At 37.8% G+C, this 72,089-nt stretch overlaps 1 protein-coding gene across 4 annotated transcripts; it reads left to right on the forward strand.

Annotated features, from left to right (window-relative positions):
• The first annotated feature begins 867 nt into the window (after window positions 1–867).
• On the forward strand, window positions 868–59,767 carry CPEB4 (cytoplasmic polyadenylation element binding protein 4). 4 transcript variants are annotated; one of them, XM_032403736.1, is made up of 10 exons: window positions 868–3,392; window positions 19,326–19,407; window positions 37,680–37,730; window positions 46,642–46,665; window positions 48,391–48,564; window positions 51,951–52,040; window positions 52,418–52,536; window positions 53,965–54,079; window positions 55,180–55,361; window positions 57,818–59,767. In XM_032403736.1, exons 1-10 carry the CDS (start codon window positions 2,268–2,270, stop codon window positions 58,043–58,045), a joined length of 2,190 nt encoding a protein of 729 aa, XP_032259627.1. In that variant the 5' UTR covers window positions 868–2,267; the 3' UTR covers window positions 58,046–59,767. The 4 variants fall into 4 exon arrangements, with proteins under 4 accessions (XP_032259627.1, XP_032259628.1, XP_032259629.1 ...); XM_032403737.1 differs by lacking the exon at window positions 46,642–46,665; XM_032403738.1 differs by lacking the exon at window positions 37,680–37,730.
• Window positions 59,768–72,089: the final 12,322 nt, after the last annotated feature.

The following is a 72,089-nucleotide window of genomic DNA, read 5'->3' on the forward strand; positions in this document are numbered from 1 at the left end:
TTGTTCGGAGATGAGGTGTTAAAATGCACTGCCCACAGAGCGGAAAGGCCTTGAATACCAGACCAAGGAGTTTGGCCTTTTTCATAGAAAGAGATCTGAACAGGTGAGGACCACAATAAGATTTTTGTGTTGGAAATGTCCCTCTGGTACAGCCTGTACGGTGGACTAGAATAGGATGGAGAAGAGGGCTCAACTACCTACGCTTACAGCAGCTGTATCTTTGTGCCTGACAGACTGCACCAGACGGGTAACTAAGCCAAGCTGGGGAGTGGGGGTGGGGGAATGGAAGGTGAAGGGAGAGTCCCGCGTGAGGGCTACAGGCAGGACAAGGACGTACGCAGTTCTATGCACGGCACAGCGGCTGGGGAGACCCGCCTCCCCTTCCAGATCCCTCTGGGGCGGAGCTCGAGCAAAGCACGTGATGCCTGGGGGCCCACCTTTACTGTGGGCAGGCGTCCCGTTCATCCGCGGTTTCACCGGTCGCCCCTTGGATCCCCAAGACTCTGACTCTTTTTCTTAGTGCTCGAGGGATCTGTTCTCTTCCGTGCATCCCTATATGCAACTCCTGCAAAGCGTGGTGAGGGGAGAGAAACAGCGAAGGAGTCCTTTGCCCATACTAAAGATGGCAACCTGCTGCGCTCACTCTGGGTGGGGGTTCCAGGCGCCAGGCCTCACTGGGCGAGGCCCAGACGGAAGAGGCGTCTCTCGAGGTAAGTTTTCGACCTTCCTAGGAGGGGACCTGATCCGGGGGCGTGGCCTCGTCGAAATTCTAACAGCTGATTGGTCTTTCGAGAGGTGGGCGGAGTGCCCTCGGTACCCCACCCCTCCCTCTTCGAACCGGAAGTGTCTCTCGGTCTTTCCAGCTGGTTGTCATTTCACTCGGCTCGGTCCTGAGGAGAAGGACTCAGCCGCGGCTGCGGGACCCGGGCACCGGGAGGCGGTGGCGGCGGCGGCGGCGGCGGCATCGGCGACAGCAGAGGAGGAAGAGGAGGAAGAAGGAGAGAAAAAGAAGAGCCAGGCGGAGTCCGCAACAACGACAGCGGGGACTGCGGGACCGGGGTAAAGCTACGGCGGCGGCGGTGGGGACGACGACGGCCCAGCAACCGTGAGGAGAAACAAAAGCCTTCTAAATTATAGATTTTTCTAAAATCTGGGGGAAAAAAGAGAGAGAGCACAAAGGGGGGAGGCCCTTCTCTTTTAGAATAACTACACTAGTGGGTTTTCCCTTTTTTTCCTCTTTTTTTCCCCCTGCGGAGAATCGAACTGAGAGAACTGAACAAACCGCCCCTGGGTCCCATGAGGGAAAAAAACCCCGGAGCCGCAGAGAGGGGAAGAGGCCGAAACCGCAGGACCTTCCAGGTCGCCCCGTTGGTCCCCGCACCCCCGGGCCGCCAGCTCGCTCTCGTCGAGTCTCGCTAAATCCTTCCTGATCGCGATCCCCCCAAGAGGGAGAAACGGGTGTTTTCAGCCCATTTCATGGGGGAGAGGAGGCCGGGGGGGAGCCCAGGAACAGCGACCGCAGCAAGATCTGCACCCAGAGCCTCAGGAACAGCCCCAGAGGCCAAAACTGCACCCCGTGAAAGAGCAGAAACAGGACCAGGAACAGCAGAAACCTCCCTGCAATCATCTTTCCATTAGTCAATGCTGATTTCCTCTCCCGCAACCAGGAATTCACCTCCCACCCCAGATAATCTAATATAATCTATATATATAAATATATAATATATAATGTTCTTAAATTATTCCTGATTTTTTTTAACCAAGCTGCCAAGAAAAGAACGTATTCTCCTCTTAGCCCTATTCTAATTTTTATGTGAGTGAATCTAAACTGCTGAGGAAGACCATATGTGATTGTTAAATTATATATATATATATTTTTACTCCGCGCAATGCTTATTCTTCTACATCCATAGATGCTTGAGAAGCTGTGTTTTTGTCATTCATGTACATTTTCCTTTGGAAAAAGAAAGCGCCTATTTTACTAACCAAAGACTTGATTTTTACCCTCTTCGTTTTTATTCCCTCCTAGAAATAAGCCCAGTTGGATTCATGTCAATGTTTTAAGAGATTTTTTTTTTAGTTTTTTTTTTCCTTTCAGAGGCCAGAATTCCAAATCAGAACTATTTCAAGTGATAAGCTGCGATCTTTGAGCTAGCTATAAATAAGACATTTCAAACAAACAACTGAAATTTTGGGTAGAGGATACAAAGACGTGAGACATCAGGTTGTCATTTTTTATTGTAAGAATCTGATCCTAAAAATAATAAATGGGGGATTACGGGTTTGGAGTGCTAGTGCAAAGCAATACTGGGAATAAATCTGCTTTTCCAGTCAGATTCCATCCACATCTGCAGCCTCCACACCATCACCAAAATGCCACCCCCAGCCCTGCTGCTTTTATAAATAATAACACAGCTGCCAATGGCAGCAGTGCCGGGTCAGCTTGGCTCTTTCCTGCTCCAGCTACCCATAACATTCAGGATGAGATCTTGGGGTCGGAAAAAGCAAAAAGTCAGCAACAGGAACAGCAAGACCCTTTAGAAAAGCAGCCGCTCTCCCCCAGTCCAGGTCAGGAAGCTGGAATACTGCCTGAACCCGAGAAGGCAAAATCAGAAGAAAATCAAGGGGACAATTCTTCAGAAAATGGCAATGGGAAGGAGAAAATAAGAATCGAGTCACCAGTGTTGACAGGGTTTGATTATCAAGAAGCCGCGGGGCTGGGTACTTCGACCCAACCCTTGACGTCTAGTGCATCGTCTCTTACTGGTTTCAGTAACTGGTCAGCAGCGATAGCACCTTCTTCCTCTACAATCATCAATGAAGATGCAAGTTTCTTTCACCAGGGAGGGGTCCCGGCTGCTTCGGCTAATAACGGTGCTCTGTTGTTTCAAAATTTTCCCCATCATGTCAGCCCTGGCTTTGGAGGCAGCTTCTCCCCTCAGATCGGGCCCCTCTCACAGCACCACCCTCATCATCCTCATTTCCAGCATCATCACAACCAGCCTCAGCAGCAGAGGAGGTCTCCTGCCAGTCCCCATCCCCCACCTTTCACACACAGAAATGCTGCTTTTAACCAGCTGCCTCATTTGGCGAATAATCTTAACAAACCCCCCTCTCCATGGAGCAGCTACCAGAGTCCCTCTCCTACACCATCTTCTTCCTGGAGCCCGGGAGGTGGTGGATATGGGGGCTGGGGAGGTTCCCAGGGCCGAGATCACCGCAGAGGGCTGAATGGAGGAATAACGCCCCTGAATTCCATCTCGCCTTTGAAGAAAAATTTTGCAAGCAATCATATTCAGCTGCAGAAGTACGCTCGCCCCAGCTCTGCATTTGCTCCTAAATCCTGGATGGAAGATAGCTTGAACAGGGCTGACAACATTTTTCCTTTTCCGGTAAGATTATGTTCCATTAATAGATTAAGATGAATAAGGAAATTGTATGGTGTAATATGTATTTAACTAAGAGGTTTGAATGGTCCATGTACATATCAGAACTCTTCTTAGAAAATGAGTTAATTGCCAGACATTATTTTGGCAGGACAGGAGTATAATTGGGAACAAAATATTCAGCTGTTTCTTTGATAAATTTCTAATTGTAATCTTCCCCATAGATAATAGTATGAATTGGTATAATTATGACTACCAGGTAGCTAGTGATGTTGGAATTATTAACTATAATATCTTTCTAGCCTGACAGGATCATCAGGGTTGGTTTTTCCTACTTTTTTAGGTGAGAATAAATAATATATAGATATAGTATAATTCATTGTGCAAACCGATGATAATTTTCTGCTCAGATGAAGTAACTGTGTAACAAAAAAATTCATTTTTTTCCTCCACTGTAGGATAGTGATTTACTGAAAACCAACTATTGAATTATAGTTTTCTCACTGGTTACACTTTAAACATAGAACCTCTCTGAACCTTGCAGTCTGAACAGTCTGAATTCATCAATTCAGCAATTCCTCTTAAACCTCTCTGCAAATTCTGGCCTGCCCTGTGTCAGTAAGGACTGGTACAGAAATGATCTAAATGTTTTCTTCATCCGCATTTATTTTCAAATACCATGAAACTGTTGATCTCAGAGTGACTCTTTTATGATGCCTTTCATCCATTTGTTTATTTTCCAGTGTTAACACTAGGGGTGTAGATAAACCATTCCTAAAAATAGATCCAGGCAAAGATCACTTGTCTTTCTTGCCACCAGTGTATCCTTATCCTGCAAGAGTCACATGGTTTGATGTTTTTGAATTAATGAGCACCCAGTCTAGTTGATAGATATGAGATAAAGGGAATTTCATAGTTAATTGAACATCAGATGCCCCACTGAGTTTGTATATTTGAAGGTATGATTGTTTATATGTGTTTAGGAAATTTATATGGGATAATAAGCTAACATTGAATCAGTCCTCACAGTGACCCCACAAGGTAAGTTCTATTATTATCCCCATTTTGCAGATGAGAAAATTGAGTATCAGAAAGATATGACTTGCCCAAAAGCACACTGCTGATAAGAGTACAAAGTCTAGGTTAAAAAACAAGGATTAAAATATATATCTGTATACATCTGTACACATATGTATATGTATATACACATGCGCCACCGATAGAGGATTATTTTAGAGATCTTTCTGCAAGGACTAACACAGATTACATAAGACAGTGGCAATGTCCCCAAATATGATGTCAGCACAAGCAGAACTATCTGTTTGATTAATAATTTGCTTAGTGGGAGGGCAAGTTTGCTAAGAGAATCCTGTGTCATTCCAAGGAATTAAAAGTCCCTTCCCTGAAGGATTCAGGTGGAATAGTTAGGATGTATCTTAAAATATTTGATTAGTTTTAGATTTTTAAAAATAAATTTTTTGCCTATGTATCAGAAAGCTGTTGGCTTTTGCTTTTAAAAAGGGTTTTTACTCAAACTGAAGAGCAATTATCTTGCATTAGTAGCTAGGGAAAAGGCTTTTAGACATTGGTAATTTCATGAAGTCTATTTTTAAAAAGTTGCTTTTAATATTCTTTTGAACGTAAATTTAAAGAAAATTTAGTGCAAAGGTGACTTTTTTGAATTATTCATTTGTTGCTAATTTTTAAATCTAAGGTGGCATTTTATACATTTTAACTGGATTAAGATTGGCTCAGAATTGAATACACTTTTTTCATTTTGCTACAGTACACTGACAGAACAAACTTATATGACTGAACTTATATGACCTCATGGTTTATTTTCCGTTCTCAGTTTACTGACTTTTGATGAAGGTTTGCTTTGGGAAAAATAAAATTTCAGAAAATAAATGAACTGTATCCATGCATATTCTCAGTATTTTGGGGGGCTAATGGAATGTGTTTACATGTGAAATCTTTTGGATCAGTTGGAGATTAAGCTGGTTTATGAAATAATAATAAAATTAACTTAAGATTGCTACTAAAAAACTGTTAGAAACTAACTCTTCCCTTAGAATTGTTGTCTTGTTATGTTGAGGATGGAAAAAGGATGAGTCAATATACCTGGCTCAAATATGGTAGGATTAGAAAGTAAATTGTTGATTTCTGCTCATCATCCCCCACCACTTTTAGAAACAGGAGGGAGGGTTCAGGGAGCCAGGAGCAAGTGTGTGGGTGATTTGAAAGTCACACTGGGGTTTTGGGTTTTGAAAAAAACACAAGAAGTTAGTAAACTGAGTACTGTATGCTTACTTAATGTATGTAGTTCTGTGTGTGTGCATGAGGTGTGTTTTAACAGTTACTCTTTTGAATTGGTTTTGGCAAAAAAAAAAAATACAGTTTTGGGTTGGTATGAATTACTTGGTTAAATTTGATACGAAAAACGTGAAGGAACATTTATTTGACTGGGAGCCTGGAAACTAGGTGTGCTCTTTGCCCTATCAGTATAACATTTGGGGGCCTCAGTTTCTCCATAAAATGCGGGGGGTGACGGAGGTGATGTCTAAGTTCCTTATGGTCCTGAGGTGAGCTCCTGTGAAATTGAAATTGCTGCAAACACAACCACACTTTTGAACTGCTGCCATCTTATTTAAATCTATTACCCTAAACACTATTAATTTTAGGAAAGAAATTTAACAGATGTTAGTAGTTCAGTTTTAATGGCTATTGTCAAGAATTCCTTAGGTGTTATAGAGAGATCTGGAAATATACCACAGAAATGACAGGATCCAGCAGTATACATGGCTACATTATATAATATTAGTATTATTGAAAGGAAAGAATTTACCTGGTACGTAACTAATACTGGGCAATGTTTGTTTTGACCCTTACATTAAGGAGAAAAAAATCCTCCATGTCCTGCCAAACACATCCTGAAATTCCAGTGTCCAAACCAAATAATATATTGGGGCACTTGCCAATAATTTTATTTGAACACAGCACTTCTTTGGAGGGGTGCCTAGATCTTCTGTCCTTACAGGAAAGTAAAGGAGAATTGTGTAGAGTATATTCTGATAGTCTCTTATCTTCAGCTCAGTTATGCTCACACCTCCATTAGCTAAAAACCAGGAAGTAGGCAAAAAAATAAAAAATGAAAAAATAAAAAGGAGGAGGGTAGACAAAATCTTTCACAGAGACCATCCCTAAAACTTGATAGGGAGACATTTTAGGATTTAGAACCCATTTGCTCTTACTTCAGACACAGTCACCATGGATTTGTTAAGTTGTCTTAGCCAGGCAAATAATTCATGTCACTTTAATAACTCTGCTTGTGTTGTCAGTTTATTGATCCTTAAAATTATATATGGCATCTAATATTTGAAAATAGAAAGTTACTGCATTGTTTCAGTTCTGAAAGTCATGGTGAATTATTACAATTGTCTAAGTATAACCTCATTACACTTTTTGTTTTTTTATATAGTCCCAGGAGGGATCTTTGTACGGGAAACATTTTCTTTGACTTTGTATTTATTTATATTAGAAGAAGGGAAATTAATTTCTTCATTATAAAGTATGGGTTGGATGGTTTTGGCTCCAGCATAATTGAGAAAAAACTTTGGGAAAGCATACCAGGTACAATTTTACGCCTTTTTGTAGAAAGCCTTTGAACTAGGTTTAATTGCTTTTCTGATGGAATCAAAACTTGGGCGGGGTAGTGTTTTTTGATTACTTTTTGTTGTCTTCACAGAAGCCATGGAATATGATCAACACATTGTTCCACACCTTTCAGGAAAAACCTATTTATAGCAAGCTTAGTGAACTGTTGCAACTAGAAAGATGCTCTTAGTTCATGGGTTTATGCTTTTAAGAATAATCCTTGTTGGTGTTCATGAGAAAGAAATGGAAAAGTAATCTTAAAGTTAACATATGCCTAGTTTAAATTTTATAGCCTATATTTATTTTTTTTATGACTTTATCTTGCTATAAGGAAAATTAGCTTGAAGATCCATTATCACATTTTTTTCAGCACTACATTGTACCTCAGGTTTTGGTCCCATCACAGATAAGATAATGTGTATAATGTGTTTCTCTTTAAGGCAGGGAGCTCATAACATGAGCATTTGTTTTAATATTTCCTGACAAACTCATTTTATATTTAATTGTTCAAAGAAAATTACTCTTGCAGAAATTAAAGTATATTTTTACCATGATAAATTTATAGCAATCTGTAATTTTTTTTACTTCAAATTTAGTATAGATTCTCATCACATTTTATATTATTGAAACAGAAAGAGTTCCACTTTCAGGTTTTTAGAAAATTCTTAGTAGATAGAATAATAAAGGTATAGTCCTATTTTTAATCAGTTTCTGAAGGTGAAACTTGAATAATTACTGAGATAGGTTATTTTATGAGGCCAAACATGTAGTAGAGTGAAGCATAAGCTCTGGATCCAAGCAGACTTGAGTTTGACTCTGCACTGTAATTAGCTGTGTGACCTTGAGCAAATCGCTTAAATTCAGGAAGAAAACCTCATCAAGGTAGTAATACCCAATAGTGAAGGGTTTTTGTGAGGCACCTTAAGTATGTGGCCATAGTAGGTAGCTTAAATTTTTTTTTTAATTTAAAGTATGCCTCTCTAAAATTTGTAAAATAATGAAATTAATTACAAATATAGTATCTATGAAAGATTTTGAACAGTCCTTTGTATTGCTTATCTTATTATATGTACTTTACTTCTTAGAGTACTCCTTTTGAATAAGCTAGATGTAACCTAGGACAGATAAAACATTTAGCAGAATTAATCAGTTTTCTTGAGAAGTTTTATAATTGTATATAACTAAACTTTCATTAGTATTGGTAGACTACATCTTTCAGTATTTTGAAAGATTTTGCCTATGGTTATTTTAAGAAATTTAGAACATTTGATTGCTTTTGTATACATTAAAAGAGACTATTTCAAAGGAGAATTTGTGATTTTTTTGGATAAGAGATAGGAAGAGTTACCATAGGTTTGAATTGGGTATATTTTAGCTTTTATCCTGGAATTCAGTATTGTTTTTTATATTTTAATTAACCTATTTAGTACATATTTATTGAGCACCTCCAATGTTATGGACTAGGGACAAGCCTAGATATCTCATAAAGGTTGTTTTGGTTTGATTTATAATGTATTTTTGATCTGTGCTAATCCCTGAATGATACTAAACATGCTTTTTTTCCTCATTATAAACACATTAGCAACTGATAATTTCCTGTCATTTTAATCTATGAGCTGTTTTAAACTTTAAGGCAAATTAACAGATCCAACTTTAGGTATAAAAAAACAGTGTGGTATTTTCAAATATTTTATTAATGGTCACATTTATAAATGTATTACTTGTATGCAGCATGTGCTTATTTAAGTCTTGTGGCAAAATGGTACCACAAAAGGCAAACTTTAACCTATGGGTAGTGGAGTTCAGGTCTCATTACATGTCAAGGAAGAAACTCCATCAGCCACTTATAGGTCCTCTCTCATGTTTGCAAACTGAATTATTAAAGTTCAAAGTCTTAAGATGTACAGGTACTTTTCATATTGTATTTAGATTGGGCAATTTTTGTTTGCTGAATAATTACCAGAAATATCCCAATCATTATTTTTTTATATATCTAAACTAAGTTATAGCTAATCCCTCAGTATTATACATTCTAAAGCCATATTTATATTTAAATATTATGTAACATACTTTTAATAGTAGTCCTTCCAGATGTTTTTGAGGAATGCATCTAGTGCTAGTCAGTAAAATAGCTGTTGTCATCTTACATCTGTCAGAACCTTAAAAAAAAAAAAAAAAAGTGAGCATAAGAATGTTGCTATTCAGAAAAATCTCCTAATTATAGTATGGAAGTCAGATCTGGGTTCCAGATATGGGTCTGCCACTTACTAACTGTATGACCTAGGGCAAGCTACTTAACCTTCCTGATCCTTCATTTTCTTGTTTGTTTTGACTGGTCATCAAATAGAAGTATTAATTCAAAATCTTGAAAATAGCACATATTCTTAAAATATGAAATATGGTATAACTTGTATATGGTAATTCGAGCATAATTTTAAAGAAGAATTTCATAAACCAAACTATAATTTTTAAAAATAAAGTCACTGTACTTAAATAATAGTGGGAATCAGGCTAGATGATGTCCTTGTTTTCTTGAACACTGCTAAAAAATTTAGTGACCAACCGTTTTTTTTTCTTTTTTTCCCTGTCTCTATTTTGGTAAAGTGTTTTCCCTCATGTCTTTTAAATTTATTAGGGAAAAATTTAAACATATTCAGTAATAGGCAAAATGGTATAACAAACCCCCATGTGCATGTCATCTGGCTTCAACAATGATCGACTCCTGGACAAACTCCTCTGTCTTCTTCCTAACCTTCTCCCCTTTCATGTTATTTTAAAGCAGTTCCCAGAGATTGTATCATTCCAATTGTAAGTGCTGGAGTCTTTTTTTCTCCCCATAAAAACAACAACAAAGAAATTTCCTAGTGGTTTTTAAGAAAAGATAGAAACCTAAGCAAGGCCCACATTTCTGTTGCACCTGCTCAGCTTGTTTCACCACTCAAGCTGGTACTAATCTCTAAGGAAATCACTTCTGGCCTCATCTCCTCCTTTCTGGACAGAGAAGTTGTTGGTGGTCACATGGCCATAAAAAAAATAAATAAATAAGGGAGGGGTGAGAGATCCAACAAAAGTGCTAAAACATCAATTGGTGACTGAAAATTTGGGAGGAGATTCTCTAGTTTTCCTTTCTCCAGCTTATTCTTACCTTCTTAGCCCAGGTTTGAGCTTCCATGGACTTGTGGGAAGGATCTCTGAAAGGACAGGACTGGGAGGTCTTTGGTTGTATTTTTGCTTGTTTGTTTTTGTTTTTAAAGAAGAATTTAGAGGTTTGGGGCCTTTTGCTGGCCTTTGGACTACATCAAACTTTTTCACCTCTTGCTCTCTTTCAACCTAAAAATGTTTGATACTTTCAATGGCTCATATGCTGGGAATACATGACCAAGGCAAGCATGCTCCTTCTCCTCGTGACGTGTATGGTCTGGTGACCTCTTTGTACCTGGGTGTTTAGAAGTGCCTTCTGCTCAGGAAACTCTGGAGAGCTAAGGATGGGGGGGTGGGAACTATGAGGGCCCACAAAGGCTGACACTGGGCATAGGCTGCTTTTTGACATTGCTCTCAAGGCTCACAAGAGAGATTTCATGGGTTATAGAACACAAGCAAACCTCAGTTTAGGAATAAAGATTGTGCATTTGGGTGACCATTTTCTTTGCTGACTCTGGACCCTGATCAGGCCCAGCAGACATAGAACAGAGGAAGGGCCAGAAGGGTCTAAATGACTTCATTCCTTAGGGTTGAGTTTTAGTAGTATTTACCTGTTTTCCTGAAATGAGTGACTTCTTGCCCTGAGTAGCTTATTATGTAGGAGGAATATTTTTTTCTATTTCATTTTCCTTTGAAAATGGGCTACAGGAAATAGCACAGAATAGCTGAATTATTCAGATATAACAATATCTAATTTAATATGTTAATTTCAGGCTCTTTTGCCATTTCACCAGCGAGAGGAGGGGCAGAGGGAATGTTTATTGAATGGATCTACTAACTGCTGCACCTTTTGTACAATCTGTCAGATACCTTATCTCATTTCTCCTCACCAGTTTTATAAGGGAGGGGTATCATCCTCATTTTGCTGATGAAACCAAGGTTCAGAGATTCTGTGATGTCAAGATCACTTGTCTAACAAGTGGTAATTTAAACTCAGGTGTTGGAATAGAATAGTTTTTTGTTGTTTGTTTTTGTTAGTTTGTTTTTTTCTAGAGAGAGAGCATGAGAGTCCATGTTGTGGGGGACAGAGGGAGAGGGAGAGAATCTTAAGGAGGCTCCACACCTAGTGGGGAGCCTGACGTGCGGCTTGATCTCACAACCTTGAGATCATAACCTGAGCTGATATCAAAAGTCGGATGCTTAACTGAGCCACCCAGGTGTCCCTTGGAATAGAATAGATTTTAATTATTTCTCTCTGCCAGGCAAGGTGAGAATGCACACATAGTCAAGAGAAGAAGGGGTCTGTTGATCCAGGAACTGACTAAGCAAGTCTGGAATGGCAGTTTGTTTTTTTAAATTCAGTTAAATGGTGACAAGAAATGTTTACGATTTTAAGGATTTCTAATGCTCAAAATAAGTTGTTTATTCAATGAAGGTGGAATTAAAGAAAGTTTTCTCAAAGGCTTTCTGAAGAGATCTGATTCATCAGTTCACGTGGGAGCAAACAGAACTGTTGCTCCAATCGGGGTAATACACCAAAGACATTCATTTATTTAGTTATAGTTTTTTATAGGGAGCATTTGGTAGCCTACGGTCTATAAGATTCTGCCTTCATTATTAAGCCATCATAATGAGAAAGTACTGACTAAGAGGGAACATGTTCAGAAATACAAGATGCTACTGAATGTGGTTTCTTTTACTTTAGATAATTACCTCTTTGACTTTAACCTCTGACCCTCGTTCTCAGCATTCAGGCCCTCTGTATAGTGAAGGACGTCATATCTGCCAGGTGTTTGTTTATAAATTGAAATTTCGAGGTCATGATGAGGCTTATTTAAATGAACCACTTTTCTGAGCTTCTGCTCTGAAGTCGGACTCCTCCACTTACTGTATGACTTTGAGAGCAATTAGTTAACTTCTTATAGCATTATTTGCCTAAAATGGGGATGATACTTGTATACACTTTACGTGATGGCTGTGAGGAACAAATGTATGTAAATCATACATAATTCATATAAGATGCACAACACTGAACCAGGAGGGACATGTTAGCCACTTTAATAATGGTGGCGGTGATGATGATGGACTACAGTATGCTTCACATATGCTACAGTCTGTGGCTATGGAGAGGTGAGTGGTACTCACAGTCCACTGGGGGGGTAGCTGTAAGGGAACTGTCAACATCATATGGAATGGCATCATGCTAGGGGGATGGGGAAAAAGGGACTTGTGCCTGCACAGGGATGTGAGGATCATCTGGAAGTGGAATCTTGAAAGTTGACTATGTAGTCAATTTTTGATGCCTGTGGGCTTAAATATTTAATCCAAGAAGAACATTTACATTTTGGCAAATCTCAGATTAAAACTCCTATAGTACCTTTGATTAATTATGGGCTCACTGGCATTTCAAACTTCGTATTTATTTTGGCAGCTGACATACTGGCATATACTTAACTTTCAAACCAAAATATTTTCTTTTCCCTTCTTCACTAGGGAAAGTTTAAGTCAGAAAGAGAAACCTCATCAGCTGATACAGATACATAGCTGTCTGGGAAGTGACGATCACAGTAATGTCTGTCTTTATAGGGAGAGAGTGAGTTAAGGGAGTAGCTGACTTTTGGCTTTGGTTCTTAATGATGTGTTATATTCAGTTAAGTACTTTGTGTGTTTTAGACCCCGTCTAGTGATGGGAAAACATACTAACTCAAATATAAAAAGACAAGACCAGTAATAGAGTGGTCATGGTGGTTGATTTGTTGAAATTGAACTTTATTGTAATCTTTTTCCAAGTTAGGCACCTGAGAGCTTGGAGAGGGCTTCGTTTTAGGTTCTAGGGCAAGGGCTGCCTCTTCATGTGGAAACCTTAAAATGGTTGATGTAGAATATTTAAGCTGAACTGTATCATGGCCAGTCAGCTACAAGTGACAATGCCACCTACCTAAGGAAATTAACCTGTTGAATGTAATTGCTTAACTCAGTGCTTCTCAAAATGTGGTCCCTGGCATCACTTAGAAACTTGTTAGAAATGTGAATTCTTGGACCCTACCCAGACCTACTGAATGAGACACTTTATGGGTAATCTATGATTTGACAAGACCTCCAGATGATTCTGATATGCTCTCAAGTATGAGAAACACTGGCTTAGAGTATCCATTTGGATGTTAAAAAAAAAAAAAAAAGCCACGAATGATGATTTTGGTTTGTGATATAATTGCAGTGTAGTTATTCTTCCTGTTGGTAATAGACCAACAGGTTCACATGTTTCTTTTGGCTACTTCTGGAATGTTAGGAGAAGTCATGTCATCAGCTATTTGCTGATGTAAGTCTTCCTATTTTGCGATGGCAGTCAGGATTACTGGTGTAAATTAAAAGGATGGGTTCTGATTTTTGAAATACTAATTTGTTTTATCAGAACATTATTATTATTTTTTTTTTACCAACTTTGATTTTCATATTGACTTGTATGAGATCTAAGTATGGTAATCAAGTTTGCTTTGCTGAGCCTTGAAGATAATTGGTGCTCTTCTATTTTCATTCATGATTATTAAGCTCACATGTTGTAGAGTCAGAAGGCCTAGATTCAAATTCTGCCCCTCCACTTACTTTGCATTGAAAGAGTTATTTAATCACTCTCAACCTCCGTTTCTTCATCTGTGAAATGGGATACCTAATTGTGTAGGATTTTTGTGAGGAATAAATAAGATCACGCATGTAAAGCATTAGAACTTGATAAGAGTTAGTTGCTGCTATTATCATTATTATTACTACTGTTCCTACCACTTCTACTTCTGTGGTTGGCAGTAGATGACCTAGAGAGGCATTTGTGGTAGCTTTCTAATTTGTGCACCACATCTGTTTGTCACCTCAATAGGAAGAAGGAATATCTTATCAGGCTTCTTATCTTTTTTTTTTTTAAGATTTTATTTATTTATTTGACAGAGAGAGACACAGCGAGAGAGGGAACACAAGCAGGGGAGTGGGAGAGGGAGAAGCAGGTTTCCTGCTGAGCAGGGAGCCCGATGTGGGGCTCGATCCCAGGACCCTGAGATCATGACCTGAGCCGAAGGCAGACGCTCAACGACTGAGCCACCCAGGCGCCCCAGGCTTCTTATCTTTTTAGTACCTCTGATATCATTCCTATATTATTCTTATATATACATTTTGTTCTTTTTTTGATTTATGGAGAAATATTTGAGTGCCTATTGTTTGCTGGGCACTTGCCAGCGTGTTCCTGCTCCCAGGACCTTTATGGCAGAATATCTCATTCATTCAAATGTATGTCTTAATTAGAGTGGTCCTTTGACTGCCATGACCATTACCTTACCCAAGGAATTATTGCCTGCTTTGGAGGGAGACTTAGGCTTGAATCCCGACTAAGCTGCTGAACTATGCAGAAACCTGTCTGTGCAGTAATTATGGAATTTTCCTTGGTCTTAGTTTTAATCATTAAAACAGGAATAATGCCATCTAACTTATAAGGCGGTATTAATTAAGACAGTATTATTAAAGTACCTAAAATAAAGGCAGGTACTTAGTAGATGCTCAATAAAAGGTAGTTCTGTTTTTCTCCCTTTTCTCCCTTTAGGCTGCCGAGAGAGACTGGCGAAGGTGGCTTGAAGGAAATTTGGTTGCTGGTGTTTTTTTGTTTCACGATAGATTCTTTGCTCTATTATCTGAAATCAGGGCATCCCACTTCGACCAATTGTTTTAAGTAAATTTTTTTATTTAAAAAGCTTGTTATTTTGCATTATGTATAGCATAAGAAGATGTAGTGACTGTCCTAAGACGCTAAGGGTTCATTTTCTTATTAACCTGTGATTGGCCCTCACCTTCTTGTGGGCACAAAGTGATGAGTTTTTATTAGTCATTCTCCTTTACACTTTGCTTCCTGCCATACTCATCACTATAATTTAAATTAAATCTTGGGCGAGCACAAGCTAAGGATGTCAGGAAGCTAGAATACAAATATATTTTGGAGTTAGGAAAAGGACATTAGAGATCTAATCAAACTCTTTCCTTCTTCAGATAAGCAAAGGTCTAGAAGATGAAAGGGCCCAAGCTCACCTGACACACCAGTGGTGGAGTTGGGGCTTCCTAGTGTCTAATGCTCATTCTTCTGATTTATGCTGATGTTCATATTTTGGTTATCAACTCACAATCAAGAAGAGTTGTCACTTAGCAAGGTTTCTATTTTATAGTTAGTTTACTTTCTGGGAAATGGATCCAAGAAAATAGATAAGTGATTATGATATTTGGCCCAATTAGCAATCAATACAGGTAAAATCAGAGAATGAAATATGGCAGTCAAAGCCCTCTTGATTTGACACTCTATCGGGTAGGAAAATCAGCATCGTTTGTGCTGCTGTTCTTATTCCTTGGGTTTATTTATTTGTTTCTACTCCTCCACCTACTTCCTAGTGGCACACTTACATTTTAGTTTTTTGCTTTTGTTTTTAATTAGAGGTTAAAAATGGTTGGAAAAGATCAGTGAGAGGGAATAAATCAAGAAGGATAAACTTTAGACCCTCTCTGAGAACAGAATGTTTACTTGACAAAATATGTGGCTTTTGAACTCTTTGAATTGCCAAAGCATCATAAGAAATAAAATGTTATACAAATGTAGTCATTTATAATAATTATAATAAGGTTGGACTGTGGGGAAGAATACATATTGGCAAGGGTTGGCAAGAATGTGGTAACTGTGCCATTGGGTCCTGTACCTTGCACTTAAATCATCAGCAGTCTGACCAGACCCTATTCTCTTCTGAATCCATACAAAGCCTGAAAATCCTTCCCAACACATTGCATCTGAGGGTCTGTACCAGTTGATCAGAGTTTGTATATTGGTATTTATTTGTCGCTCTTGTACTAAATCATGACAAAGTGTAAAAAGGATAGAGGGTTTGTTTTTAATCCTATAAAGCATTACTTGAAAATTTAAAAATTTCATTTAGGATTTTAATTTTAATGTATTCCACCAATTAGAAGTCAGGGGTTATCTTAGCAAAAATCTTTTTTTATTGTTATGTTAATCACCATACATTACATCATTAGTTTTTGATGTAGTGTTCCATGATTCATTGTTTGTGCATAACACAGTGCTCCATGCAGAACGTGCCCTCTTTAATACCCATCACCAGGCTAGAACCCTCAGTTTGTTTTTCAGAGTCCATCATCTCTCATGGTTCGTCTCCCCCTCCGATTTCCCCCCCTTCATTCTTCCCCTCCTGCTATCTTCTTTTTTTTTTTCTTAACATATACTGCATTATTTGTTTCAGAGGTACAGATCTGTGATTCAACAGTCTTGCACAATTCACAGCGCTCACCATAGCACATACCCTCCCCCGTGTCTATCACTCAGCCACCCCATCCCTCCCACCCCACCCCCCACTCCAGCAACCCTCAGTTTGTTTCCTGAGATTAAGAATTCCTCATATCAGTGAGGTCATATGATACATGTCTTTCTCTGATTGACTTATTTCGCTCAGCATAATACCCTCCAGTTCCATCCACGTCGTTGCAAATGGCAAGATCTCATTCCTTTTGATGGCTGCATAATATTCCATTGTATATATATCACATCTTCTTTATCCATTCATCTGTCGATGGACATCTTGGCTCTTTCCACAGTTTGGCTATTGTGGACATTATCTTAGCAAAAATCTATGTTTCAGGCAATATGTGGGGGGAGGGAGTAACAAAGTGGCTTTGCTAAAATTCCAGTACCACATTTAGAAACTTAGAGGTAAAAAGGAACCTTCTTTATTTAATGGACACAGCTGTCATAAACCAAAACACACTGTGTAATATTCTTTATCAACTTCTCTTCAGTGATCTTGTTATTCAGTGATTGGCAAAATGCAAGTTCTGGAAATTCACAAGGTTGCTTACTGCTTTAGTTGCATAAAAAAAAAAAAAAGCTGAGTACCCCCTACCACACTACCCATTACAGTTATTTTGGCAAAAGAAACCTACAACGCTACAGCAGGATGGGAAAGTGTAAAAACAAACCTTAAGGAAGTAGAAGGAAAGAAATATTTTAAACATTTACAAAATTACTTGAAGGAATTCATTTATTCATTGCTTTAGCAAACACGTGTACCTTCTACCTGTCAGGTCCTGTGTGAGGCACAGTGATACAGAAATGTAGGACAAGGCTTCTCAACCTGTGTCACCTCATGGCACACCTAGAAAACATAATATTGAAGCAGACATCATCTGCTAGGGAGTTCCTACCACATCTGTCAGTCCTGTGGGCTTAGGAGATGAATATCTTGGCATACTGTCACCCTATGGAGTTGTATACATTGGGAACATTTGATGTAAGATATAACTTCCTACCCTTGGGAAACTGGCCAAGGACATAGACAAGTTACTAGACACCGAGAATTATTGCCTCCAAGATTGGTTTTGTATTGGAGATAGTAGAGAGAGTGGCTGGCCTGGTTATGGGTGTGGTTCATAGATTTCAGAACAGAGGACAAATCTAATAACTGTAGAATGAGTGGAATTTCGTATTAACTTCTTTCTCAAATTTTTCCTCAAATCCACTTTGCTTCCAAAAGAATATGCAATACAAGTTTTGATTTCATTCAGTGCTTAAGATGAAGAAGGATAAAAAAAAACCAGAACAGTATTTTCCTTTTTGTGAACACTAACCTTTAGAAATTCTGATTCTGACCATGTGTCCTCCTTCTTCTCTATTGACCATGTTGAGTAGATGAAGATGTTAAGGAAAGAATCAAGAATAAAAGTGGGAAAGATGTTCTGGAGGGAGTCATACCAGTTCAGAGCAGAATAGCATGTTAAGGCACCTGCTCCCCATCCCCATCTTCATCCTCTCCACACACCCCCCCCACCGGAAAAATCCTGTAATACTCTCTGTTTTAAATATTGGATTATAGCCAAATATAATTGTCTTTGGACTCCTGAAGTTACAGAGGTGAAAAAAAATTGATATCGTAAAACAATTCAGTGAACATTCTGATTATCTGCATGGTGGGATGGGGTCAGGAGAAGTGATCCCTATTTCAGGGAAATAAGACAAGTAGCGTTATGGAAGGACAGAGGAGAAATGTCAGGTTGATCAAAAAATGCTGTCCAGTGGAGAATGTGCTCTATCAGCCTTAAGGTTCTAGAAGTTAGCTAGGAAAGGGAGAAAGTTTAAAAACGTTTAAAGTTTAAAAAAGGGTGGGGGATAAAATCAGGTGAACTTTTTTAAAAAGCTGAAGCTTTGAGTTAAAAAAGTAATGTAAGAGAAAATAAAGCTGAAAAGAAGGTTATAGAATTCTGCTTGTCAAATTCCTGTGGAAGCCCCTTTTTCTTTAATATTCTTGCAGTTGTGTCCATGTGTGTACCACCAGTTTTATTCTTGAGGTGGGTCAGAAATCTGTATTACTGCTTCCTAAAATGTTTCATCTCTTACTTTTCACTTATCAAGCCACACTTTAATTTTAGTTATTTCTAGTACTTTTCCTCCGGAAGAATGCCAGAGAAGTTGGGTTGTTGTATATTTTAAGATTCCTCACCCACTCTTGAAATGCATTTTGTTAAGCCAGGGTTTAGACCAACAGTGTTGACACCCTGTCTTCCCTTTAATTTTAATGGCAACAAAATGAAGACTACTTTGCCACTTAGTGGTCTTATAGACCTTGGATAACTATTTTCACATTTTGGTTTATAAGAAAATATAGCTATTCTGAATAACTATTCTGAATATTGCTATTCATTAGCAGTATCTGCTGAATGGCAGCGCAGTACGTGACTGCTGGAGCAAGTTTGGAAAGTTTTGCCATGTTACTGCAATCTTAAGTGGCAGGCAAAGATTATGAATTTTATCTTACATTTGTTTCATGTTGTTGACTATATGGAAACTGGTTTTAGTTGCCTCTGCTTTATTAGTAAAAATAATGCTTTTATTGAAATAATTATTAGAAATCAAATCACTCTTTGCTGAGCCTTGGCTACTTTTGTGGTTTTGATGTTTTGTTAAGTGTTAAAAAATAAAATGCAGTAATAATGTACCTTATACATAGAGGGAGTAAAATTGCCTTTTTGATCTGTGTCCCATTGAAAGCAGCTTATTGTCTCCTTTTACAATTAAAAGCTATTTTAAAAGTGGTTTGTGGCTGTTTGTGTTTACAGGATCGCTCCAGAACATTTGATATGCACTCACTGGAGAGTTCACTCATTGACATTATGAGAGCTGAAAATGATTCCATTAAAGGTAACTTTAAAAATCTAACTATTTGATTTTAGTGAATAGTTAAAATTTTGTATTATATATATAATCTCATGAGCAGTATGGCAAATTTTATGGATTCATATTTTGTATGTAGTCAGTTCCATCAATTTTATACATGTACCTCTCTTATTAAAAACTCAAACATATTTGATGGGTATCCACTGTACGCCCATCACAATATCAATTAAGAGAACTACAAGAGTACTAATTGCTAAGGGTGGGCAGTTAACTGGAAAGACATGAACCATATACCTCATTTTTTTATATCTGAGGCAAAAAAATGCTCAGTGCCTCAAACCTGTATGTCTCTCCACCCATGACAATGACTATACACTAGTAAGAGTTCAAAATGTTGGTAGAGTTTTTGGTCCAGTTTCACATTTTAAAAAATGGCCAATGAAGTTGTGTTCTTGAAATATTTTCTATGGATCATGTTAAAAAATAGTGCTATTTCTACTTGGATTCTGGTCTCAATTCTAATACTAACTAGGTGTGTTATTTTGAATAAGACATTTCATTTTGACTAGGCCTCAATTTCTTTTTTTTTTTTTTTTTAAGATTTTATTTATTTTGAGAGAGAGAGAGCGTGCATGAGCACAAGTGCAGGGAGGGGTAGAGGGAGAGGAAGAAGCAGATTCCACGCTGAGATCCCAGGATGCTGAGGTTATGAATTGAGCTGAAGGCAGACGCTTAACTGACTGAGCCACCCAGGCACCCCAAGGCCTCAATTTCTAATCTTTATAATTAGGGACTTAGAATCACTGTGGCAGTAAGGGACTTATAATGGGAAGCTTTAAAAATAAAATATAGATGCCTGGGCCCCATTCCAGGTGTGGGGTAGGGCTTGGCATGTTAGTTTTTAATGTCTCATGTAATGCTCATGGGTAACCAGGATTGAGAATTATGAGAGGAGGTATTCTCTAAGGGCCCTTCCAGCTCTGATTTTGTGAAAACTACCCCACAAAATAAAATATTTTTCTGCACAAAAGTCTTAATTAGAAAGGAGGGTTTTTTTGTTGTTGTTTTTCTTTGCTCGTTTTTTTAAGAAATTTGGAATGTTTGGTGTATTTGGTCATCCCAGTTGTTTATTTGTTCCTTCAGTCGTTCGTTCATTCATTCGTCCGTTCATTCATTCATTCATTCATTCGGTGTTTATGATCCTGCTTTGTGCCAGACATAGCTTTGCACTGGGTTCAAAGGTGGCAAAACAGCCTGTACTTTAAGTGATGACCAGCCTGGCCTGGTTTTCCTTTGAGTTTGGTTTATTACATTACTAATGCAATGAAACTTTTAAGTATTTTTCAACAGACCAACAATGGTAAATTTTTTAATGAGGAGAGCTGTTTGAGGTCTGGAGAGATGAAAAATAATATGTGAAAAAAATATGCATCCAGCTGTTGAGATAACTTTGAAGTAAAAATATTTTGAAGATCTTTACTGAATTCCTCATGGAATTCTGATGGGTGACTCTAATCCGAATACACACTCTGTTTCTGAGGAAAGATGATCTCTCATTCAGAGTCAGCTTTATTTTTGCCATTTCTTAGCACTCTGACTTTGGGTACTATTTCAGCCTCTTTGACCCTTCTTTTTGTTTTCTCATCAGAAAAGTGAGGAGAGACTAAGGCCCTTTCTAGCACCAGAAAAACTGCACACTCTTAAAAACTAGCTAAAGGAGAAATTTGAATATGGTCTGTGGATTGATTGTACCAATGTCAGTGTCCTGGTTTGTACTATAGTTATGTAAGATGTCACCACTTGAAGACACTGGGTAAGGGACATATAGGATCTCTCTGTACTGTTTTTTGCAACTTGCCATGAGTCTGCAATTATTTCAAAATTAAAAGCTAAGTACAGAAAAAGTAGTTAAAGGTAAAGGACTTTGTTTATTCTTAATGTGTTAGATGCCTTCAGCAACTTTCTTTCTTTTTTTGGGGGGGGGAGCCTCTTATGTACTTGATACTAGGGATAATAAATAATTAGAACTCATTTTCATTATAAGTGCCTATTTCTTTTTATTTCATGATCTTTTATTTTATTTATTTTATTTCATGATAAGGGCCTTTCAGAGAAAACACAGTTTACAAACAGTAGCAGATATAAACCATTTATTATGTATTGCTTCTAAGAAGCAAGCCTCTAACTAGTACTTAGGTTAAATATAAGAGTTGCACACATTATTCTAATAAGACTAACAGTAGCATTTCCTGGATTTAGATATAGCCAGGACATCTCTCAAGTTTATTTCTATTTCTTCTCCTAGTTTGCTAAATCATTGTGTAAAGTTCTGCTTTTATTCTGTATTCCCTTTTTAATTTCCTCTACCAACTTTTACTTAAATTAAGTTTCTTTAAGCTGATTCTGTAGGGATAATGAAAAGTTAAGTCTGATGACAGAAAACATTAAATCTGATTGGCCTAGTCTGAGAACATAAAGGTTTTGTAAAATAGTTATTTATAAAAGGAAGTGTGGCAGAGTGGAAAGGCCATGGGTGTTCAAGTCAGGTAGATCTGGATTTAAACTGCCATTCTGCCACTACAGTTTGTGGTGGTTGTGAATATCAAATGGTATGATATATCTATGAAATGCAGCATACTGCCTAGTTCATAGAAAACACTCAGTAATTGGTACAGATTATTACTAAATATTATTACTATTAAGTCTGTTTTCATGCTTATCAAATGAGAAAGTCAGTTTCTACGTAAGTTTAAGTGCCGAAGTGACTTAAGTATATTAAATGAACTTTGTCCCTTTTTTTTCTTCAAAGAGCAGTAAAGAATTCATAGGTGAGTTCATGGTCCTAAAATGCCACATTTTAGTTATGCTTGTTTTTTTTTGTAAACCAAGATGATGAACTTTATATCACTCTAGTCTGTCACTACCAAAATGTAGTTTGGCTCAAGGGAATACTTCATTTCTGGTCAAACTCTCCTTTGATTTAGATAGCTATTAGGAAAGCTATGCTTGATTTTAACAGTGATTCTATTGTGAGATTTTGTTTAAAGATGATAACAAAAGTTGAATATCTTAAAAACAACATGTTGTCCTTTTAAAATAAATATAAAAACCTGCCAAGCCATTTTGAAAATAAAAACCCCTCCATGTGCTGTGCTACCTTAGAAATGGAGAACACAGAAAATGGACAATGATTCTGTGAGACTAATAGAATATAATATGCCTCTCAGAAAAAAATTATAAGAATTCAGTTAAAAGAATTAATTTGAGAACTGTTTTAAAAAAGAGCCCATCATAGGGAGGCAAATTTTATATTTGGGTTTATTTTATCTTAAAAATAATTTCATAAAGTATATTATGAATGACCTCATTTATTTTTATCCTTCATTTGCAGTTCCTCATAGAAATGTGATTTGTTGTATGTGTTCAAATAATAAAGCCTAGAGTTGATACAAGAACTACAAGTTGAATGGATTGATATGGCTATATTATTCACTTAAATTTAAAATGCAAACAGAAAACTGAATTTTGCTTTTCATTTTGGGCAAAAAAAAAAAAAAACTCCCTTAATGTAGTGCAGTTTAAAATTTTATTTTTGCAGTCAACAGACAAAATGCTTAATATGCCTAGGAACCTTCAAATATAGCTTTTGAGTTTCTTTATGAACGTGTTATTGATTCCAACTGGCTTACTGAAAACCTTTCATGTTCTTTTTTTAACATTTTAACAAATGTGCAGAAGGAGTACCTGGGTTTCATTTCATGATTTATATTAGTGTTGCTTACTGTTTAAATAGTTTCTCTAAGAGTTTTAAGGCTACTATAATTTTCTCCATATACAGGGGATTAGCTCTTCGGGAGGAAAAGGGTCCTCCCCCCTACCATATCTCCATGTCCTTTCTCTGATCAGCTGGCATGTCTGTATGTTATTTTTATCCACGAAATTGTATATTGCCTTCTCCATAACCAATGCCGGTAACAGTCCGTAGAAGCTCTTCCCCTGAGACTGATTTCATTTTCTTTACTGCACACCCAGTCTCATAAGCTAAGAGCCTAAGCTACAGACGGTCAAATGAATTTTGATATCCCAGGTGACAGCTTGCTCATTGCTGCAAAATTATTAGGCTTATCAAGTATTTGCTTCACCTGGACAGAAGAATCTTTTACTATTACAGGTAGTCAGCTGATCATTTGGGGAATATTGTATCTTACTGTTATTTGTGCCTTGCTTGCCTGTGAAATTGGTACTTACTGTTTAGAAATGGAGCAGCATGAAATACATTAAAACCACATGTGAGTACATCTGTTTTCAGCCTTCTGAAGCATAGGTTGGACACAGTGAAATAAAGATTCATGAAATGGTATTATATTCAGTGTATAGTAGGAAAGACCTCAGAAAATTAAGGAGCCTTTTTTCTTTTCTGTGTGGGAAGGAAATAAAAGACTGTAGATATAAACCAAGAAGTAGCAGTTATGGAGTGGAAGCAGAAGGAGACCACACAGGAATAAAGAGGGAAAAAAAATAGTACTTGAAAATTATCAGATGTCAGATGGAGTAGAACAATCCAGAGTTTCATAATAGTGGTTGAGCATTTTAAATCCTATATATGAAAACAATTTAGTACCAGGATGCTTCATTTCACTAGAAAGCCAAATGAGACAGCAAAATTACTGAGAGAAAAAAGGCAATCTGTAAATTGTCAAAACATTATAATTGTTCTTCAGATATTAATTAACTAAATTATGAGTCAGAATATCATCTTATTTTTCCTCAGAATATTGTGAAATTGGAATCTTTTTCTCTTCATATTGTTATAGAATGTATCTTGCTTTCATTTTTTGGAAGAGGGAACTCAACATATCCACCCAATCCCCTTGAGTTTCAGGCATTCTAAATACTTGATATGAATGTAAGCAATAATGATTGCATTCAGAAATGCAAGTTGTTTCAAATGCCAGTCTTTTACATATCCTATGGTGCCCAAAAAACCTATTGCATATGGAGAGTAAGTAGTGGGAGTATGTTATACAGCTAGACATTACTGCCACACTTATTTCATGTATTCATTTAATAAGAATTTATTTTAAGAGCTGGATCTACTCCAAAGATACTATGTATTTAATTCCTGACTGTGGAAGGTATTGTGACCTTGTGTTTTAAAATATTTTTGATATATGTTTTTCATTTTTTACTGCACGTTAAATTTGGGGGCCCTTCCCCCCACTAGTTTCATTCCTGTGGATTTGTTTGAAACGCTTAAATGAGTAGGCAAGCGATGATTCCATCTGTGCCACTTTTCTTTGTTGCTAAGCAAAAGAATTTATAATGATCTCTCTAGAAGAAAATCATGAAACTCTGTTGAAAGTTTAGTACACAAAGCCTGTTTCATTTATTTTGTATAAGGTTTTTTTATGTCACTGTGAGAGAATGACCGTTGGGATAATTTAAATTCTTTATCTTTACAGTAGGGGGAGGAAAAAAGTTAGTGATACTTAAAAAAAGATACCGTTAAAAAATAACTAGGAAACCTTAAATTTTCCTTTGAGGAACAATTTTTAAAATATTTCTATATTCCAAATTGCAGCCACGTAGTTCTCTATTTTAAAGAGCAGATGTTGCAGACTGATACAGATGTTTTAGAACATATATTGCATACCAGCTTTCTGTAGACTGAGATAGCTCCAAAAACTTTCTATGAAAGTTGCTGAAAATAGGACTAAATTTAATATCATTGTTATAGATTTGAATTTTGGAGTAAATAAAAATATAAAAAACAAAAGGAGTTCTTACTAAAATAAGTTCTGTCGCTATAATATTAAAATGATTTATTTAAATGGTGGTGAGGGGTATCATTTCTTACAGTATTTAACCCTTTTCTAGTTGAATCAGTTTGCCTCTGGCAATTTGAGAAAAGACTGCTCTGCACTACCCTGCACCCCACTCCTCCACCACTTTTGTACAGGACTAAATGGACATTTTCCTTTAAGGGAGATGTAACAGAGCACAATACAAAGTACCATACAGAAGAAATGGATAGTGCAAACCAGCTCATTTTACTTGTGATTCTTAATCAGATTTCGCCTTCCAAGTAAATTACCATCACTTGATGTCAGATGTCTTCTGGTGAACTGGGGGATCTTTAAATATTACCCTTCTTCTTCAAGAAGGGTAATATTTAAAGACGCTTCTTGAAGATTCAGAGTCCGCCAGGCGGCTGCTCTGAAAGCCCTGGTGGAGCCTTCCTGAACTCGGCTGGTTCCTTCTAGCTCTGTTTGGATGATACCAAGTAACTCAAAGCAGCATAGCAGGGGAGTGGGCAAGGCCTCCAGAGAGTAGAAAATTGCCTTACTTCTAGAAGCTTCATAAGTAATGGAGTAAGGTACATAGCAAAGAAGACAGTTTAAACTCGGCTACAACAAGCTTCGTGTGTGGCTGTTTAGAAATGAAGTGGTTTCTTCTCCTTTTGCACTCTCCCTTTTATGACTGCTGAAATGGAACATCCTAAACAGTCTTTCTCTTTTGCTTGGCTTAGTTGTGCCGCAGGATGGGACCTGGGCTTCTGTGTTGAGGTAATTCTTTTGTGAGCAAGGAGAGGACAAAGTAGTGGGGCATGATTTTCTTTGTATTACGGATGCAGGGTGTATTCTTAATTTTGAATCACCGTCTCCTTTCTAGTTTCCTACTGGTCAGGATTTGTTGGATTCCTCACAGCACTGTGTAAGCAGAGTTTACAAAGGTGTGGATTTTGAACAGTGTGACTACACTTTTTCAGATTGGGGATTGCTGTTGTTTTTGGTTTGGTTGTTTTGTTTTAAGTGGGGGAGGGGAATGCCTGGGAGAACAAAATGTGATGTGTGTGAACACTGATGTGCTCATAGCATTGGATTGAAGTCCTCCTCACTCTAGCCTCTGAACTGAAACCAGCTCAGTTCATACTAAACACTCCTTGTGCGGTGTCCAGATCCTCCTCTGCCCAAGTTACTGACTTAACATGTACTGGTAAGTAGAAAGTAGTGATCCTTTGCCCTCTATCCTCCACACATTTGTGATAGAATATTGACCCTTGTTTTTATTTGTTCTGAAAGTCATATAAGCAGTTGTCATAAAGGGGGAGTTTGTCTTATGTCATCTGTGATGTGGGTCCATAATTACTAAAGCAGTCCTCTTAATCCTGAACATGGAGCACAAAGAATCTTATTTTGAGTCCATGAAAATTGAGTGGTCCTCTTAAAACATTGTTAATCTCTGATTTTACCTGGGTGAGAGGTGAAGGTAAAGGGGGTGTGGGGGGTAAGTGAGAGTGAACTTTTTATAGTACTAGAAGGTTCAAGATCATAAACATTTCTTTAAAAGTTAAGGCTTTTAACTTAGTAACTTGTTTTTTCCTTTACAAATTGTGTAAATATTTTATGGCTGTTTTGACTTAATTTTGTTGGACACCTTCAGAACAGGGACTGGTAATAGTTAACACTTAGAAATAAGAAGAAAATAATAACTTCGAAAACAAGCAGCAGTCAGGTAGCAAAGTAACAAGTGCTTTTCCGTAATGTTTTACACTTCCACAGTGTTGTGTACAGCTTAAGAAGTATAAGTATTATAATATGGACAGAAATTAATATTATTTTCCATTCAGAAATGAAATTAGGATGACATTTCAGTAGTAAGGTTTTCAGACGTTGTCAACAGTTTGTCAGTGTTAAATATTAGGGACCTCTCTACACTATAAACATCGTAGAAGGAGGTCCAGAGTATTTATAGAGATCCATTTTGTTTCTGCTCTGCATCCAATTTAATAATAGAAGTGTACCTTTTGGTACTGTCACTTACTATTTTTCTGTTTTCCCCTTCTGAATTATAAAATTCTATGGAGAAGTGACTTGCTCTCTCATTTTGTGACAGGTACTAAACCAGCCCTGTATACTAATATCTGCATAATGAAAGCTCTTTTGGTAATGGAGTAATACAATAGCGAGCTGTCTGTGAAGGTCTTAAGACTTCCCTTGATCCTGTTATATAATCCTTGAATGTTATTTGCTGACTTTGAGGGAGGGAAGCAATACCACCTGATTCATAGCTGTCATAAAAATACCCAAGATTCTCTTTGCATTCAGTTTAGTAACAGGAAGGACAGAACCGTTGCACAATTGTGCCACAAAATTATTTCTTCCTTGATATGTGTGGAATTTCTACCTGAATATTGTATGCAGTTGATTCATTTATCACCTATGTATGCCTCATACGGTGAATTTCTCTACCCCAGTGCTCCTTATTTTTTTCCCCTCATGTTGCCACTGTCCTCACTACTAAAGTTAAAAGATGGAAAAGAGCAAAAACTCAGTGAATTTGTTGTTGTTCAGCAGTAAAAATATGCAGCAAAAGGACTACTTTTTAACTAATTTTGAATAGTTACTACTTTTTTCAGTCAGGTACTGAAATGGCCAGGCTGCCTCTGGGCTTCATTATTTTGTCTAACTGACTGATTCTGAATTCAGTCCCACGCCATGCACTCTGTTCTAAAAGCAAGGCTTTGTTTTATTCCGGGTATTACCTGGTAACCAGTCAATTAAGAACATTAGTGGAACTCTGAAGGGAAAGCAGTTCTATAATCTCTTTGGAATCCAGTTGGGCTGGTGCCAGTTGCTATACATTGGGAAAGAGAAGGAGGAATCAACCAATTAGAGGACCCTTTTTTAATTCTCAAGAAACCAACAATAAGTGCAAATCTTAATTCTGAAGAGTAGCCATGATTAATTGAAGTATAAAGAACTTAAAAAAAAATCTAACTTCTACTAGCTCTAATATTCCAAATAATAAGTGCCTGGTATGGTTAATTAAATACAGATATTTAAATTAGCCACTCAGTCTCTTTGTTGTAAATGATCAGTAGTTGTTAGCTTATAACAGACTTTCCCAAATTGTAAGAGGTAAAAAGAGAAGCATTTAGGATTGTGTTTGAACCTGGCTCTGCCATTAGCAGTTATATGGCCTTAGGTCCATCACTTCTCTCTAGATCTTGGTTTCCTCACCTGGTAATGGAAGGACGAACATCGTGACATTTAAATTACTAGTAGCAATTCCATGCAGTCTCTCTGACCTGGTATTCCTGAGTGACAAAATTGAAGGTTTTTGTAGTTTAATGACTAAAAGTAGTGTATGAATTTCATGTGAGTTTGCGTGTAGCAGTATTTAATATTGAGTGGTTATAGAAAGGGTATACCAGAAATCAGTCAAATGTAGTCAGTTGAATGAAGGCTTGTTTTTAGACAGCATCTTTTCTTTTTGAGATAGGCCTAAAAATATGTTTTAAGAAGCAGTTGTTTAAACTTGGCCTCATGGAATGTTTTTGTTCTCAATCTGTGGACCACAGGCCTCTTCACCCATGGGAATTATTTGATGGGGCCTGTGAATCCATTAGGACTAAGCATTCCAGTTACGTGATAGATTCATTTACATATGTAGGATTATTTTTCAAAACCATGTGGATGCTGATGTCATGCAATTAAAATACATTTAAAGGTGTTGCTAAATTTACAGAAGCCTTGTATTAAGGTTGTTTGTCATTGTTTTACTTGTAGTATTCACTGGAGTGGGGGTTGGGGACCTCAGTTTTAGCATGGTGGGGAGGCCTCTGAAATATTTTGATTAAAGTTAGTCTTAATTACAGAAGTTTAGGAAATACTGCTCTAGAGAACTTATCTAATTGTTCTGCTTTAAACTGCCATTACAGTGTACCCCATTACCAATAAGAACACAGCATAAGAAGGAATTTAGTAGAGGAAATGGTGAGGATGAAGACAGAAGAGGGAGGAGGTCACTTGCCCTATCCTAGATTATTATCTCCATCAAATAGCATTTTGGAACTTTGTCTCTGACTTCTGAAACCATCTGTTTGCCTTGTGAGGCAGGGCTGAGAGTGTGGGATGTTTAGGCTGCATCTGGCACGATGCTAAGGTACCGGGGGAGCCGTATGACAAGAGGAATGCACCTTGGAGTTGGGTGTCAGGGGGAGACAGCTCCCCCAACACATGATTTGGAGGTATCTTACATTTTAGCCCCTGCTTATATTCCAGTTCCACAAATATTTGAGCACACTCTAGGTACCAGGTAGTAGGAGATCAAAGGACACATTCGGTACCAGTCTACATTTTTCTTTTTTGAGATAGACCTGGACATTCTGTATAGGAAGCAGTGTTAACAACCAGTTCCAAGTAAAAAAGCACTTACTTCTGATACTATTTCTCTGACTTTTACTTTGTGCCCCTTCTGAGATTTATATAACTTAAATCCTTACAATAACCTTTTATGTGAGTTTTGTGATCTCCATTTTACAGCTGGAGAAATTGAAGTTCAGAAAGACACAACAGCTTCTGTAGTCACTCAACTAACTGGTACCTAGAGGGTCAAGACAGGAACACACAGCTTCTGACTCCTGGTTCAGTTGCTTGGATATTTATTGTGTAGCATTTAAGAAGGAAACACACATAAAAAGAACTTAAACTTTTTTTTTTTTTTTCAGTATGCTTTAGACAGAGAGTAGGCATTAATCTTAATTTCTACTTAGGAGACTAGATATAGAATTTAAGATCTGTATTTTATCATAGTCTGTAAAAAACTCAGATCTCACATCTGCTGGTTTCTTATTGAAGGGTACATTTTGGGGGTGGAGGTCAAAATAGAATCATTGAGGGAACTTTTCCCAACTGGCTTATTCTTTTCCCTGATTCTGATTCACCAGGTCTGTCATGAGACTTAAGCATGTGTATTCTCCAAATGATTCAAATACACTGCTCTCCTGCCCCACCCCCATCTTCACTCCCTTTGTGAACCACTTTGATATAAAGCCATGGCAGGCCATTCATACAGCAAATACATATCAAGAATCAACCACGTGCCAGGCACTATTTTAGGCTGTTGGGATATATCAGGGAATAAAAACAAAGACTCCTGGCCTCGTGCACCTTATCCTTCAAATAATTAGCAGAGATCTTTGAACGAACGGCTTGTTTATTCTTTAGTTTTGAAGGCTAGTAAGTAAGAGGAAGACTCTGCCTTGAATATAGATAGGAGAAAATAGAAACTAGGGCCTTCTGAGAAATAGCAAAAGGTGAAATTATAACAGGTATGAAAATTCAAGCACATTCTTCATTAAAGTTCAATAAAGTCATCAGAATTTGTATTAAATAAGTGATTAGAGTTAATGATAGGTATGTATGCAGAAAGCCAACTAATGACTTTACTGATTGCTTTTTGGGGGTTGGACTTCAGTAACCAGTTTTAAGAGCAGTTTATCACTCGTCTCTCTAAAGTTCTCAGTCTTTTGCAGGTATCTTGGCTTATGGTCCCTAGAGATTTCCTAAGTTTGTCTTGATCTTTTATGTTCATGTCAGTACAGAGAGCCATTTCTCATAATCATTTTTTACCTTGGGGCCAGATCTACAACTCTTTATGTTTATTCACTGGTTCTTTTCAAATGTGTCTCTTGTAACACATGCCTTTTTTATTCAACCTTTTTTGCAAGGTAGGAGAATTTTAAATTACTGTCTTGACTTTTTTCTAGATTACTTAAAACTTGTCTACTACCCGTTGGTCTGTTTTTCCACTTTTCTTTCCATTATATTATCCTTTTTTTAAGACTGGGTTTTGTTAGTTTAAATTTGGACAAAAACTATGCCTCGTTTTTTAAGCTTAAAAAATTGCCATTAATCACTGGTATCATAACATCCTCTTAAGGCAAGTTATCTTGTTGTTCTGTCCTCTAAATGTAGCATCCAGAGTCAGAAGGCCTCTGGCAGGGATAAAAATAGCCTTCCTGCTTGCTCGCTTGTTGTTGGTTTACTGGCAGTAGGAAATCTTTTGAATTCCTTAATTGGGTCAGCTCTTCGCTAGTTTCCCTCTAGACATTCCCTTCTGCCTGAAATTCTTAGATGCGTTTAGATCTTGCAACTTTGTAACTGCCCTGAGTTACAGTCAAAGCCATCCTTTTATATGAAACCTTCTGTAATCTATAGAAACTTACCCATTGACTTTCCTTATCTTATGGATAAATGTTATTATTATTATTTTTTTTTTTGCCACTATTACAGTCTCATATCACAACTGAAAAAGTAAATTTGAGCCATTGGTACAAAAGGAAGACCTCCTTAGTTTTTTTAAAAAGGAACATTATTCAGTTGAATTTTCAGTTTTCATTTCCTAAAATACTTCTGCTATTTTGCCAGTTTGGCTATTATAAAAGTAAGGAGTTCGATTTTTTTTTTTTCCTCTTGCTTACCCCAAAGAAGAATTACATCCATTTGTAACCAAGAACAGTAGCAAACTCTGATTTTTCTGAAGCTGAAAAATCCCCCAGATGTCCACTCCCTTCTCCCAAGTTTTCAGTTTGGATTTTATTTGGCTAAAATGAATCCTTCCTCTTTCTTTCACAAGTGGAAAATTGTTGGTTATCTCTGGCTTATATTCGGAGAGGGGAAAGGCTTTAATATTAATAAAGCACCTATTCTATATCCGGGGAATTTTCTGAGCATTCTGAAAAAATGGTCTCATGAATTCCTCAATAGCCTCGTGAAGTAAATGGAAATATTTGTTTTACTGAGGTTCGTAGAAGCTACGTAATTTGACCTAGCTCACAAGATGAGATTGTTCTGACTCTCTACCCTTTCCACTGCATGTTCCATGGCAGGGAGACCACCAGTTGCTGGCTTAGCTTCATTCATTCATTCATTCATTCAACAGCTATTTATTGAGCCTCTTTGCTCCAAGCTCTGCGATGCAAAACCCAGAATTTATCCTTAAAGATTCTGTTGCCTTAGAGAAAGAGAGAGTTTAGAAATAGGTAATTTAAATATAGTGCAGTAAGTGTAAAGGGTATTGTATGGAGCACATGAGGTCATCTGAATCAGAACAGGTGGTTTGGGGCAGGGAGGACTTTCCATAGGATGTGAGGCCTGAGATAGAAGATACCTGGGCAAAAGGGTAGTGGCTTGAGTGGTGAGACATTGGGAACAAAGAGAGGAGGGCATTCCAGACAGGGAGGATCCCAGAAGTAAAAATTCATGGGCCAGTAGTTCTCAATGCCCGGAGTACCACCTAATGTGGGAAGGGAAATGGTGGTGTGGAGAGATGAACCTGGAGAGATAGGCAAGAGGAGTCAAGAATTTTTAATAAGCCCTGGCTTTTAAAAAACTGAAAGCCACATCTTTCCTGGAGAGGGGTTTTGTTTAGCCTAAAAGGTAAATGTGTGTGTGATTTAAATGGCTCTTTGAGTGGTGAGGGGCAAGATTCTCCAGCTGATGTCAGCCCCAGCCAGCTCCTCCTCTGTGATTTTGCATGGAAGCATCTTTACTGGAAGTTGGTTGTATCATAGATAGGTAGAGTAAGGTACTGATTTTGATTTGGGGAGTTATTTTTGGGTCGATAGAATAAATTATTAAAATAATTATCTTTATATCATTAAGTGATAGGATACAGTGAACACATTTTATTAGTTCATATTGATACGTGTTCTGCCTCTGTAGAAGTAAAAACTTGGTATTCAGAAACTGAATTTATTACGCATTTCTTGAGCCTTGCTCTGCGTTGTCTAGGTCCCCACAGCGCCATCTTGCTGCAAGTCTCAGGCAGTGTTGGTAAAAACCACAGATGCAGAAAGGCAGGTGGAGTAGCACCTCCTTTAAACAATTATTTGTGGCAGTATAGCTTTGACTTTCTTAAATGTGAACTAAGGAAAATTAGCAGGAACAGGAGCAGGAGGAACACTTCTAGCTAAACAACAACAAATGTTTGTGTATGTTCATGTATGGATGTGTGTGGTGTGTGTAAATCTTTGCTCTACCTTAAAAATGGGCCTAAGCCCATACGTCTCCTTTTCCTGTTAGAAATTTTTAATGGTGTCCACTGAAAACCCTTCCCTTTTCTTTGGAGTATCCAAGTTTTTATAGTGTAAGTCAATCAAAAAAATTAACTTAGAATTTCACATTACTTGTCACTTTCTAGGACTGCATGCTGTATTTTGGATAACCTTGCAGTTATTCTGTATTATCATTCCTTAGCCTACACACATCACCAACAATGCTAGTATGACTGAAAAACAGAAGGTCATAGCATGAAGTCTAATAGCTCTGTAGAACATTTGATATTTTTCAGTGTTTGTATATGTGAAATAGCGTTTATTATATCAATTCCTGCTGAATCATCAGTAGCAATAGTATCTGCATTACATTTTAGAAAATAACTTTTTCTCTCATTTTGAGAAGAATATATACATTTATATCCTCTAATGTATTAGAATATTTCCTTCTAGTCTTTCCTCCTTTCATCTCATTGACTAGGTTACTTTAGTTTTAGTCTTAAAAGAATATGATAGTACATAGTGTTCTTTTGGGCACTTACTCACCCAAGCAGTTCTTAGTCTGGTTGGTAAATATTGGTTCTCCAACTTGCAAATGCCTGGCATAGAATTGCCTAGTTGAAGTACGGATCTTTTCTGGGCTGTAGAATTTGGTAGTGTAGTTCCCCAGAGTCACACTGTATCAGATGCCTATATTTGGCTAGGTTGAGTCATATCACCAAATATAGTCTATGCCTTCTGCATGATGTATGCCAGGCTTCTGGCTCCAAATGCCACAGCTGGCCTCCAGAGACGACTACTTTCCTGTCATAACGTCCTGTCATAAGATTAGGACTGCTGATCAGGCAGTATTTCTTTATATTTATAACACAATCAATACCAGGAGCCTTCAAAGATTGAATTTTATCCACCAAATAGCGTTCACTTGCCTGAAATCCCAAAGCCCTCCTTCTCCCTTGAGAAATTCAATTCTAGATGTGCCAAAACTTCGGTTATATTTATGGATAGTTGAGCTATCAAAAAAAAAAAAAACAAAAAAAACAAACAGAACCCACAAACACTGGATTATATTCAGCTTCAGATAGCTTGTTTATTTTTATTTTACTTCACTTTATTCATTTGTGAAACGCTGGTGTTTTAAGTTCAGTGGAATGAACTCATTGAGTGCTTACATGGTACTCAAACAAGGAAACTCAAGGTACCTAGGTAAAAAAAAAAGCTCTGATTCTTAAAGGGGGCTATTATGGTAAAAGAGAGAAAAAAGTTAGTAGCTAAAATGATTTACCTAAGAAGGTTGACTGTTGCAACATAGCTAGAAAGAAAAGTTGGTGAATTAATCTTAACAAGGGGGTTGCCTTTTTGGGAAAGTTGCCCTGGAAACAGGTGAATCTGAAGGAAAAAAAAAAAAAAAGATTTGAAAAATACCCTCCACTGGGAACAAAGGAAGAGGGCACTGTCTCAGACTAGAGAGGGGACTGTCAGTGATCTAGCTGTGGGACAGAAAATGCAGAAATGCCTGTATAAATTGGCATCCATAGAACAGAGAGGATCTTAGAGCAGAAATGAAGGGTATACAAGGAGAATGAAAAGGTGTACAAGGAGAATGAAAGGAAGACTTGAAAGTCTCACGACACTTATAATGAGAGCTTACGGAAGATTTCCAGAAAGGAAGTGATATGGGTAATAGATGTCATGAATTGATGACTCTAGATATTTTAATTGTAGAAAAAATTTACAGAAAGATAGGACAGGCAGGATAAGAAAGCATTATGAAGTTAAAAAAAAAGTTTTTAAAAAAATGTCATTGCTTATATTTTAAAAATTGAAATAGAAAGCATTACTGATTGGTTAACAAAATGTCACAGGTGTATTTGTTACTCAGAGGCCAAAATTGATTCCAGCCTGACAGGACTCATATCACAAGATCAGGTTAGAAAATTAAAAACAAGTATCACTTTCAGAGTTAAACTATGAACTTTGCCAATGATTCTTCAGTGCCCTATTGTCTTAGCTGAAGGGTAGAATTACTGCATTCAGAAGTCTGAAGAGCAGAAAAAGTATCAAAGGTCACCTACCTTGGCGGTAGAGGGTAGGATCTCTTCAGGGGCTGTGCATTGAGGCAAACTCTGAGAACTGAATTAAGGGACATTTTTGTGTCTGTCAAGTTGAAATAGTCTTCTTATCTCTCTCCTTAAAAGAGGTACCCAAAAGGTGAGTTTCTGATAAGGTTGGAACTTGATTTGTTTAAACTGGGCCAGCCAGTTTGGTAGTTTGTCTTTTGGATTCTCATTGTTCATTATCCCTTCTTGGCATCAAATGAGAAGCATTTAGTTCATATGGAACAGTTCTGGTTTCAGTTGAAATGTTAGCATTAAAAAATAAATTAGAGTATCTTCTCCGAAATAAAGAATTTCCTCTTAAACTTTGTTTAATATAGTTAAATACTTTGTGTGTTGACCTACATCAACTTAAAAAAATATTTTATGGTAAATAAAAATGGTATGTGTGATACTTCTGTTAGTTTATTTACTAGAGGGTTTTTACAGCTATAAAATTTATACATGTGTTCCATTCCAGAAAATCAGCTGCTACTTTGAGTTAACTGATTCGGAAACACTACTCACCCCCTCCTAACTTTTGTAACAGTTAAGGTCATGTTCTTCCAATATCTCCAGTCTGTGCTTTTTAAAAAATGTGCTTGTGATAGGTTATACGATCCAGGTTTATAGTTAAAAGCAGTTCAGATGGAATTCACTGGATTTGGATACTTGGCTCTCTATGTTAGCCTTAAATAATTGAGCCAATTTTTAGAAAGAAATTGAAATATCAAAATTAATTTTTGCCGCCTCCTTCCCCATCTCCATCCCTACCTTCACTCTAAATAGAAACAAGCTGAAATTGAAGTGACCTAATTAACAACTTAATAACCCTTGTATTTGGTTTTAAATTGTAGTAGGAAAATTGTTAAGTTCAGATTTTGTTTCGTATTAGACCCCCAAGCTTTGGATATGGGTTAATTAAAGCTATTAGCAATAGAGAATGGTTTTCTTTTTTGATGGTGTGAGTTCAGTTCTTTAGAGACTATTTCAAAGAAGCAGAATTTTGAGAAGTTGTAGGATAGTTGAGGCCTAAAGTTCCTTTTTCCTCAAGAGTTGTAAATATATGGCTGGTGGATTGATAGGACCACATATTAGCTCTGGTTCCCATAGTGTTGTTCAGTGGAACCAGATAGAGCCTTTCTGGCATCTTGGAAGGCTTGCCTCAGCCTTAAGGCTGCTTCCCCACTTTTTCCTTAGCTTTGGAGAGTCTGCTGTGATTCTGTGGAAGTAGAGTTTAGGCTGCTGTTTCCTAGTAGAATGTCTGTAATTATGAATCAATTTTAAATTCTCACACTACCCAATTTACAGAGTGCTGACTATGGTAGATAATTAACAGTCACATTCTTCTATTCATTCTCTAAATGATCAAGACTTGTAGAGGGTTTTCCATCATTTTTATGAAGGTGGGTGTAGATGTAGAATATGGAGACTTAAAAATGTTGCCCTAATAATTTTTTATAACTTAACAGCATAGAGCTAGGCATATGGTATGGTACTCAGAATAGGTATATGGTATGTGGTTTGGATACCTCAACTCAATATGTAGAAACTCTTCCAAAACAGAAATGTAATTCCTGATAAAGGGAGAAATCCCAGTGCTGTTTCGCCCCTTTATTTGTGGCTACCAATTTGGAAAGATGTTGCATCCTCCAAAAATTTTAGTACTGTCACAGATTCTTTTTTGATGGACATCTTGGGTGTCCATTTTAAGTTCAAAACTAGATTTTGAACCACTTCAAAATTAGAAGGAAACTAACCCAGCATTTTTTGAGTACCTACTGTGCTCTGGGCATTGTGCTATGTGCTTTGATACTTTCTGTCACCTGTAAGTACAGTGATATGTTTTTCTTTACTTTCTGTACTTTTCCTCCAAAGTGAGAATTTAAACCCATTAATGTGTCTGTACATGTAGGCATAAGTCTGGCACTTTTGTTATGAATTATATAGAGAAATCTTCCTGCTAATTGTGTATTTTTAAAAAACAAAAAAACTACACACATAACATTTTCACATTTATGGGGCAAAAAAACTATTATTACAAGTTTCTATTAGAATATAATGTTATAAAGAAAATTACTTTGTATGGGAGTTTGGAAATTAGAGACCAAATAGTTAAATATGAGGGATATTTTATTTTCCCACTTTCAAACTTGCCCTTTTTGGATGTTTGTGAACATGCTGATTGATATGTCCTCTGACTCATTGTGTTCATTAGCACAGCAAAGTTTTATCCCATAATAAAGCTTTTTAAAAATACCTTACCTATTAAAGCTATTAATTCAGCTTTGTTACTGAATACATTTAAACCATCTATGAAAAAAATAAATTTAGTAACGGCCTTCTTTTACCTTCAGGTCGTCTAAACTATTCATATCCAGGATCCGATAGCTCTCTGCTTATTAATGGTAAGTGATAATTGATTTACCCTAGTGAAGTTCACAGAACTGAAACAAGTTAGTCCTAGATGAGAAAATATAGTAGGTATGCTTTGACAAGTGGAAAAATGACATTAGTTTGTTCTGTAATGATAATTGCAAGTTGCTATTACTTTATTAGCTGTATAATGAATAATTATTTTTCCTCCAAATTGCGGCAGTAACTTTTTTAAACTTTGAGAACTGACTTATTCTCTGTCTTGAAATTGATGACAGAATAAATGAGAACCCCATAATTATACATAAAGAATGGTTTAATCTACCATTAGATTCTGTAGAGTGACCTTTGAAATGTCTACATGAAAACCATTTCCATGTAGTTAGAAAAATGTTCTAGGAGAAAGGGAGGGTAATCAGAGATCTGAAACCAGGAAAAGCAGCCCGAGACCACAGGGGTTGACATTGTAAAGGACAAGGTCATTCACTATTTGCTGTCTAATGAGAACAAGAAAAATGAAGTTTTATTGACGTTTACAGTGCCTTTGGTAAATTCTCCTTTCTGGTTCTAAATATTACCAGTGTGCTGTTGAGCTCTCTTTTATGTGCCCATGCTGCAGCAGACTGAATTGCACAGGGAAGGGGCATCTCCTCATAGAAGGAATTAAAGAATCAAAAAGTGTCTGTTTTGTACTACTATAGTTTAATTGGGTAAAATACAAAAGTCTTATTTACTTCTTTCCTACTCATTCAGTATTGAATATGGGTTTTAAATTTGTGTGTTCACAATGCTTTCCATCTGTCAAAGCTCATTGTAAGTCCCACCACCTCGAAGAAGTGTTCTTGGCTAAATAGCTATATTCTCATCATTCCAAAAACAAAACCAAAAAAGAAAGCCCCCCAAAACAAACAAGCAAACTTTGTACTCGTCTATGGTATATTGTGAATGGAAGATTAAAAATTATTTTTATTACTGGATCTACTTTTGGTTAGTATTTGACATCAGTATTCTGTAGAACATAGGATTGTTGAGCCAGGAAAAGTTAAAAGGAAATTTGATTTATGAGAGTTGCCGTGGGTACATCAGATCCTCTGAAGACTATACAGTTTATAAAAGCCTCACTTATTCATCGGACTTTGGTCTTTTCATGCTACAGCTACCAGAAATAATGCCAAAATATAATATTTCAGTATAAATGTGTGTGGACTGAAAACCAAACCCAGTGGTGATAATGGCATCAAGATAAGTGGGAATAATATAAGGGTTGCCATTATAGCAGGATTTTAGCTTTTCCTGTGAAACGAGTTCCCCAGTCTGTGTGCTGGAAATGGCAATGAACCCAAGATTTGAGATGCTGATGTGCGATCTTAGGCAAAGTGGTCAACTCTTCTTTGTCTCAATTTCCTCATGCAGTTGCTAAATTAGATCAGTTGCCCCTGGAGTCCATCTTTGTTGAGGTGAGACTCTCTAATGGGTTTTCCTTAAAGCTAAATTCACTTCATTTTTTTTGAGTCTATTATTGTGAGATTGCCTCCTCTGCCCCTGCCATTAATATCCTTTCTTTTATGAATAGATTATTTTTTGTGACCCTTACTTGGCAATGAAAAATAAAGGTAATTTTTCGCCCAAATAATTGTTTTGAAATTTTACTTGTCCATAGATTCTAAAAGGGACTGGATGGTTTTTGCTGTCGCGTGCATGGAAACTGTGTTTATTAGAAAGGTATACAAGCTGAGGTTAATATTGTCTCAAACTGAAAGATAGGAAGATAAAGAACAAAGAGTTGTCAAAGAGGGAGAACTTGCTGGTTCCTTAAGCATAATCCCAGAAGGGTTATGACTGCCATGGTCTCAGATCCAGTGTTCATCTCAGAGGGTCCTAGAACTTGATTTTATCATATTTAATCAAGTGTTAGTTCTTAATAACCAACCAGCTAGGACCAGATGCCAATTTATACATTTTAATAAGGAATAAAACTAGGTAGACCAGATGCTGGAGGTGACTGACAGAGTCATTCTTTCTCCAGTAGCAAAGTCCAGATTATAGCAGATTACTTTAAAATCATGAAATTAAAGCAAGGTTGGGGTGGAGGGATGTTGAGACAGTTTTTAGTCACCTTGGTGTAGATGTAGGCATTGCCCATTCTCTTCAGTCAAATTTATGAAACCTCTTCTATGGCGGATTGCTTCTATAGATAAATTCATCTCATTTGTGTGTTGATGTTTTAGTAACTTTGCTGGCAATTTAGTTCATGATTTGGGGGTACCTATCGTATAAATCTACCGTAAAGCACTATTTGTATTTAATGAAGATAACCTTTGGACTCATAAATATTACCCATTTCACAGAATTGTGATGAAGATGAAATGCGTGTAAATCACTTAGCGTAGAGCTGCTACATAGTTAAAATAATTAGAATATTTAGGAATATTTGTGGCTAGGAATATTAGTGCTAATATATACATATATATTTTGGTTAGGAATATTAGTGCTGAAAATTTATAAGGAAAAAACAAAACGGGATTAAGATGAGTGTAAAAATCATCTATAGTTGAACATGCTTTCTTTGGCTGATTATTAAAATAAGTAACATAAAAATAACTACATTCATTTTTAAATGCAGTCCCTTTGTATCTCCTATCCATGCAGTCTTTTCTTAAAACTGAAATAAAAGCCTAGTACATTGTGTTGCTTTACATTCATTATTCAATTTTAAGACTTTAAGGAACTATAAGGAGCTGTTCTTCCCTGTCCACCATAAATAATCTATTCAGGCTTAAAAACCTTTAGAAAGGTGATTTTATATAGCTACTCTACTTGTCTCAACTGTAACTTTCAGAGCTTTTTCTTCCAAGCCGCTGTTGAGTTGAAAGCCATTTCTTTTTTGTTTAGACAAAAATATGTGAGAACTGTTTAACTCTCTTCACATGAACATCTGAATTTCGACTATGATTTTCATTTTATAACTTGTTTTGAAATTTTCAAGCAATCTCCAAGCTTTTTGGAAAAGAAGTGGGATTTAAATCCTGAATAAATAAAATGAAAAAAAGATTCAGAATAGTCTACCAGCTTCAGCAGTTTATATTGGAGTAATGTTGGGATTTGCATGTACAAAGATAAAAAGAGCTTACTCATCTAGTGGATCAAATTACTTTTTTTCCCCTTTGGCCATGCTCAATCATCAGTTTTTATACTACGCAGTGACCTTCATATACCACTCATGACTTTCAAAAGACACTGCCCGTATATTTCAACAAATAATAATTGATAACTGTGCTAAGAGTGTTGTGGTGCACATTCTGGGGAAATTATTCAATCCATCACTGTTATTAGTTTTACAGATTTTTTTTTTTAGAGGACATTCTTGGGGGAAATCCTTGGATTTTAAGTGTATAAAAAAACCAAACTTCGTAGCTACTTTCTGGATGCTGTATTAGTTTGCTAGAGCTGCCTTAAGTACCACAGACTGGTGGCTTAAACAGAAATTTATTTCCTCAGAGCTTCTGGTCCTGGAGGTTAGAAGTTTTTAGATCAAAGTGCCAGCAAGGTTGATTTCTTCTGAGGCCTCTCTCCTTGGTTTGTAGATGGCTGTCTTCTCTCTGTGTTCACATGATTTTCCCTTTGTGCATGAATGGTGTCCTAATCTCTTCTTTTAAGGACATCAGTCATATTGGATTAGGGCCTACCTCCATGACCTCATTTAACCTTAATTACCTCTTCAAAGACCCAGTTGTCAAATACAGTCCTACTCTGAGGTTCTGGAGGTTAAGACTTTAGCATATGAATTTTGAGGAAGAAGCACAATTCATCCCAGATCACATACCTTTTCCTAGTAAATTTTATGTAATAGGAATGTAGTTAGAACATCCATTTTATGGTTATGAAAAACAAGGCTGAAACTGACTCAGTTTCTCAGCCAAGTCAGAAAGGAGTGTTAAGCTTGGGCCAGACTTACCTCAGATTCCTTTGGTATGTCTTGGTGTAGTTTTGAGACAGACATCAGATTGAAAGGTTAATTTTCCTTTTACCCATCTTGAAAACTTAGTTTGCCTGAGAAAACTAACATGCAATCCCAGCCGCCTCTGTATAAAAGTGCTCGTGCATGGTCCTTTTATCTCCCACCTTCCATTACATTGTGTTAGCCCATAGGATTAACTGCTTCAAAAATGAAACCTCTGGCAGGGGAAGTTATAGAATAACAGCAAAATATATTAGGTTTTAACAGATTTATGTATGTATTTCCTTTTCTCTGTGGATGTCTTTCCCTTGGAAGCATCCACTAAAATATTTGCTTGTCCCAGAGGAGGAGATTACTTAAGAGATCTTTTAAAAAAAGGTTAGCATAGAACAACTCTTAATTATAGTTCTTTGGAATGGAAGGAGGAAGATTGTTTGCTTAAGGGTTGGGGGTGGTACACAGAAATCTATGAAAGGGGGGAGGGTATAATTTACCCATGAGAAATGTACATTATAGTCACTTACTGAAAATGTATATAGTGTGGATCTAGTTGCTACAATAAGGAGGATGTTGAAAGATGCCTTCATGAAAAAGATAATATGGAAACATATTGTAAATTCTAAAGTGCTCTGCAATTGTTAGCCTTAGAATAGTAATGAAAAGCTGAGTAATTATTGAAGACAACCTCAGAATATAGACACAGGAGTTTACTTTTGCAGAAAGGAAAAAATTACTACTTACTGAACATCTGACTGTGTGGTCATCATGTATACATAGGGTATCTTTTGTTATTCTCTGATCAGCTCTCCATTTTTGTAAAAAACTGAAGGTTAGGGATGTAGAGAAACTAGAGTCCCATTCTTTGCCCTTTTTTTCCTAAGATAGCTCTTTACAAATAATATCTTTATCTCATCTTTATTGTATCTTATTGACATTCTTTGAATATTGTACCACCAAGTTAGTATAAACACAAGCCAATGTGACATATGAAATCTCAACTACTAGGCATATATTTAAAATAATTTTGTGACAGTGAGTCAGTCCATTACATTATGGGTTGATTTATAAGATCATTTAACAAAAAAAATAAATAACTAAATAAATAAAATGATTCTTTGCATCTTTGTTGAATTGTATGCCCTGGTCTTTATGATGATTGTCTACTTTTTGGTTCTATCATCTTTATTCTTTTGTTAACAGATTAATTCCTTTTAGCTTCTAGTCTTTGACTTACATCTTTTTAAATGATTTACTAATTTAACTAATTCCCCTACATACTTTTTTTTTTCAGTCCTACTGAAAAAATCAGTTATTTGATAACATCTTTTAATCTGAGCCCTCTCCCCTTGTTTTTTTCCAAATAGAATTGCTATCTGCTTTCTCAGCTTGGGGGCAATGAGAGGTAGATGGAGGGCCTGAAGTGGGCCAGAGTAGCCTGAGTATGGGCAGTCTTTCATTGCCTACTAAAATCTAGTAATATCTTAGCCCTCATCTTCTTTACAAAGATGATTAGGTCTTCTCATGTAGGAAAGGATGTTTTTCTTTAATATATCATTTGTTTGTTTTTAACATAAGTACCAAGAAGAAAACAAAAAAACGTCTGTGAACAAGTGTAGTAATATAATATAGTTAATAAATGTAAATAGTACAGAAGGGGATAAATCAAGAAGTGAAATCCTTCTTTCCTTCCCCATGCCAGTTTTTCTCTCTAAAGGTTCTTGTGGTTGTTTCTAGAAAAAAGATTTACGCTTATTCCCACATACTTGCTTATATTTTCTTTATTTCTACATGTACACAATAATGAATCATACAATACACACGTAGAAAACTCATCTACATCTTAGAGAGGTTTAGATATCAGCACGTGAATATGTGCCACTCTTAAAATGGCTGCATGCTAGGTATTTACTTCTTACGATTGTATCGCTGTTATGGCTACTTTATTTCTTTTTGATTTTAACAAATGGTATAACAAGTGAGAAAATGATACTTTCTAAGAAAAATAGTATCTTCATTTTTATAATGAAATATATATAGATATAATATATATTTAAAAAAGATCTGAAAAGTCTTTCTGTACCTTCTTTGCAAATATAGTATCCCAGAGTAGTAAAATGTTTTACTAGAGGGAATTTAATGGTGAATATAGGATATTTGTAAGCAATCTTATGAAGACATTTTGAAAATAAAGTGCTTTTCAATAGATCTAATAGCAACATGCATCCAGAAATTATAAAAATTTATAGTAGAATATTTCCAGTCTATTAGAATATTCTTGAATCATATTAGTACTGAATATGAAGTTATCGAGGACCTCATAAGTAAAAACTAAGAAATAAAAATAAAAGATGAATGTATAAATAGTAGTCATTTTAAATCCTATGGCTACTAGAAGATTTGTATTCAATAGCAGCATGCATTTTAAAAATGTTTTTAACAGTGTACTCTTTGGTAATTAAAGGAAAGATCTGGGCAGAGTTTATTTCAGCCAACTTAGCTGGAAGTTTTCCAAAATGTAGATTTCTTTAAACATATTTAAAGTGAATTATTTTTTTTAACTTGCCACTTCCTTGGATGTTTCAGAACCATCAAATAATATGCAACAGTTGATAATCATGAGATTGGAAATCTGTCTGACATTTTCCTCAGTAAAGTGGTAAAGATCTGTGTTACAAGTATGTCATCATAATAATCTTAAGCCAAGTATAATTTGAAATAGTTGGGGAAAAGGTGCTTAGTACATCTTTCACGTGTAGGATGAAGGGGCACCATTTATCATTTTGTTACTGTTTGGGTTCTGGTTACATAGGTATGTTCATATTATCGGAAATTCATTGAATTCTGTACTTATGCTTTGTGTACTTTTCTGTATACATGTCATGTCAAAATCTACACTGAAAATAATGTATAGTTATTAACAGCATTATAATAAGTAGAGGTAAAAAAATTAAACACTCATTTTCTGTGTTTCAGAATATCATTTTTTTATTTTTTGATACTAATTTATATTAATTTCCCTTTCTGATTTGGCAGATTTTATGGTTGTAAGCATTGTACACCTCTAACTTATTTTCTGTCAATGTGGGAAAACATTTCTAGGTAGTTTTCAGAATTTAACCATGAATTCTCTTAGATTAAGCAGCTTAATTATGTGGCACAAGATCAAAGTTTGAAAGAACATATTTAAAGAATTTGAGATTTATTGGATTTTTGCCTTTAATCTGTAGCACTGAAACTAGTTATTTTTGATAAATGGAAGCTATGAGAATTTTATGTTAATTTTGTAGCTTTTAAAAGTCTCCATTCTTTTCAAATATCCTTTTTCTTGGAAATCTAAGCAGCATCAATCAACTTTTTAAGATTGACAGAACCAAAATTTTCAAATAATTTATTTTCCCAAACTCCCTTATCATTGAAGCAGTCATAGGAATAGAATGTTCTTAAGCATCTGTTTTTATGGTATCTTTGTCTTTTTAGCCTATGTCAGGTTGACTGAGAAAATACCTGCCCCCCCCCCCCCAAATTTAAGACCTCTAGCAAAGTGAAATCCTAGCTGAGGGAGATATTATGTGGTTTTAATCCATTTGTTCAAGTACTTTGGTGAAAATTCAATGTATCTAGTAATGGGAGAAATGTATTTTGGTATAACACAATTTCATTTTGGAAAATATGCACATGGTCCTTCTAAGTTACAACTCAGTTATAACTGAGTTATACATATTGAGCATTTATCTAGTGGGCTAAGAATTAAAACCCTGACCAGTCTGTAATAATGACTTCTTAAAGGTGCTACACCTTCTAACTCAGGAATCTTTCCCAGCTTCCTGTTCGAACACTCCTCTCTAGCCAAGCCCTCACTTGTTCCGTATGCTTCTGTTCTAGGCATCTTTCCCTGAACATTATAGCACCCCTATTTGCTGCGTTGCCAGGCCTGCAATGCCCTTTCTCTGTTTTTTTCCTTAAGGTCTCAAATGCTATCCCATCTCCTCCTCAAATGCCACACTCCCCTCTCTGATTCTTTAATCAGAGCCAGTTGCTTCTCCTCCTCTGTTCTTGTACCTAACATATAACTACAATAGCAATAGGTATGCTGCATTGTCATTATTTGCTTATGTGGCTGTCTGGCATTTAAGGTTGCTAGTTCTGTTGTAGTCAGGGCCATGTGCTGTTTATCCATAGTCCCTAGCAAGATCAGGCATTTAAGCAATGTTTGTTGAATAGGATTGAGGTAATTGGACAAGCTGGGCTTATAAGTGCCCGTTTTGTTTCAGGGAAGACATTTTCTCAAAAGTTTCTTGATTTAAAGTTTCTACTGCCATTTCCCAAGTATTCAGGGAAATACATATATTGTATTATATACTTTTTTTCTCTTCTTAGCTGTAACCTACTTGGCAATAAAATGCCAAACCTTTTACTTTTCAGCATTTGGGACATGGTGGAAAATTTGACAAGGGACAAGAAACTTCCTTTGGCTAAAAGGAAATTTATAAATTGCCTAAAGAGTTCATTTGTTATGATTTTCTTTATTAGGGATTAATCATAAAGCCATGGTGTAAAATTGCTGTTTATCCTGTAGTGGTGAAAAAGTCATGAATTAAATATTGAAATATTTACTGAATTGCTAGTTAGCAGGGAATTCTGGGAGCATTTAAGATCAGTGTGGTAGGAATTGGTTTAGATCGTGTTACATATTACCTTAGTGTCATACTAGTCTGGATCCTGAGTGACAGTTACAGCCAACTACTTATCTTACCACAAGTAAAATTCAATACAGCTTTACAGTGTCCTTGAAGAACTTAAAAAAAAAAAAGCGTGCATTAAATTGACCTCTCACCATCCAAATTCCTTGTTTTTGACATTTACTAGGAAATGAGGAACATAGCCAATTTTTTTTTTTCAGTTTCAAAAGCTGGTAGATGAAATCACAGTTGATTCTTCTGACAATGTTTGAAAGGTTGTTTTTTTTTTTCTCATTTGACATGCAGCAAGGACATATGGGCGAAGGAGAGGTAACATTATTGTTTCTAACTTTTGAATGTACCAGTTGTATTTGGAGAGGACCCAAGTTTGCTCAATTTCTTACCCTTGTGGGGAAGGAGGGGAGGGGGAAATGCAACGTAGCTTTGATCCATACATACTTTGTATGTCATAGTTAAAATTACAGACTTTCTAATTTGAAGGAGTCAGAATGGTAGGATCTGGATTTGAATCAATAATGTCCTGTATTATAAACTCAACTTACTTATATCTGAAGATTTATTTCACCTTTTTCTTTTCTGAAAGGAATTTCTTGGAAGAAAAAAAATTAAGGATCTTTAAAAAGGAAAATATAGTGTGACTTGATTATATTGGAAGCTCAGTTATACTTTAATACCTTATGTCTATTTTTTTCTACTATGTCAGCATAATACACTTGGTTTAAAATGCGATTAGCTAAATAAGTGACTACTCCTATAAATTTCAAACATTGGGGGAAAAAGCTCTAGAAATTTTAGAGAATTTTAAAGAATCATTTCCTAGAGGTGCCTGAATAAACCTTATTTTTGCCGCCTGTGATAGTTGAGCTATTTGACTGTCTAATTTACTTGCCTTTTTACAAGCAAGTAAATTAGACAGTCAAATAGCTCAACTTTCAAATGTAAGTGACTTTTAAAAATTATTTAGGAAATAACCTCCAATTTTATAGTCCTTTTTTATCTTCATTATATAACTCGAGTTTTGTAGGGTAAATTCATAACAAATATACTATTACTTGTGTTTAGTTAGGAAAGCTGAAAGGAAGACAAGTGTGGCAACAAAGGCATTGGAGTGTTTCAGTAAAGGAAGAGCACTGAAGCTACATTTCTCTAGGATCCATTAACAAACTCCTTATGTAGTACCTAGAAGTAAATTGGCCAGCCTGACAAGTGACAAAACAGTGCTTGAAAGATTCTGGTTTTTTGTAGCTCCGTGTTTTGCTTATGATTTCCAAAGTTCATATTTTGTTGTCAGGTAAACACGGGAATAATATTAACCACATTGGCATCTCTGGTCTTTTCTGCTTATATATTCTGTATGATAGGATTTTCAAACAGCAAACTTGATGACGACTTTTTAGAATTAGATAGCACTAGTGGCAGCTGCTAATTACTCAACTAAAAAAAAATAAATCTTTAGCATGCCTAAAAATCTTAAACTCTTTAATACTAGGCCTTGAAGTTGGATAACAGCAATAAATGGGATTTGATTATATCCCATTAAGGTAAACCAAGATGAGTGCTCACTTTAAAAATGGACCTGTTCATTTTAAGGACAGTCTTAGAGGAAATTGGGTAGGCTATATTATTTTGTGTTTTAAAAAAATTTAAGTGATCTAGCATCTGATAGTCGAATTTAATCCTTAGTGTACATGTCTAGGCTGCCTGTGGCCCTGGGGCCCTGCCAAGGCAATGCGGTCTACTGCCAACGGCTTTCAAAAGAGTGCTCCCTCCTCCTGTACTTCCATTTCACCTCACTGAAGTTTCTGGATCCCAGGGGGATAGTGGAGCAGCCTTCTATTTAACCATGTACTTTCTCTCTGACTCCACTAAGACTTCAAAGTGATGGGAATTCAAGAGCATATCTAAGTGATTCGTTATTCAGTGAGAAAAATAAAAGCCGTTTTATTGAATCTGCTGTTTCCTTTGTTTCTTGTGTAAGATCAGCAATGGCAAGGAACATGTGCTGTTAGCTTTTTTTCCTGCTTTCTATTCCAGGTCAGTCTTCACTGTTTCCAATGGAAGATGGATTTTTGGATGATGGCCGTGGGGATCAACCTCTTCATAGTGGCCTGGGTTCACCTCACTGCTTCACTCACCAGAATGGAGAAAGAGTGGAACGATATTCTCGCAAGGTGTTTGTGGGCGGATTACCTCCTGACATCGATGAAGGTATATTTACAAAGAACTATTAACTGTACAGTGCCTGGACTGTGGCACATAGTAGCTAACTCATAGGTAGTGGTTGCTGTTATTATAATAACAGTCTTATCTGGCTCCAGGTATTCAGTTTTGATTGCATTGTTCTCTTGTCCTGTCTTTCTATCCTGGCATATAAGATTAGTTTACAACGGAAAGGGCGCAGGACTTTGGGAACCAGCTGAAGCAAGTGATTAAATGAAAAGAGTAACTGTCATTGGGAAACCCATCTCAGGGGTTCTGTTGTGGGCAAACATAGTGCTTACTGCGTTTTTGTCTGTGTGTGCTGCCTTGGCCAGATTCAGTATGTTTTCCTGTTTGTTTCCTACCTGCTCCAGAAATGTAGTTAATTGAAAATTTGAACTCTTAGATTAAGGATGAACTTTTGAAAAATAAACCCTAAAGTTGTACCACAAGAAAGGGAATCTTAAGAGTTTTATCATTTTCTGAGTATTTTTTCACTTGCCAGATACTTACAGGCTTTTTAAAAGTCACACACTGTTCTTAGGCTTGTTTACGGTATAACCAAGATAGAAAGTCTTTGTGTGCATAGAGTTTCAATTCTAGCAGGGGAAGGCAGATAAAAAGTGTGTAATCATGCAAGAAAATATCAGAGAGTAAGTATTGAAAAGAAAATAGCGTGATATTGCACTATTTTATGATATGATTCAGGGTATCAGATTAGGTGGTTAAGGAAAGCCTCTTTTTTCTTTCTTTCTTTCTTTCTTTCTTTCTTTCTTTCTTTCTATTTATTTATTTATTTATTTATTTATTTATTTATTTATTTATTTATAAGTAGGCTCCATGCCAAGTGTGGAGCCCGATGCGGGGCTTGAACTCATAACCCTGAGATCAAGACCTGAGCTGATATCAAGAGTTGGACACCTAACTGACTGAGCCACCCAGGTGTCCCAAGGAAATACTCTTTAAGGAAGTGATATTTGAGCTGAGATCTGCATTAGGAGCCAGCCAGAGGTTTAGAGGATTAGTTGTTCAGCAATATTTTCTGCATCTGTGGGCCTAAGTGACCCTAGTTCAAGTTCAGACTAAAACGCAAGTAGCAGACCATATAGCAACCATATATCCTTAGTGGTGGTGGTGGTGGTGGTGGTGGTTGTTTTCCTAATCTCTTTTGTCTTGGTTTCCTAAATGGAAATGGCAATAAACCAATTAATGTTATGGAGAATAGAATCGTTTTCTCTAAAACCCTGTAAGGTCTAATAATAAGGTTTTAATAACTTCCAGTTTAGACTGAGATTAAATGTATTGAGTCACTTCATTTTCCTTAAGATGGTCAATCTTTTGGAAGGTTGAGACAAAGTTTTCAAAAAGCCAAAGATTGAAATAAACACAGTTCTCTTTTGTTTTGTTTTGTTTAATCTATGAACAGTTGTCTTGGGTGGAAGCTGTGTTGGGATTTCAGGCTAGACTGAATCAGTCTTCATCCTGCTCTCAGAGGACCTGGCTTTCCAAAGTGTTCATCCTGGGCTGACCGTGTGGTCACAGTATTGGCCTCTCTAATAAGCTCCTGGGTGTGGCCTGCTCTTTTCTTTACCTGGAATTCTCATTTTCCTTAGTACTGTGGATTCTTGTTTTTTTGACCCTTGAAAGTCAAGTCTTTAGCCCAGATGGTGTTTAATGAATGAATTATATGCTTACATACAAAACGAGAGCAAAGACTGAATTTTATCTGACCTTGCCTGGAATAAACTCCTTCTCTGGCCCAGATAGTCTATATCTTTTTGGAAAATTACTGAGCAATCTTAAATGTGCAATTTCTAAAATTCTTAGGAGCACAGGTAAATATGACTAGTCTGGCAAAGGAGATGGTATAAACTGAGCAAAATTAATGGGAATTACGATAATCATCAAGCATATTGATAAATCAGTAGCAATTGAAGTAGACAGACCTTTCTACTATAATGTAAAATATGTATTCCTGAGAATATTGTGTTCTGTAGAATTATACACTAAAGAGTATAAGGTTTCTGGGGAAATAGGGTAGGAAGCAAATAATTTAGAACCCAATGACCTTTGTACCGGAAGCACTAACAAAAAGAGAATTAATACCTTGAAAATAGCTTGGACAATTCAGGCAAGTAGCTCAGTGTGGTTAGAAGCTGCCTCAAGCAATACTGAAAATGCACAAAACCAACAGAGCAGAAATGCTGGCTTGCAGGCTTGGAGGCAGTGCAGATGTAACCAGACCTCTGAGCACCTGAGAAAGTGCACACTCCCAGGAGATGAGAGCCCTGCAAGGTTGGGAGTGTGCCTCTCTAGCAAGAGAGCCCTGGTTGCTGTGCTCATTTTTTATTTCCTTATAAGAGAGTAGGAGGGCTCCTGCCTGCATATCAGACAAGTGAGGGGCTTTTTCTCTTCCTGATGAAGGTTATAATTCTACTCCCACTATGCTAGCTCACCTTGCCCAGGAACAATCATTTGCGAACCAGGACAGCTTCCAGGTTATAGTGATTTCATTCCTCTATTCACCAGTCTCTCTTATATGAGCTAAATGGTACTGCAGAAACAGGCAGCAGAGCAGAGCAGACTGTACTGTTTTCACAATCTGGAGGAGAGGAAAACAGTTCTACCAGCTTGGAATTTGAACACATCCCCCATCTCTTCTTTTCCTCTGTCCTGCCCTCCTCCCAGGTCTTATCTATACATGCTTACCTACTCTTTCCAGAAGTTCTTTGGAAATTTATTTTCCTATAGTCTACTCATGAGTCTGGTCATGAGGAAATGGTACAGGCTGGGAGTCATCCTACAGAATGAATGGCCTCTATACTTTTAGGACTGTCAAATATGTAAAAGATAGGAAAGAGTGAGAAGCTGTTCCAAAAGTGAAGAGTACGGATACCCTATAGGGACAGAACATCTTAAGTGTATTGTGTGTTCTGGATAGGATTCTGGATCAGAAAGGGGAAAAGAGATACTATTGGGATAGTTTGAAATTTGGATGGAGTCTGTGAATTGGGGAGTAATACTGTATGAATATTGATTTCCTGATTGGGAAGGTTACATGGTAATATATGAGGAAATGACCTTGCTTTGAGCAGGTGCCAGTGGTTCTATTTCTGGGTTATAGAGTGTCACGTTAGAAAAAAAAAAATGATAGGTAGGTAGGTAGGTAGATAGGTTGATTCATGCATACATAGAGATAGAAAGAAGGAAGAAGGGGAAGGCAAATGTGTAAAATAGTAACAGTTGGGGGAATCTAGGTGAAGGGGATACAGGAGTTCTTTGTATTGTTCTTGTAAATAATAGATTTGAAACTGTTTTTTTCTAAACTACTTCCCCAAAATGATTATAGAAATATTTAAATTTACTTTTTTTTGCTTTGCTTTGTTGTTCATCAGATGAGATCACAGCTAGTTTTCGTCGCTTTGGCCCTTTGATTGTGGATTGGCCTCATAAAGCAGAGAGCAAATCCTATTTTCCTCCTAAAGGTAATTCTCAAGATTCAGTATACATGTACAGTGTATCCTTATATTGTTTAATGTTTAGCCTTTTCATAAATGTTTACCTCCGCTGTAAGATTTTCCATTGTTAAACTTATATTTTCCCAAATGCATCTTTAAATTTATACCTAATACATACTTTCAGTTCAAATTTAATTTTACTTTAAAAGATGTTTCAAGATAACAAACTGAACTTAATGTTGATACTATCAGACTTTGCCTAGGAAGATTTAAGTTTTCTTAATTTTTTTTTTTACTCTTTTTCCCTTCCTTAGTTTCAGCTTATACTTCCTTTCTGTTGAAGAATTAAAAAAAAATTAGAGAACAAATAAGCCTTTTTTTTTTTTTTTTTTCCTTTTTATCAGGCTATGCATTCCTGCTCTTTCAAGATGAAAGCTCTGTTCAGGCTCTGATTGATGCATGTATTGAAGAAGATGGAAAACTCTACCTGTGTGTGTCAAGTCCCACTATCAAAGATAAGCCAGTGAGTGCTGTCTAACATGAAAATAGCTTCTTATTTTTGCCTTCATCTCTGCTTTGTTTGAAAACCCACAGACATCTTGATGTATCTGTTAATTGATGTGTTTGTAATCTACTTACAAATGCTGTTGTTGCCAACCTCATAATGTTGACATTCTATATTATTGACACACATTATTTTGACATTGAATTTTTTGGTTAATTAAAATAGTGGTAAGTCTTTACCATTAAAAGATTTAACTTGATAATGCATTTGATAAAGATAAAGTAGCTGAATTTCCTCTGAATAATAGAACTCAAAAATCACAAATAGATATTTGTCTGTCTCCTTCCTCTCTTTGTTCAAGATTTTACCCAATACTATTCTTAACTTTTTGCTCATGGTACTCTCCCAAAGTAAAATGAATTTTGTATATACAGAAAGGTACATGGCATACTGTTTTTTCTTTTTGAAAAAGTTTTTGTCATAAAATTTAGTCTTTAGGAATAGTAGCAACTGGCCTATTTGGACGAATCTGGCAAATCAACAATTTATTATCACTCAGCCAGATCTAGTAATGGGGTACAGTTCAGAATGGAGGTGCCTATGGGTTCAGCTCAAGTAATAGTTAATGGAGCTCCTCTTGGTGTCTTGGGATTGCCTAAGTCCGGAACACTTTTCCCAGAGTTCCCATGGCCTAAATTCTCTATACTTGACTTGTTTGTGTTCCCTTGCAGTCCCCATAGGTATTTGAATTTGGGACCTCTGGCTTAGGACTTTGTTGATGTGCATATTGGGAATATCCTACTATGAACCCATTCATAGCCTTTGGTGTGGGCATTTCTAACAATTAATAAATGCAAACAATAAAAATAAGGTGCACGATTCTTAGTTGACTAAAGCAGTGGACACATTGAAGTGTTTTATCATAAGTTTACTGCAAATATATACCTTTTTACTTTGAAATGCTTTTTGAAATAATGCAACAGATTTGTTAGTATCAGGAGCAGTTTGTGTTTGTAGGATTGGACACACAATCCTAGTTTACTTAGCACTATATTCTGATCAACATCAAATACTGTACTAACTTACATTATGTGGATATTGAGGGATTGGGGAAGATAGAAGCCCAAATAATTTGAGAAATAGCTGATTGACTTACTAGTGATTAAGGACATGTTAGTGATTTAGCTTATAATAGATAATAAAAATTGAACTTTCCACTTTGGTTCACTTAAAAATGGTTCACTTAAAAAATCAGTTGGTTTACTCTTAAAAATGAAATGAAGGGTTGGGCTACGCTATATGTAAGTCTTCTAATTTTATAGCTTTATTGATTTATAATGATGTGGATTATTGTTGCTCTAAAAATACTCTGCAATAATTTTAAACTTATTTCCTCATAAATTGTCTGCATTAAAAATGAGACATTTCGGTTTGTCTGCTCCCTAGGTACAGATTCGGCCTTGGAATCTCAGTGACAGTGACTTTGTGATGGATGGTTCACAGCCTCTTGACCCACGAAAAACTATATTTGTTGGTGGTGTTCCTCGACCATTACGAGCTGGTATGATGAAACAAACAGAAATACCCCCTTTACCCTTTAGTATAAGAAATACCTTATAAAGATTTTTAGGAAAATTCTCCAGGAGCATTTTGAGTTAATGTCCAAGAGCGAGAGTTTTAGAGTCAAAGTATCTGGGTTTGAATTCATGTGCTCTGCTCCCAGTTAATAGTAGAATGACGTTGGACAAATTATTTTCCCTAATTTTCAATTTCCTCATCAGTCAAATGGAGTAGTAAGTGTATCTGCTTCATATAGAATTGTTCTGAGGATTAAGTGGGAAAAAGTGGTGCCAAGTGCTGTGTGTGGTGTTGAGCATCATTCTCATCATCATCTGGAAAAACCCTTCGAGAGTAGATTATATGTCAAGAATTTCAGGGTTTGTTTCCCATGCCCACATTTGCTTACCAGCTATTTACTGAGCTCCGAAACACAGTAGGGTTCTCAGCAGTGCATCGTATTTTTAAGAGTAGTACTTACAGGAGAAATTTCATCCCTAACTTCAAGTAAAATGAGGTTTATTGGTATAAGTGAGAAAAAAAAAAACATAAAATGAACAAGAATGCAGTTTCAAAATTGTAACATTTCATGGAGAACGTGATACATTCATTATTTCAGGTTTTTATATAAAAAATTGGTGAATAGCTAGACTGTAGGGAAAGGTAACAAGGATTTGATGATGATAATCTAGGAGGACCTCCACACAAAGTCTGCCAATCAATTTTCTAGTGTTCACATGATTGTTTATACTAAGCAATACGTTATTAACTGTAAATGTATGGTGTCCCAACATGGTATAGAAGCAGACAGACCAGGGTGCTGAGCCCAGCACTGTCACTTAACCATCTGTGCCTCGATTTCCCCAGGAAATTACTACCTACTTCCTAGGGTTGTTTGTGAAAAGAGAACATATGTGAAGCACCCAGCAGAGCACCTGCCCTTACTTAAAAGATTAAAGATTAATGATTGATTTAGTAATTATTATAATAAGGATATGAGCTCAGAATACAGATGAACTGCTTTAGATGAAACCTTTGGTGAACTAGATGGATTTTCCTGATTTTCCTGATTTCACATACCCTCTTTGCTCCTTTCTCATTTAGTGGAGCTTGCCATGATAATGGATCGTCTGTATGGAGGTGTGTGCTATGCTGGGATTGATACCGACCCTGAGCTGAAATACCCAAAAGGCGCTGGGCGAGTTGCATTCTCTAATCAACAGAGTTACATAGCTGCTATCAGTGCCCGCTTTGTTCAGCTGCAGCATGGAGAGATAGATAAACGGGTAAGTCGTAGATTATATTCCAGAAAGTTCTAGAAATGGCCCTCTCAGTGTGTCATTACCAAGATTGGAATGGGGGGATTTTATATGACAGTAAAATTGGCAGCTGACAGTTATGCCTCTAGGACCAATTAGGTGTATGCTTTGTAATACATCTAAGGATTCCTACGAATTTTTTCTATCCCTTCGTGTTTTGAGTAGCCTAACCAGAACGCTATATCAGTTTACTCGGGGCAATTTAATCTCCTAAGCTATCGCCTCCATTCATTCATTTATTCAGTTAGTCAGTCATTCAGTAAATATCATTATATCAAGTACAAACATCAATGCCCTTGAGATCTCCTGACCTTTTTTTTTTTTGATCATGAATACCTCAGTAAGCCCTATTTTTCCAGTGTACTATGTAACAAATGACTGAATAAATTCACTTGTAGGACTGCATATCTTAGCAATATTTCATTGTAAGAAATTAAGTAGAAGAAATCATAATCTTTTTATTTGTAGTGTATTCTACCACCTGAAATTAGGTAGTAATTAGCATTATTTTCAGCACTTTAAATTCCTCTTTGTTGGTTTAGCTTCTGAATTAAAAAGCTGGAGAAAACCTCAGAGATAGTGTTCTCCTCTGTTTTCTAAGGTACTGTATTTGAAACTCTGTGTTCCATTGTCCATCTTATTTCTTTGCATTCACAGATTTATTTCTTATCTTTGTGTTTCATGCATTCAACAAATGTTTTAGCCTCTAGGACAAGAAGTCCCTGTCCTCAGGAGTTTATGTTCTGATAGATATAAGTGTATCTTATACCGATACTACTCCAAGTGTGGCCTGGGTATCGATGGCCGGCAGCCAATGGTTACTAGCTTGTGGTGAGATAGGAATTTACACCAGAATGTGAATCAGCTACATTAGTAAGCAGTAAAATGTTTAGTTCAGCTGACTTGTTTTTTTTCCTCCCCGTAGAAAGACTCTCTTGATGAAAGAAGCAATGCGTTGATTTATATTCTGGTGTCAGCTCCTTATTTCATGGGAGACTGGCACTTTCATTAGGACTGACTTAGATATCAACACTCTGAGGCATTGTGCTCAAAAAAGTCCTTATTGATTGATTGTATTGTGCTGTTCTCAATTCATTATGTAGAAACTATCAAGTCAATAGTGGTTTACACTTACTGCTTATGTTTCATTTCATGTGTATGCTACTTCAGTGTCAGTATAAAATATAAGATTATAGTGGATATTATACTATATTGTGAATCTATAAAAAGAAAGGTATAGATTCTATTATAAACACAGAGGAAGACGGCAAGACCAGTTGCAGTATACATTAACAAGCCCACTTGTTTTTTTATTCACACTAAAACATTCCTACATCCGTGTAAGCAGGGTCTTCTGCCTTGCTGCTTCGTCCCAACAAAGGTGTCAGAGGTGTAAGGTTAGTCATTGGAAATGCAGACTTCATTTGTATTCCTCTGCGATCAGATCTTTGACCAGGGTTCTTGCCACTCCGTAGATGTTATGGAATGGCCTCAGGGCCGGAAGGCTAATGCTCTAGTTTTGTCTGCTCTTCCTGTCTTCATGCACTCGTCTTGTTCACAGCTAACCTTTGTCAGGATTCCTTGTCGGAACGAGATGGCACCAGTGGTAGTGATAGCCTGGTATAAGGGAAGTTAGCCATGAATCTCTCCAAGAGTAAAAATAACCTACTCTTTTCTCACTGGTGAATTAATAGCCAAATTATTTTTAATGCTTGAGAGACCCAAATGACAGGTTGGCCTATTGAACACTGGAACAGACCCAGTTGTATAAATTCACCTCTGAGTTTTAGACTGAAGTCAACCATTCTTACTGACAAAGAACAAAGCAAGGTTTTAGGTTGTAAGTACTATGGCTGAATCTTGTTTTCTCAGAGTTCTGAGTTTGTGGTTATAACCCAAGATGTGTACACTGTAAATAGAAACCCTGACCCAGGCTTTATTACAACTTAGAAGCTTATGACGCAGAAGCCACGCATCTTCCCTCTGATGTGAATATTGAAGTGCTGTTTTGTGGAACTGGGAAGCTCTTAGGTGGTTTGTTTACATTATAATTCCACATATGACAAAAATCCAGATCCACTAATTAAAGTGATGGTTTGTGCCTATAAATACTGTCCTGTGGGTTTAATCTCATAATGTTCTAAACAGTTGGCTTCCCTTTTTGATTTCTGGTAGAATCCCATTTTCCTTTGAAAAGTGGCTTTTTAATAAGACAGAAATGTAAGACGATGGGTATAAAAACCTTACCAGGTTCTGAGAAGATGGATTATCTTAATTCCAATAAAAGAACTATTGACCCTTGTTTTTGGGCACCCTGGCATAGAGTCACTCAGACAGTGGATGGAAATGTACGCACCATAGTCAGAGTTGCCTGGGCCACTCATTAAAAAACGTAAACTCATTTCTTTTATTTTTAATTGCAGGTGGAAGTTAAGCCATATGTCTTGGATGATCAGCTGTGTGATGAATGTCAGGGGGCCCGTTGTGGGGGAAAATTTGCTCCATTTTTCTGTGCTAATGTTACCTGTCTGCAGTATTACTGTGAATATTGCTGGGCTGCTATTCATTCTCGTGCTGGCAGGGAATTCCACAAGCCCCTGGTGAAGGAAGGCGGTGACCGTCCGCGACATATTTCATTCCGCTGGAACTAAAGGGTAACTACAGCGCTCGTTTTCAGGCCTCAGAATAAGTGCACTCTTCTGTTAATTCTGACCCCTTCCTCAACCTCTTCACGCTGGCATGTCCTTTTGTAGCAGCCCGTAACTTAACAATAGTCTAATGAAAAGAATGACCTATAATATAGGCGTTTTGTAGATTCTTGTGTCACTGAAAACAATATGTAAGAACTCCTTTTTCGTATTGCCATCGTGTTGCATGGAAGTTTTGTTCTCTTGTTGTGCTGGAGACCAAGAGGATCCAAACTTCCTGTAACATTTTCTTAGAGGAGAAAGAGAAATATTAAAAGAGAAATGAAACAATAGAGTATTTTGGGTTTTTAATTAAATTATTGTTAATAATATAACATATAAGAATACTTTTATTAAAATTAACCACGCACCGATAACACTATCAGTCTGTCCTGACACAGTTTTTCCCCCAGAGAAGTGCTTTTGCCTTTTCCTTTCTCTCTTTCTTTTTTGCCTCTCTTTTTTCCCCCTCCCCCCTTTTTTATTCATTTAACAGCAGTGGAGGAAGTTAACAATTATTAACAGGAAAGAGCATGTTAAAGCAAACACAAATGCATGAGCAAGATTGAAGCAGCATTAAAACAAAAGTTGTGAGGGTGTAGAGGCCGAATAGAATTTCATGACGCCTCCGAGTTACCAGTAACTGCATCAGACAACAAATAGTTAAGTAGGCAGAGCTAGGTTGATTTTCTTTTCAACCATTTTTAAAACTAGAGTGTAAAAATTGGGTAAATTTACTGCTGAGGGGAGTGCACTTACTTCTTTTTAAACTTCCTTATCCGGTCACAGCCCCAGGAAACCTACCAAAGCTAGAATTAATGACAACTGGTGGGAAAACTAGCATTTCCTCTCCTGAAGAACAAATGTATAAATTTTATTTTTGATGTTCTGTATAAACTCTCTATCCTAATTTACGAACACTCATCAGGTGTCAGCCTTTGCTCCATTTTGACGTTCAAAAACAAGACCGAACAGAACGGACCTAGAGATACCTCAAGGATGTCGTTTTTGATTTTGTGTTATAGTACAATTGTAGCCCAAACTGGAAAACAAAACCAATATACAAATTGGCTGTTGATTGGCTTACTTTTAGATTTAAAGTTACTTTGGGTATCCTGTAATTTAGTTGTAACATAGAAAATGAAAAAAAAAAGTTAAAAAAAAAAAGTCAAGTAGTTGCAAAGTGTTTTGCACTGTTGAACTAAGTAACTGTGTAAATCTGTGCAAAGGTACGTATGTTTATCTTACTCTTCCTATAAAATAAAATAACATTACCGTTTCAGAACTTAGCATGGGACATAGTCAGTGTTTGAAGTGCCAACTTCATCAAGTAATGCATGCTTTATTATAAATAAAATTCTAGCTTTGAAAGGCGTTATTATGTGTTGAACGGTATGCTTCAGGAGTAAATTTAAAATAGTCTCTTGAAGCCCTGGTCATGGAAGTAACTTTTATTTTAATTGACATTCTCTTATCAAATGCCCTACCCACCATTAAAAGGATGATTACCAGTGTGCAAAACATCAAAAAAAAAAAAAAAAAAAATCTAACGGCAATCTTGCTAGTTGTGCTACCTAACAGTACCATCTGGGATCCTTCAAAACCAAAGACTTGCCCCGGCACTAAGGTGGAACCACCTGGCTGATGACCCCTACTGATTATCGCTAGGAAAAGCAGGCCTTTATTTTTAATACAGGCTTTAATGAACTATATACCTGTTAAGTTCCAAAGGTCAAAATGGAGGCATATGCTGTCTAATGGTCAAACGTAGAAAGGGAGCTGCTTTTAAAGAATTCCCTGCAAATACTGAAAGCAGTCATGCGAATGGAGGGTGCTCTTGTGTAGCTGGTCAGGGACTTTTTTTTCTTTTCTCCTGAACTACATAATTCTAATCAAAATGTTCATTTGCCTCTTTTTATTCTTTTAAATGCTTGTAGGTGGCTTGGGGTGTGCTATTGTGCTGGTCCTACTCAGTAAACAGGTGTGATGAGTTACCGAGAAATAACACTGTTTGAGAACTAGCTTTGAATAATAATTTTTCCCTTTGTACATGACCTGCTGAATTTCGGTACAGTGTTTTTGTAGCTAACTTATTTTGTCATGCACATAATGTATATTTGTTATGCACTACTTTTGTATATCTTGTTTTTCCAACAGTGAACATTTTTAGGCACACTTTTCACTGACGGGATATCTCTTTATGCAATACCTCAATTTTTCATATTGCAAAGAGTAGCTTTTTGTACTTTTATTACTGAGAGATCTTCATATACTTCATTTTTTAATATAAATAATTTTAATAAATTTTATTTTCTTATATTCTGCTTTTTATACATTTCAGTGCTCTGCATACAGTTTAGATTACGGCTGTTGTGCACTGGCAATGCTATTTTCGAGTCTGCAGAGAAGAGAAAGCATGTTGCTTAAACATCCTTCCCCAGCACCAGCTATTGGTGCACCTATAATTTAAGAAATAGTCTATGTAAAGTCACAAATTAAGGAAAACAATTCGCATGAGAATGACAGATAACACTGTAGTTCCTAAAAAGAAAAAAAAATTAAATGCATAAGCATAGGGTAGAAATTTAACAGAATTGTCTACAGCTTCTTACTAAGTTTTTAAAATTATTCATAACGCAGACATTCTTGGTGAATGTTTAGCCATTTTTAATATTAATAAATTGATGTTAAGTGTTTGATTCAGAGATGTCTGCTCTTTTAATTATATATAAAGAAAAAAAAAATAGCCTGCCGTGGGACAGGTGTGTAATGTTAGTATGCATGACTAATGTAAGAAATTGTTATTCTACTAATATTTACTTGTGATTGTGTGACAAGCGTGTTTACAGATTATTTGGTTACACTTCAATTTACAGGGCATAAACAATTACTATCTATTACTCTGAACTTTATTGATTACATGTCCTTCAGATTACATGGGATTGTAGTTGGGAGTTACCGTGTAACTCAAAACATAATTAACATGTAATTAGTTTACAGATTTTAGGGTATCACTTCAATTTACCAAGCATGTAGTTCTAGCGCACTAGCATGGCACTGGCCATGTACTTACAATGTAGTTACAGAGTAATTACATGGTTATTTTTGCAATGTAAAATAAAGTGTTTCTGATTATTTTCTATGTAAAGGAACCCTCTCCCTTCCCCTTCGGTCCCCACGCTTTGGTATAATATATATACTTCTCCATACACAGACCTCTGCAGAATGCAAAATAAAACTTGCAGTGAATGAATTTAGCATTTTATGAGAGTGCTGTTGGAAAGACTTGATAATTCACCCCTTTTGTTTTGAAGAGTTGAATCTTCTGTTAAAAGGTGATTTAAAACTTGAATGTGATGAATTGTGGCAAGTTAACTTCAAGTTATGTGCAATACTTATTTCAAACTTTTGAAAGATCTTTGCAGTGTAATTCTTTGTTTTTAATTGCAGACATTTAAAAATGTCATTTTCTACTGTTAAGAGTAATCCTCTTTCTTGCTGGTGTTTCTAAAGAAAAGAATCAGAAATCAATCTTTCTACTAATGTAAATTTGAGATTATTTTTAAAAATGGAATAAAAGAGGTTTTGGTCATTTGCTTTATTTTATTATCTTATTTTAAAGCTACTGTGATTGATAGCATTGTAAGAATTGGGACAATATTGTATTCAACTGTTTTATTTTTTATATTTTTAAAATTTAAAGTATAATTAGTTTTTATAATTTTCATCAGATTTTTGTTATATTTTTTGGAAGTGAAACTTTTAGCAAGTGGGTGTCTAGTTTTTACTAATCCCTAATGTTTTTTTTTTCCAGTGTATTGCTCATATTATCAGAAGGAAAAGTTATTTAAGTATGTCAGTTAATTGTACTACTTGGCTGAATTTCCATATAGTTTTTACTGTGTATGGGGAGGTTGTAGTATTTATTATAGCATTTTAAATAAGGGTAATTCATTTTTTATTAAAGTCATTTTCACGTTAAGTTCCTATTTTTGTATGTTCTACTCTTAAGTTATATAACACAGTTCCTTTTTTAAAAGAGTTCATTTGTTGAAGTGCTAGTGGAAAATTAATGTTATTAAATAGTTTGCAAATGACTATTTATACCAGTATGCATATAATTTTTAAATATTTGTAATGTGAGATGTTGAATGAATAAAACTTTTAACTCAGCTTTCTTTTAATATACTTATTTATTGTGAACATAAATAGATTATGCTTCCATGATTAGGAATGTATCATTAAAAAAATACTAGGTATGTACTCTTGGGCCAACGCAGAACAAACTGATATGAAAAGATGTCCAGTCATATAAGTACTAGTGGCAAGTGTGCATTGCTTATGTAAGTTTATGAGTATCGGTGGCTTGTGGTCTTTGATCTGCACTATTTGTTCACATACCGTCCTGCAGAGTCCTTTTTTCTTTTTCTTTTTGCATTCAGTATGTGTGTTGAGGCCTCAGTCAGGATCCGAGCTTAAGGCCAGGTCACCTGCTTAAGGCCAAATGTCCAACAAAAGTAAGGGAACGTGTGTCTTCATAGAGAAGGTCACTATCTGGGAAGTTTAGTTTGTGGTCTTTGCTAATGAAGAGCCTTGATTTTTGGCCGCCGTGCAAGAGGATCACGGTCAACAAGTCTTAACTTTCAACCCCCAGTTCCTCCCGAGATCCTAACATCATAGGATATGGCCTCAGGGATAATAATCTCTATAGCATGTGAATTCAAAGTACCGTCTTTGATTTGGCCCATTAATCATGGGGACTACCGAGTCCTGTGATGTATTAGTATTTACATTTTAAACTGCATTTTCAAACTTTTAACTTAACGCTTTATTATGACATAAAGTATGACCCGGAGGATATTCTGTTTTGTCAAATTTGATTTCTGTTCTTTCTCACCTTGAGTACAGTACTCTTAAGACTAGAAGAAGCAATTCTCGTCCTGAGACAAACGGACCATAGAGGTCTTTTGCTTCTAAATTTTTTTTCCCCCAATATGCAGCTCTATGAACTGTAGGGGGCGCCTGAGGGGCTGAACCAGCAGCACATGGGCTCTCCCAGGAATACCGGGTCACAGAAGCTTTGGCTGACAGTAGCTAAAACTCCTGTTCAGAGTTCAGTGAAGGGTCCCTAAGTAAGCCCCGGGGACATTGGAGATGTGCGTGGCGTTTGATTGCCACCTTCTACAACATCCCTTGGCATTCTGGGTTGGTTTAGGCACTTGAAGAGAAAAAAAACAAACATGAGTAGATTGTGTTTCTTTATTTTAGGACTCTTTATTTTAGGCATATCAACTACAAGTGATGTAACAACTAAATCTTGAAATAATCTTGATGTAACAACTGAATCTTGAAATAATATGTAGGTGCAGTACTTCGGTGTTTTAAATCACAGAACAGTGAATCTGAAAAGGGTGTGAGAGGCCATCTAGGCTGTGTTTCCTTATTCACTGGTAGTTCACCCAAACTCACCCAAAAAGGAAAGTTCTCTACCCCATTCTTAACCACTATTAACAATTAAGTTATTTCCTAACCTCTTTTGGTAATGGTTTTGTATCCAGACCCAGTTCAAAAGGAAAATAATCTTTTTAGGAATTTTTTTTTTTTTTAAGTTTGATAAATACTCCCTAATGTCTGGTCAGAAGTCATGGGGAAAGTAAATTCCTGATTTTAAAAATTAAAGAATTGTGAAGATGTCAATGAAATAAAAACATTCAAAGCGTAATTCTTTTTCTGAAGTATGTAATGACGGAATGATAAACAAGAAACTCTTAATATTTATTTGACAAATTGTGATCTTCAGATCACTAAGGTAATCCTCTCTACAAGAAACAGACAAAAAAAATTTAAAGTTCTGTCATTAAATAAGCCTAGAAAATAAGGTACCCTGTTTCGTAGAAAATCAAAATATGCAGCTAGCTTGTTAAGGCTTTGAGAAGTTGTACAGTGAAGAAATCTCTCTTTCTTTGTTTAAAGTGTCTCTCCCCCCACCACCAAATTACTTTGCCTATAGTCTCTGATTACAGATAACATGGGATCCCCACGGGACATACTTGTGATACATTGCTGTACATGTTGGTATGTTTACTGGTCTCAGGAAGTCAAAGAATCTCACTTTGTTTTTTTTGTTCTGCAAGGGCTCTTGGTCCTGTCCCTCCCTAGTCATACCCAGGGCTGTTGTCCTTGTCCACATTTAACTTTACGGGGTTTTGACGTGGTTGCCTTGCTTCTAACCCCTGCACCGTTTCCAGTTCAGCTCCTTAATTCCCCTCCCTCTACTCCCAGTTCCAAAAGAGAGAAATTGCTTTGCAAAATGAACCGTCACCTTGTAAAGCGATTTTGATTATGCCGCTCCCTGGCTCAGATCAGCCCTTCCTTCTCGTGAGGGCCATCCCAGGTGCTACCTCAGACAAGCCTTCATGACATGCTATCTTTCTGATCATTTATATCATTTCCCTCCTTGGAAAATTTTCCCTTGCAAATGTCCCCCTGCACCCCTGCCGATGCTCTGAGAATAGGGACCGCAGGCTTTGAATAAACTCTTAAGAATTCAGAAAATGAGCATCTGTGCCCTACTATGAACTCTTCAGCAGTACCAGTGCAGTCTCTCTCATTAAAGAACATTTTGTTTTGGCATGCCTGAATCTTGTCGGGATATTTTAAGTTCGAATCTTTTTCTAGTCAAATTGGGTGTCATTGTTGACTGGCTGGAAAAAGTGTCATACTGTGATTCAGTGTGGTGACCAGAGGTGGAAAAGTACAGTTTGTCTCAAGGAAGTTAAAAATGAACAGTGGCGTCCAAATGCACTGCATGCGCAAGCCACCAGTGTTTTCTATTGGGTATAATCTGATTAAGTGTCAGAGAAAAACTGCTGGTGGGTAGATGGGGGGTGGAGGGTGGTGAATCAGTGAATACAAATGCCAAAAGCTAAGCTTGAGCTTTCTTTATCCTTTTCATTGGAGTTCTATTTCAGTAAGCAGGGCTTTGATACCATAAAAATGTCAATGTCATTAAGCAAATGTCACCATTTTAAAGAGATTATTTTCAACTCATCTCTCACCCCCCTCCAACACCAAAAGAGAGAGAAAAGAACCAAACAGACCCAGGAGCGACCCTCCCACGCCCACCCCACTGCAGTACCCACTAAGGGCAACACAAGGCATTTAAAATTTGTTCTGAAATGAGTTACCCAGGATGAGAACTGGTGGTAATAAAAATCTGCGAAACTTCATAAAAGGTTTTAGGCAGGGTCCACTACAGACCTGAGCCTCCTTATTTGAATGAAAGGAGGCATCATTCACCTCTCATGGTTGAGGGAAAAGTGAAGCAGCCCTTGTGTGTTTAACTGCTGGTTGAAGATTTGATTTCAAAGATCTGCCACAAGGGTGGGGAGTGGGGGGTGGGGGCGGGGGCGTGGAATGGGCTCGTCTATCAGGGGACTCAGCTCTCCTAACTCAGCAATGATGGAGTGGTTCTGAAAGAGCAAAACCACTAATTGCTGACCACCTTGGTAGGTCAGGCACTTACATACATTAGCATAGTTAGCACCCATGGGAGGTACTAAACAGAACACAGAACTATCTCCAGGAAAAGTTGGGTGACTTGCAAGGTTACACAGCCAGTATGTGGTAAAGGTTGGATTCAATCCCCATCTACCAAATCCCACATTTTTTCCCTATAAACCTCACTGCCAGGGGAATAGCAATGGACAGGATATTTTTTTCAGTTGGTATTTGCTTTTTTTTTTTTTTTTTGAGAAAAAGAGAGAGCGAGAGAGCACACCGAGCAGGGGGAGGGGCAGAGGGAGAGGGAGAAGCAGACTCCCCACTGAGCAGGGAGCCTGAGCCGGGGCTCCATCCCGGGATCCTGAGATCGTGACCAGAGCCGAAGGCAGATGCTTAACTGACTGAGCCACCCAGGCGCCCCTTGCATTTGCTTTTAAAACAGAAGCTTCAGGGGCGCCTGGGTGGCTCAGTCGTTAAGTGTCTGCCTTCGGCTCAGGTCACGATCCCAGGGTCCTGGGGTCGGGCCCCGCATCGGGGTCCCTGCTTGGCAGAAAGCCTGCTTCTCCCTCTCCCACCCCCCTGCTTGTGTTCCCTCTCTCACTGTGTCTCTCTCTGTCAAATAAATAAAATCTTAAAAAAAACCCAGAAGCTTCGTTCTTTTTTTTTTTTTTTTCAGATTTTATTTATTTGACAGAGACACAGCGAGAGCAGGAACACAAGCAGGGGGAGTGGGAGAGGGAGAAGCAGGCTTCCCGCTGAGCAGGGAGCCCGATGTGGGGCCCGACCCCAGGACCCTGGGATCATGACCCCAGCCAAAGGCAGACGCTTAACGACTGAGCCACCCAGGCGTCCCCAAACAGAAGCTTCATTCTTAAAACGAATCTGGGTGCTAGGTGTCATGTTTGAAAGTATAGAGACAGGAAGATGAAACAAAAGTTGCAGGAGAGAATGGGAGTTTTGATTTTGAGTCCTAACATGAGGCTACTTGCCCCTGAAGAATTGACTCTTGCTTGAGGGATTCACTCAAGGTCATGGAGTTGGGTAGTGGAAACCAGGTAAGAAGGCCAGATGGAAGCTCTTCTGTCATCAGGCCTGGATGGCTCTGGCTACCTCTATGGTTCTTGTCTGCCTACTGGCTTCCCTTAAGTGTGTGTCTGTGGTTCAGTGGCCAGACTTGGTGTACCGTTCATTCCAGGAGATGGGGCAGGGGAATTGAAGTGTCATTTCTATTCACTTTGAAGAACTTCTTAATGCATATCTTTTCTCTTTGACCACCAGTGAAAGATCAGTCTGGGGCAGGAAGCAAATAAAAAGGACCGTTTTCTGTAGTACTACGAACCCCCAAATCCCAGAACCACAAGCAGTTCTGGGAGGGAGAAGAACAACAATAATTACAACGACAACTGGCATGGATGCCGTGCTTACCAAGTGCCAGGCATCTTGCTCTCGAGAGGTGTTTCCTCTTTTCAACGTCCCACAACTTCATGCGATAGGTACTGTTAGTGTGGTCACTTTCAGGTGGCTAATGTTCCGAAAGGTTAACTAATCTGCAAAGCCAGGATTCAAACCCAGGCACACAGATATTAGGTCCTGTTTCACCTTGCCCCTTTTGAGTTTCCAACCAGCCAAAGAGGAGTTATACTGAAAGGATACCATTTTACAAATGCATTGAAAAGTTATTTCTCTTTATTTTGTCTGATGAGGATGTCTTTAACAATACTGTGATTTTTGTGGTAGTTATATCATCTCCTAAATTGAGAGAACTAAGGAGTGGCGCAACCAACCGAATCACATGGGTGCCAAGAAAGGATATCTAACTAGCTAGACGGATGGATGGCTGGGTGGATGGATAGATGGGTGGGTGGGTGTACGGATGGACGAATGGGTGGGTGGATAAGTAGGTAGGTAGGCAGATAGACTGACAGATTTACATACATATTATATATATCTATACAACCTTTTTTTTTTTTTTTTTTTAGATTCAAGGAAAATCCCCCCCAGGAGAAAGTGTTTTATTTCTTTCTATAGAACTATAATTGAACACGTTCTATACATAGAAATCAAGCCTTCCCTCACGCATCCCATTCTTTGAGACTCTGCAAAGTCTCTGTAATCTCGCAAAAATAGTCCTGAAATCCAAAAGAGCAGGGAGAGGCTTTCATACTGATGAATTTTCCTGGTGAATTTTAAAGCAGCACTTGAATATTTTGCTTTTGGACTGAGATGTCAGAATTATTAAAATAGATTTTTGCAGAGAATATATATTTATATATATTTCCTGATTTTATATATATATATATATATATATATATATATATATATATATATTTAAAAAGAAAAAGAAGTGTTTGCCATTTTTAGAGCACTGGAACTCTGGAATGCAGAGCTTTGATCACTGCTGCAGCCTGAACAGCTGTTCCTGAACAGATGTGATGCTGTAGAGCCTAGAAGAACCAACGTAGAATGTTTGAACATAGATTTGCAGCAAAACGCCCTTCTGAGGGAGACATTAAGGCCACAGCCAAATACAGTCATCAGCAACTTCCTTTTTCTCTGCCACCCGAAGAATTCAAATCTAACAAAGACCAAACACAACATTCTAAAATTGGAAGAGATACAAATGGGGACGCTGATTTGGTCCCCTAAGGTGTCCTACTTAAGTCAGAATCAGCAGCCCTCCCTGAGGGATGTCCCTGGGTCGGGGGAACGAGGGAGGGTGAGGGTGGACGGTAGGGGGAATGGGAAGGACAGGAGGAGAAGGGGAGTGGAACTCAGTTAATCAAATGCAGCTTGGTGTCAGAAGTCAGGAGCACCTCCCTCCACACACACAGCCAGCAGCTGGGGCCACAGCCTTCCACACCATCTCTCTCTTCCAGAATGAGGACAGTTTTGCAATGACGGCAGTAGTCGCCCGTGATGGCAGAAAATCGGAATCTTCCTTGGCTTTCATTATACTTATTTTATAGTACTTTCCCCTTTGAGTTAATATGGAGAGCACAGCTCCATGACCTTCCAAAGTGGGGTCTGTGCATGTCTTAATCTGTTTCTGACAGCAGTTAGTGCCCTGGGTGTATGTTAACTATTACTATTAGCATCCTAATGATTCTTGTTGCTGTTATTATATGTACAAAGTGCCGGTCCGGTCCCTGGGCTGGGTTGGAGGCAGGAGGGGGTGGCAGGGTGACTGTGTGTGTGGCAGGCAGGAGCCCTCTGCCGCCGCCATCCTCCATCATTTCCCATCCGCGTCTTCTCTGGGTTCTGCCCCATCCAGCCTGCCAGAGTTGCCATGGTGACGGAGAAAGTGTGGAGGCTCCAGGCCGAGTGCCTGCCCTGGCTGCGCCCTGTTCTTGCTGTCTCCTTCGCACGTTGGGAAGGGGATTCCTCCCACGGGGGGAAACCATACACTGCAGCGGAGGGCCCGGAGTCCGGGCTACCAATGTGAACACAAACTCCCAGGGACTGTGCCCTGGTGACTTTCAGCTCTGGAGAGCTGCCGATGAGCCGAGATTCTTTCTCTTTAGGGAAAGAAGCAGGAAGAGAAAGGTAGGAGCTAGAGATTCGGCCTGGAGTCTGTCAGCTGACAATTCAGTTATACTGCCTTCGAGGAAATCCAATTTTTAGTTTCTCGGTTATTTCCCCTCTGCCTTCATAAATGGCAAAACGTAGACAAAGGTGGACCCAGGCATGGCGTGAGGTAGTAGAGGTGACTTGGATTTTGAAGTCAGGGGTCCCTGGGGTTAGGGACATAGTTCTGGGGTGAGACCCCAGGATTTCTGTCCCATTGCCACCTCTGGGCGAGTGAATTTGGCCACGTTAGGTAACCTCTCAATATTGGTTGTCTCACCAGTGAGAAGGGGCGGAAAATAATATTTCCATCATCGGGTTGAGGTAAGGCTTCAATGAGACAATCGGACAAAAAAGGACTTACCCTGGGGTGCCTGGGCGGCTCAGCCGTTGGGCGTCTGCCTTCGGCTCGGGTCATGGTCCCAGGGTCCTGGGATCGAGCCCCACAGCATCGGGCTCCCTGCTCGGCGGGAAGCCTGCCTCTCCCTCTCCCACTCCCCTGCTTTTATGTTCCTGCTTTCGCTGTGTCTCTCTCTGTCAATTAAATAAATCTTAAAAAAAAAAAAAAAAACACTTACCCAATACACATTCAAGACTGTCATCATCACCTTTGTTGTCCCAGATCTGGCCATTGCGGGCCACAACTACCTTGGGGATGTCCCCTCCCCTGTCTCCCTGAGATAGTACACTCACTGTCTCTGTACAGAGGGGACAGTGATACCCACCTCCCAGGACTGGGGTGAGAACCAAGTCAGGGGAATGCCCTGTTGCCACTCCTCCATCCCCCCCCCCCCCCCCCGTGCCGTGCCTTCTCCTCCTGCCACTCCTTAGCTGGAGTGGAACACAAATCTGGCTTTGCCAAACCCTCCAATGGCATCCCACAGCCCTGGAGATAAATCTGCATCTGTTTTCTCAAGTCCGTAGGCCCTGTGGCCTCTGGCCCCGGCCTCCATCCCCAGCTCCTCTCCACTGGGCACTCCAGCCACACTGTGGCCCTCAATCCATTCCTCTGATGCAAGGCCCCTCCCCTGGGGCAGGGTCTTCTCCCCCCCCCCACCCCCCCCCCGGTTGTTTCCTCAGGGAGAAATTCTCTGCCCGCCCCACCGCCCTGTCTCCCCGACTTCAGACTTTAGCTCAACTCCCCTTTGGCCCTGCAGGACTTAGCTCAGACATCACCTCTGAGAATGACTTCCTGGGTCATTCTTTCTAAAGCACCCCGCCATCCCCCCAATACACTGTGTCATCAGAAGCACTCCTCTGACTAGTACTTCTTACAATGTGTAATTAGCATTTGTTTACCTGGTTTTTCTGGGCGGGTGAGATAAATATTGTCTTAGGCATATTTGTGTCCTCAGGACCAGTCATGTGCCTTGCACATCATAAGTGCTTAATAAATGTTTACTGGACGAGTGACTCACAGGATCCGGACATTAGTTCTCTTTCCTAGACCTGCTCTCAAAACAGCCACTAAAGGATCTGTGCCTCAGAAGGGGGGGCCTGACAGCTAACGGGGCCCCAAGGCTCAGGTATTTCACAAGTAAAATAGAGATCGGAATGCCAGATAAAGGTAGCTCAGAGCCCCGCAGTGCTCATGGGCACCAAGTTCACCTGGGGATATTGTTCCAGTGCAGGTTCTGATTCAGCACTGCTGGGGGCCTGAGACTCTGCCTTTCTAACAAGCTCTCAGGTGAACCCACCGCTGCTGCTTCTCAGACCACACGGAGAAGCAAGAACTCAGTCCCCGAGGAAGCCTTGGATTTTTAAACCTTGGAGTACCAAGGACAGGGTGAACGTAGTGACTGGGAGAGCAGACCCGAACTGGGTTGTGGGTGCACCTCCTGAGCTGGAAGCTGCTGGAACCCAGGACCCAGGGGCCGGGAGGGGAGGAACATCCTCCTGAAGCCAGAGCAGACCAGCCAGATAGGATGAGAGGCTGGAATCTTGTTATTTAGAATGTGCCTTAGTTCCAGAGCGAGGTTTCTATCCAGGAGTTTGCTCATTCATTTATCCACTCATTTCTCCAGCAAATATCTGCACATTATTTATCCTGAGGATACTGTGGGGACAGGACAGGTAAAGTCTCTGTCCTCCTGGCATTAACATCCTGGAAACAATGACCCGGATTTGAGACCTCAAGTAAGTGTGTGTGTGTGTGTGTGTGTGTGTGTGTGATTTGGGTGAGTCATTTCAGCTTTTGAGCCCTGATGAAATGTGATGCCCATTCTCAACATAGGGAGTTGCTGGGAGATTCTCAGGAGATAGCCCCTGACAAAGATAACACATTCTTATTATGCACAGAACCACTCATCTGAATTGTGAACTTGCTCTCTGTTAGCCAAAGGTGGAAATCTGCAAAGGAGAATTACATCGAGGGGTTTCCTTGTTCATTCAATCATTCATCCAAGTGTTTGTACTGTTCTAGGCTCTGGGGATATTGTGTGGGCAAAGCCATCAAAGTCTCTGTTCTGTTGGCATTTACATTCGGAAGGGGAAATCAGATAATCAACAAGAAAACACATACATAAGAAAATGTTCTGAGTGTTATGAGGAAAATAAAACTGGATAATTTGGCGAGACTAGAAGTGGGGCTACTTTAATTGGAGGTTTAGGCATTTCTGACAGGTGAGATTTAAGCCGAGACCTGAGTAATGAGAAAAACAAGCCATGGTGAAATCTGAGGGAAAAGTACGTTGGGCAGAGGGAACAGCCCACGCAGGAGTCCCGAGGCAGGACCAAGCTTGGCATATTTGGGAAAGGACGAGCAGTGCAGCTGGACACAGTGACAAGAGGAAGAGGTCATGACATGAGCTCAGAGAGGCCAAAGGGCCAGAGAAGGCAGAGGACTATTAGCCACGGTAGAGGTTTTGGGTTTTATTTTAAATTAGATGGAGAGCCGCTGGAAAGTAGCTGCAGGGGAAGGACGGGAACTGATTTAGGATCA

Source organism: Phoca vitulina, unplaced genomic scaffold (assembly GCF_004348235.1).
Source record: "Phoca vitulina isolate PV1807 unplaced genomic scaffold, GSC_HSeal_1.0 scaffold6, whole genome shotgun sequence".
NCBI classification, from domain to species: domain Eukaryota; kingdom Metazoa; phylum Chordata; class Mammalia; order Carnivora; family Phocidae; genus Phoca; species Phoca vitulina.

Coding starts and splice junctions, on each gene's coding strand:
- CPEB4 (XM_032403736.1), top strand. CDS start 2,268: ATGGGGGATTACGGGTTTGGAGTGCTAGTGCAAAGCAATACTGGGAAT. Junction 19,408..37,679: donor TGAAAATGATTCCATTAAAG/GTAACTTTAAAA, acceptor TTTTACCTTCAG/GTCGTCTAAACTATTCATAT. Junction 55,362..57,817: donor ATGGAGAGATAGATAAACGG/GTAAGTCGTAGA, acceptor TTTTAATTGCAG/GTGGAAGTTAAGCCATATGT.